Source organism: Bufo gargarizans, chromosome 3 (genome assembly GCF_014858855.1).
Source record: "Bufo gargarizans isolate SCDJY-AF-19 chromosome 3, ASM1485885v1, whole genome shotgun sequence".
Lineage (NCBI taxonomy): Eukaryota > Metazoa > Chordata > Amphibia > Anura > Bufonidae > Bufo > Bufo gargarizans.
In genome coordinates, this window is record NC_058082.1 from 401481000 (window position 1) to 401553088 (window position 72089).

Below are 72089 nucleotides of genomic sequence, written 5' to 3' on the forward strand. Positions count from 1 at the left end.
GGAAATGCCATAAATGTGGATATAAAATGCTGTTCGAGTATGCTGCAGTTTCAAAAGGGATGAATTGGTTTATAGGCACCATGTTGCTATTGAACAGCTACTTTCTGAGAACTATACATTTCATTTTCACTCGGTGAAGCTGTGTGAAGGTTTATATTTTGCGGGATGAGTTCCCATTATCATTGGTTCTATTTTGGGGGGTAGATACAACTTTTTGATTGCTTTTTATTTTGCTTGTTGGGAAGCATGATAAAGAAAATGCATTGCTTTTACAGATTTGTAATTGCGGCGTACACAGTGTGAGAAAAATGACATGTTATCTTTATTCTGCTACTACACAAAGTATTTTAGAAAAAAAATATAGCTCTAGCGCAGCTAATTTTTTGTGGGATGAGGTGACGGTTTCGTTGGTACTATTTTAGAGTACAAACAATTTTTTGATCGCTCAATATTATGCTTTTTTGTGAGGCAAGGTGACAAAAAAATGGCTGTTGCATTCTTTTTCAGACTGTTTATTTTTTTACAGTTTTCCCCTGACAGGATATATGATGTAATATTTTTATAATATTTTTTATAGAGCCCGTTGTTACGGACACAACAATACTAAGAGATTTTTCATTTCAGTTTTACACAATAAAAAAATCATGTTTTGTGTCGCCATTTTCTGAGAACCATATATTTTTTTTTTATGGAGACAATCTTGTGTACTAGCTTGTTTTTTGCAGGATAAGTTGATGTGTTCATTGGTACCATTTTGGGGTACATAGTACTTTTTTTTATCACTCGATATTACACTTTGTGTGAGGCGACCAATAAATGGTGGTTTGGGCACTTTTTTTTATTTTTTTTACGGTATTAACCTGATGGGGTAAATCATGTAATATTTTTATGGAGCCAGTTGCTACAGACGCCAATGTCTATTTTTGATTCATTCTTTTAAGTAAATATGGATTGATGATGGGAAGGGGGCATTTTTTTTTACTGGAAACATTTTATTTCATTTTTATGAAAACCTTTTTTTTGTTCCACTATGGGACTTCAACTTTTGGGGGTCTAATCCCTGTTTCAATGCAGTACACTGACAGTTGCCTATAAGACTCAGTCTGGGGGCTGTACATGGCAGGCCCCAAAGCTTTTGCAAAGCCTGGGTTTGCCATGGCAGCCATGGGTCCCCTGTCATTAAAGTGTGGGGGAAGGGGAGGGGGCGATGGAAGGACAGAGGGAGCTCTCTGCTTCTGCGAAACTCTTATAGGCTGCGGTCAGCATATAAGGGGCTAATTCGCCAGCCTCTGCATTTTCAGCCATGCCAGCGGATACAACAGGAGCCCAGCTATTAGTAACAGCCGGGCCCATACACTGATTGAGCGCACACAGCTCCTGTGCCCGTCTGATCAGCATGATGTCAATATGTGAGGTCACTTCCCGCTGTGACAATGATAGTATGTCAAATGTTGGGAAAGGGGGAAAGGGTTAAAAAGCAAGTGAAGCAGAAGTCCTAAAATGGCTTCACACTTCGCACTCACACTCCCTTAAAGTGGTTGTTCAGGAATAAAACATTTTTACCTGATGCATGCTTCCACTAGGTGAAGAATCATACTTGCCTGCTCTGGTCCTGCATGCTGGCACCCGTGTTTCCATCTTCCAGTCCGTGGCATGGAGATGGTCACCTGCTCAGCTGCAGTCAACCACTGGCTTCAGTGGTGAAATGTCTACAACATACAAACCACACAACCCCTTTAAAGTTAAGATCCTAAAAGGCAACATTGTACACAGTATGCCAAATGAACTCTTCATCTGAGTGACCCCTAGTCCACTAAATGATACTGACAGGTCCTCCTAATACTTGGGAACTGTCACGAGTGTGTCAAGAGCCACGTCTGACTCCGTTATACCCGGGGTCAGGAAGTCGCAGCGGGTGGCTGCGCGCTCGATGTCTAAAGATAGTGCTGTTTCTTTATGGTAGCTTTCTGGGTTTGCCTTGTAATCCTTTTTGTCTCACTCAGGGATCCGTAGCTCCTTCTCCTCAGCTGTTCCTTGTCCAGCACTCCCAACCTCCTTATATTCCCCTCTCCCACTTCTCTGGTTGCCAGATATAGAGTTTCCTGCCTGGACTTCTATACTGACCCACTGGAGCTGTGTTGCTGCGTTCCCTGGTTGTTGTTCCAGAACGTTACCCTCCGGATCCCTGTTGGGCCTTTGTGGTTGCCCACCTGGGATTATATGTTTGTCTGTATTGTCTGTCCTCTCCTTGTTGCTTTCCTTTAGTGTTAGTGGTGCGGACTAGTGTTCCCACCGCCCTATTCACTACGTAGGGCTCATCTTAGGGAAAGCCAGGGTTTAGGCACGTGATCAGCGTACGGGTGAGGAACCCATCTAGGGACGTCAGTGCAGTCAGGTGCCAGCCTCAAGGTGAGTTAGGGGTCACCACCTTTCCCTCACCCTTGGACAGGGCCTTCCCATTCCCCTCCCTTTGCGTCACGTATGTGATCGGCACGCCAGCCAGATATTATATCTGGCCCTTATTTTGCATAGGTAGAAAGAAAAAAAAGAAAGAAAAATTTTTCTTTCTGCCTATTTAGAATCCAGCATGGATCCCATTGCTGCTTTGACAAAACAGCTTCAAGGCCTGTCTTTGGAGGTGGCAGGATTGAAGGCGTCGGTCCTCCAGCAACAGCAGCAGACCGCAAGCCCAGCGGTTGCTATGGGTAACCAGGTTACTGCGGAACCCAAGGTTGTTCTTCCTGACAGATTTTCTGGGGGAAGGGACAAATTTGTGACGGTCCGTGAGGCCTGTAAGTTATATTTTAAGCTGCGCCCTTACTCCTCTGGTAATGAAGAACAGTGGGTCGGGATTGTTACTTCCCTGCTTCAGGGGGACCCGCAATCATGGGCGTTCTCTTTACCCACTGATTCCCAGGCTCTCTGGTCAGTGGATGAATTTTTTGGGGCCTTGGGTCTCATATATGATGACCCTGACCGAGTCGCCCTGGCTGAGTCAAAATTACAGAGACTCCTACAGGGAGAGCGGCCAGCAGAGGAGTATTGCTCAGAGTTCCGTAGGTGGGCTACGGATACCCAGTGGAACGACCCGGCTCTCAGGAGTCAGCTCTGCTCTGGGTCATCCGAAAGGGTTAAGGATGCGCTTGCGCTGTATGAGACCCCCTTTTCCCTTGATGCTGTTATGTCACTTTCTATCAGAATAGATAGACGTCTTGGGGACAGATTGAAAGATCCTGAGCAATTGGTAACCCCTCCCAAGCAGCAGTTAGTCTGTACGGACCTAGACGAGCCTATGCAGCTAGGAGGAACTACTCGTCAGGTCTGTCCTCCTGAGGCTCGCTGTAGGCGTGGGGTTTGTTTTTTCTGTGGGGGGAGGGGTCATTTAATTAATGTCTGTCCTTCCTTTCTCAAAAACAAAAGACCGTCGGCACTACTAACCCCAGGCTGTGTGGAAGATGTCAGCCGGGGGGTATACGTTTCCTCCATACGAACATCTCAATTTGTGTTGCCAGCGATTGTTGTTTTTGGTGTTAAGACGGAGACTATTTCTTTCTTTCTAGACAGTGGAGCAGGGGTAAATTTGATAGATGCCCATTTTGCCCGCACTATGGTTTTGTCTTTCTGTACGCTACAGAGACCTATTCCCATATTCGCTATTGATTCTGCTCCTCTGTCTCAGAGAAACCTCACTCACATTGTCCATAACTTACACCTTCGGGTAGGGGACCACCATAATGAGTGTCTATCATGTTATGTTCTGGAGGGCCTTCCCACTCCTGTGGTATTGGGTCTTCCCTGGTTGGTAGCGCACAATCCAGTGGTGGATTGGCAGGCCAGGGAGATATTGGAGTGGAGTGAGCATTGCAGAGAAAATTGCTTAGTCGCCTCCATAGCTACTCTACCTACATTTGTTTCGGACTTTGAGGATGTTTTTTCTGAAAAGGGTTGTCAGAAGTTACCACCTCACCCTACTTATGATTGCCCGGTTAACCTGATTCCCGGTGCAAAATTACCCAAGACCAGGTTATATAATCTTTCGGGTCCCGAGAGACAAGCCATGAAAGATTATATCTCTGAGAGTCTGGCTAAGGGACACATCAGACCCTCTTCATCACCCGTGGCTGCAGGGTTTTTCTTTGTTAAAAAAAAAAGATGGGGGCCTACGTCCTTGCCTAGATTTCCGCGAACAAAACTGGATAATCATCCGAGACCCATACCCTCTTCCTCTCATTCCTGACCTGTTTAATCAGATTGCGGGTGCTAGGTGGTTCTCCAAACTTGATCTTAGGGGGCCTACAATCTGATTCGTATCCAGGAAGGGGATGAGTGGAAGACAGCTTTTAACACCCCTGAGGGGCATTATGAAAAATCTAGTCATGCCTTTCAGTCTGACCAATGCTCCTGCTGTCTTCCAACATTTCGTTAATTACATTTTTAGTCATCTTATCGGCAGGTTTGTGGTGATATACCTAGATGTTATTTTAATTTATTCGTCTGATCTGAAAACACATGAGGTACATGTCAGACAGGTACTGCAGGTCCTACGGACAAATAAATTATATGCGAAAATTGAAAAGTGTGTCTTCGCCGTTCAGGAAATACAGTTCCTGGGATATCTATTATCTGCTTCAGGTTTCCGTATGGATCCTGGGAAGGTCCAGGCAATTTTAGATTGGGATCTTACTGAGAACCTTAAAGCACTGCAACGGTTCTTGGGTTTCGCAAATTTCTATAGAAAGTTCATTAAAAATTATTCTGTGACTTGTCAAACCCCTTACTGACATGACTAGGAAGGGGACTGATTTTTCTAAATGGTCTGACGCCGCTAAAATAACATTTTCCTCTCTAAAAGAGAGGTTTACCTAGGCACCTGTACTAATCCAACCTGATGTCTCCCAGCCTTTTATTGTTGAAATAGATGTGTCAGAGGTGGGAGTCGGGGCTGTACTGTCTAAGGGTCCGTCTCCTGGCAAATGGCGTCCTTGCGCTTTCTTTTCTAAAAAACTATCTGAAGCGGAGAAGAACTATGATATTGGCAATAGGGAACTATTAGCTATTAAACTAGCGTTTGAAGAATGGCGTCACTTTTTAGAGGGGGCAATCCACCCCGTCACGGTGATTACGGACCACAAAAACCTTCTGTACCTCGAATCAGCTAAGCGTCTCACCCCTAGACAAGCTAGGTGGTCGCTATTTTTTACCAGGTTTAACTTTGTTATTACCTATCGTCCTGGGGCAAAAAATACCAAGGCAGATGCATTATCTCGTAGTTTCCCAGGAGGGGGTAATGTGGGTGATCCCGTACCCATTTTACAAAGGGGAGTGGTTGTCTCTGCTGTACACTCTGTTCTGGAGAGGAAGGTGTTAGAGGCCCAGGGAACACCCCGGTCTCTTGCCCCTCAGAGAAATTGTTTGTACCGTTAAACCTGCGTCTCGAATTATTAAAGGAACATCATAATTCGGCACTTGCTGGGCACCCGGGTAGTAAAGCAACCTTGGAGCTATTGTCTCGTTGTTTTTGGTGGCCAAGGTTGCGTCAGGATGTAATGGATTTTGTGTCTACTTGTGCACACGCAAAAGTCTCTCATACACGTCCTGCAGGGTCTTAATTGCCACTTGTCATTCCCAATAGGCCATGGACACATCTGTCAATGGATTTCATCACTGACTTACCTTTGTCTGCGGGTAAAACAGTTATCTTGGTAGTAGTAGACAGGTTTAGCAAAATGGTACACTTCATTGCGTTACCCACACTACCTATTAGTACCTCAGGTATTCATCAGTGAAATCGTGAAGCTTCACGGGGTCCCTTCCGATGTTGTTTCGGATCGGGGAACCCAGTTTATTTCTAAGTTTTGGAAATCTTTTTGTTCCCGTTTGGGGGTACACTTGTCCTTTTCCTCAGCTTTCCATCCTCAGTCGAATGGACAGACTGAGCGTACCAACCAAAACCTTGAGACATATCTAAGGTGTTTCGTGTCTGAAAACCAAGAGGTGTGGTCATCATATTTACCGTTAGCCGAGTTTGCTATAAATAATCGCCGTCAGGAATCCACTGGCAGGTCACCATTTCTTGGTGCATATGGTTTTCATCCCCAATTCTGTACTTTCAAAGAGGGGGGGTCTTCTGGGATTCCCGAAAAGGAACGGTTTTCGTCATCTCTTTCATCTGTATGGCAGAAGGCGCAAGCTAACTTGAAAAATATGGGAGGTAAATATAAATGCATGGCTGATAAGAAACGGTCGCCAGGTCCGGACCTAGGAGTGAATGACTGTGTGGTTATCTACTAGGAATATTAAGTTAAAGGTTCCCTCTTGGAAACTGGGTCCTAGGTTCATTGGTCCTTACAAAATAGTAGCCATCATTAACCCCGTAGCTTTTTGCCTGGAGCTACCTCAAACTTTTAAAATCCATAACGTCTTCCATAAGTCGTTACTTAAAAGGTATGTTCCACCTCTACAACCGTTACCGCTGCCACCCCCTCCTGTTGTTGTGGATGGTAACCTAGAGTTTCAAATATCCAAAATTGTTGATTCTCGTCGGGTCCGCCACTCTCTTCAATATCTGGTGCATTGGAGGGGTTACGGTCCCGAGTAAAGAATGTGAGTTCCAGCGTCTGAGGTTAACGCCGACAGGTTAGTTCGGGCTTTTCATGCCTCTCATCCTAAGAGACCTAGTCCTGAGTGTCCGGAGGCCCCTCGTGGAAAGGGGGGTACTGTCACGAGGGTGTCAAGAGCCACGTCTGACTCCGTTATACCCGGGGTCAGGAAGTCGCAGCAGGGTGGCTGCTCACTCGATGTCTAAAGATAGTGCTGTTTCTTAATGGTAGCTTTCTGGGTTTGCCTTGCAATCCTTTTTGGCTCACTCAGGGATCCGTAGCTTCTTCTCCTCAGCTGTTTCTTGTCTAGCACTCCCAACCTCCTTATATTCCCCTCTCCCACTTCTCTGGTTGCCAGATATAGCTTCCTGCCTGGACTTCTATACTGACCCACTGGAGCTGTGTAGCTGTGATTCCTGGTTGTTGTTCCAGAGCATTACCCTCCGGATCCGTTGGGCTTTTGTTGTCGCCCACCTGGGATTATATGTTTTGTCTGTCCTCTCCTTGTTGCTTTCCTTTAGTGTTAGTGGTGCGGACTAGTGTTCCCACCGCCGTATTCACTACATAGGGCTCATCTTAGGGAAAGCCAGGGTTTAGGCACGTGATCGGCGTACGGGTGAGGAACCCGTCTAGGGACGTCAGGGCAGTCAGGTGCCAGCCTCAAGATGAGTTAGGGGTCACCACCTTTGCCTCTCCCTTGGACAGGGCCTTCCCATTCCCCTCCCTTTGCGTCACGTATGTGATCGGCACGCCGGTCATGATAGGAACACATTAAGGTGCTGCCACGTGCACAATGCAGTTTTTGAAATCAATACCAGTGGATTTAAAAAAAGAAAAGTAGTTTATGTCCACAATACATTCTCTCAATTTATGATCCACTCCTGATTTTGTCTTCACAAGGTGCGTGCCTTGTCATAAATTAAGTGCGTCCCAAAGTAGTCCTTTCTCCAGAAAGAAATCTACGGCAGCTCAGAGCAGCTCTTCGTACGTTAGGCCTGCTGGTCCCACACCCTTTTCAGAAAAGTGGTGAGGGCGGAGTAAAAATTACGACAAAATTTGTGGCGTTTAAAAAGTCGCAATCACAGTGTGTGCTACTTTTTTTTCACCAGAAATCACCCCCCATGTATTTTGTTTTTATTTCTTATACCTGCATAATAACATTATTACTTACATGAGAAGCTACAGATTACCTTTACGTTTGAGAGCGCACTACCGCTGAAAATAGTCTCATCTGTTATGAGAATGAGGGAACAGCTGCAGAAAATCTGCCTTCTTTGGGGACAACTGTCCGGAGGTAAATATAGAAAGTCAAGAAGCAGTGATCACATTTAAGACACTATTAAAGCTGCCTCAGCACATAGTGACCAAACCGGTGTCTATTTTTGTCACCCTTGGGGACGATAATATATTTTGTACATTGACTTAGGGGTTACCATAAGCAAGTGTGGATATTAAGCAGCAGATTACTATGAAACAGGCCCATAAAATGACATGCTGCCACAATTAAAAACATCCTAAAAGCTCATTGTGAGAGGTACATACCGTATGGTAATAAAAGGTTAAGGAACAAAAAGAAACCAATGTGGATAAATAGAACTGTAAAGAAAGCAATAAATGACAAAAAGAAAGCATATCATTCACTGAAACAGGAGGGGAGCACGGAAGCACTGAAAAACTATAAGGAAAAAAATAGAACATGTAAAAAACAAATAAAAGCGGCCAAACTAGAGACCGAGAGATTAATTGCCAAAGAGAGTAAAACTAACCCTAAAATGTTCTTCAATTAGAGCGACGAGGAGAAAGCAAAGCTGTTAAATATTTTTTTCTCCAATGTATTCACTGAGGAAAATAAATTGTCAGATGACATGCAGAATGCAAAAATAAATTCTCCATTAAAAGTGTCCTGTCCGACCCAGGAAGAAGTACATCAGCGACTTAAAAATATTAAAATAGACAAATGGCCAGGACCGGATGACATACACCCAAGTATCCTAAAGGAATTAAGTAATGTCATAGCCAGACCCTTATTTCTGATATTTGCAGACTCTATACTGACAGGGAATGTCCCACAGGATTGGCGCATGGCATATGTGGTGCCAATATTCAAAAAGGGGCCAAAAACAGAGCCTGGAAACTATAGGCCGGTAAGTTTAACATCTGTTGTGGGTAAACTGTTTGAACCGTTTTCTGAGAGATGCTATATTAGAGCATCTCAACAGAAATAAGCAAATAACGCCATATCAGCATGGCTTCGTGAGGGATCGGTCATGTCAGACTAATTTAATCAGTTTCTATGAGGAGGTAAGTTCTAGACTTGACAGCGGCGAATCAATGGATGTCGTATATCTGGACTTCTCCAAAGCATTTGACACTGTACCACATAAAGGTTAGTATATAAAATGAGAATGCTCAGACTGGGAGAAAACATCTGTATGTGGGTAAGTAACTGGCTCAGTGATAGAAAACAGAGGGTGGTTATTAACGGTACACACTCAGATTGGGTCACTGTCACTAGTGGGGTACCTCAGGGGTCAGTATTGGGCCCTATCCTCTTCAATATATTTATTATTGATCTTGTAGAAGGCATGCATAGTAAAGTATCAATTTTCGCAGATGACACTAAACTGTGTAAAGTAATTTACACTGATGAGGACAGTATACTACTACAGAGGGATCTGGATAGATTGGAGGCTTGGGCAGATGGGGTTTAACACTGATAAATGTAAAGTTATGCACATGGGAAGGAAAAATGCAACTCACCCGTACATACTAAATGGTAAAACACTCGGTAACACTGACATGGAAAAGGATCTAGGAATTTTAATAAACAGCAAACTAAGCTGCAAAAACCAGTGTCAGGCAGCTGCTGCCAAGGCTAACAAGATAATGGGTTGCATCAGAAGGGGCATAGATGCCCGTGATAAGAACATAGTCCTACCACTTTACAAATCGCTAGTCAGACCACACATGGAGTACTGTGTACAGTTCTGGGCTCCTGTAAACAAGGCAGACATAGCAGAGCTGGAGAGGGTCCAGAGGAGGGCAACTAAAGTAATAACTGGAATGGGGCAACTACAGTACCCTGAAAGATTATCAAAATTAGGGTTATTCACTTTAGAAAAAAGACGACTGAGGGGAGATCTAATTAATATGTATAAATATATCAGGGGTCAGTACAGAGATCTATCCCATCAGCTATTTATCCCCAGGACTGTGACTGTGACGAGGGGACATCCTCTGCGTCTGGAGGAAAGAAGGTTTGTACACAAACATAGAAAAGGATTCTTTACGGTAAGAGCAGTGAGACTATGGAACTCTCTGCCTGAGGAGGTGGTGATGGTGAGTACAATAAAGGATGTCAAGAGGGGCCTGGATGTGTTTCTGGAGCTTAATAATATTACAGGCTATAGCTACTAGAGAGGGGTCGTTGATCCAGGGAGTTATTCTGATTGCCTGATTGGAGTCGGGAAGGAATTTTATATTCCCCTAAAGTGGAGAAAATTGGCTTCTACCTCACAGGGTTTTTTATTTTTTTTTGCCTTCCTCTGGATCAACTTGCGGGATAACAGGCCGAACTGGATGGACAAATGTCTTTTTTCGGCCTTATGTAATTAGCCGCACATCCATTAACCCCTTGCCACCAGAGCCAGTTTTGGACTTTATGATGGTGTGAATATTCTTCTTTTATTTTTTTTACACTTTCTGAAAGAAAGACTTTTTTTTTATTTTGCCATCGGCTAAATGAGGGCTTGTTTTTGAGCTTTATTCTTCAATGGCACCATCTTGGGATGCAGATAACTTACTGATTCACTTTCAATTTGTTTTTTTCCATTCACCACAGTGGGAGCCGTTCTTACAAAGCAGCTCTGTTATGTTTCACAGAGGGGTCCCAAGTGTCAGACCACACCGATGACGTGTATATATATATATATATATATATATCTATATTAATAAGGCATATGGACTGGGACTGTCATTGAAAGACAATCCCTTTAATTAAAGGAGACAACTCAAAAACATTTATTGGTTGCTTTTTGACGCTAGAAGGGAATAGAAGTGTATCTTTAATTCACTATAACGAAAGCCTCTGCCACTACAATCTGCTGTCCAATTGTCCCATTTTCAGGATACCAACAGATGGCCAGATGCGAAAATAATATCAACTGCTGATATGATGGGTTTCATAGCCAAAATATACACCAAAGACTGGTGGAATTTTAAAAGTGGTTATAAAACATTGCATAAAAAAAAAAACATTTTTTTCTGTTGTCACAGTCATGATGTAATGAATACACATGTATCTTCACTAATTTCAATGGTAATTTTGGTAGTCCTCTTACATGGACTGATGTTTCAGGCAATTATTGGGAACAAACCAAATGTTAATTGCCTGACTGTCAGTGGAGATGAACCTGCAGTTCCAACTCAACTGTATGTAATTGATCACTATTGCAGTCTCTTGTCCTCATAGAGTATCATTGTTCCTGGGCAGCAGATACTTTTTAATACAGGACGATCTGCTGCCCACCAATTCTTGGTGCCGGATAAAACACACGATCACACGAGAAATTACTGTTTGCTCGTTCATCAGGTGATCGCTGGCACACTTAGGCTGGTTTCACACGGGCGTTGCGGAAAAATGTGCGGGTGCGTTGCGGAAACACCCGCGATTTTTCCGCGCGAGTGCAAAACATTGTAATGCGTTTTGCACTCGCGTGAGAAAAATCGCGCATGTTTGGTACCCAAACCCGAACTTCTTCACAGAAGTTCGGGCTTGGGATTGATGTTCTGAAGATTGTATTATTTTCCCTTATAACATGGTTATAAGGGAAAATAATAGCATTCTGAATACAGAATGCTTAGTATAATAGTGCTGGAAGGGTTAAAAATAATAAAAAAGTTAACTCACCTTATCCCCATGATCGTGTAGATCCCGGACTGTTCTTTAGCTGTGGCTGAATGACCTTTGGTGATGTCAGATCACATGCTCCAATCACATGGTCCATCACCATGGTGATGGAGCATGTGATCTGACATCACCACAGGTCCTTTAGCCACAGCTAAAGAACAGACCGACCGGGAACTAGGCGATCATGGGGATAAGGTGAGTTAACTTTTTTTATTTTTTTTAACCCTCCCAGCACTATTATACTAAGCATTCTGTAGTCAGAATGCTATTATTTTCCCTTATAACCATGTTATAAGGGAAAATAATACAGTGAATAGACTGTCACCTAGAACCCATGCGTGGAAATCGCACCGCATCCGCACTTGCTTGCGGATGCTTGCGATTTTCACGCAACCCCATTCATTTCTATGGGGCCTGCGTTACGTGAAAAACGCTGAATATAGAACATGCTGCGATTTTCACGCAACGCATAAGTGATGCGTGAAAATCACCGCTCATGTGAACAGCCCCATAGAAATGAATGGGTCAGGATTCAGTGCGGGTGCAATGCGTTCAACTCACGCATCGCACCCGCGCGGAAATCTCGCCCGTGTGAAAGGGGCCTTACACAAGGCAGTTATTGTGAACTGGCCAGATTATTGGTCTGAGTAAGACTACTTTCACACTCATGTTTGGTGCGGATCCGTTCAGAACAGATCCGTTTGTATTATCTTTAACTTAGCCAAGACGGATCCGTCTTGAACACCACTGAAAGTCAATGAAGGACGGATCTGTTTCCTATTGTACCAGATTGTTTCAGAGAAAACAATCTGTCCCCATTGACTTACATTGTGTGTCAGAACGGATCCGTTTGGCTCAGTTTCGTCAGATGGACACCAAAGCGCTGCAAGCAGCGTTTTGGTGTCCGCCTTCAAAGCAGAATGGAGGCAAACTGATGCATTCTGAGCGGATCCTTTTCCATTCAGAATGCGTTAGGGAAAAACTGATCCGTTTTGGACCGCTCATGAGAGCCCGGAACGGATCTCCGAAACGCGAGTGTGAAAGTAGCCTTAAAGGATCTTCAAGATACCAACGGGTGGCCAAGAGCAATTAGTCATTTATGACATGGTATAAAAATCCTTTTTGGAAAAAAACCTTACAGTGTGTGTTCTGGCTTTAGTAGGTGCAGCTTGTATATTTTTTGATGAACCTTCATTGTGTACGTCAGGATGAAAATCTGTCCTGGTCATGAGATGATCACATAGCTGTATGGCCCATTACAAGAGGAGTTCTAAACCATGGAACTGTGTGACCATCACATGACATTAAAGGCTTCCATGTTCTGGATCTACACCATGACAATGTCTACAAGCGGAGATCTCGAGAAGCTAATACTGTGAGGAATTGTTACACAAAACATATTAGAGCACTGCAGAGCAGCATCCCATACAGAATAAATAAAACAGCACAAATGTCAGTGTAGTCATAAAGAGAGTCAAAGACTTGATAAAATGTAATAAATATTAAGTAACAGTTACAGGCAGGAGACCTAGCCTTGTGTCAGCTGAACACCGGCTTCTACATAAATAGACTTATTATTTTTATATAGTAAGACACCCGATACCAAAAGAGCACTAAACACATAACTGCAAATACAAAGAAACACTGAAAAGTGCACATCACTATATGTTCCTCTCATACATTCATATATTGCTGCTCAAATTTGCATATATGCCATATATGTTACATTATAAAAGGTAAAATATACCGGTACATTCTAAACATACAAAACAGACAGACACGTTGCATTGTTTCATCAGATCACTGAGACTTAGAGCTTACCCAGTACTTGCAGGGTATTACATAAAATGAAAATGGCTTAGAGCTCTATTCACACACGTTAGGGGATTTCCATTGGCCATTACAATATTCTTATGACAACAATAGCACAGCCAGCAGAGCTATTCTTCCCAGCAAAATACATTAAGGCCAATGGCATCTATCAGTGACTCCTAAGATGCACTGGACAATGGAGCTGCTATAAATGGAAGCCATGATGCTTGTGTGCACACAAGCCTAACAATAGAAATGAATTATCTTTTTGCTATGGGTTTTGCAGTGTCTGCTGCTATGTTCATGTAAGCCACAGAAAAAGAGGAGATCCAAAGTACATGGTACCATACACACAAAGACCATGGTTCTCCTCTTGCTGATGCCAAACTCCAGGTACACAATTTAAAGGGGTTGTGTCACTTCAGCAAATAGCACTTATCATGTAGAGAAAGTTAATACAAGGCACTTACTAATGTATTGTGATTATCCGTGTTGCTTCCTTTGCTGGCTGGATTCATTTTTCCATCACATTATACACTGCTCATTTCCATGGTTACATACCGCCCTGCAATCCATCAGTGGTGTTGGTGCTTGCACACTATAGGAAAAAAGCACTAGCCTATGTGCGCTCCCATGGTCCTGGCCACAAGAGAGGCTGACGCTTTTTCCCTTTAGTGTGCAAGCACGACCACCGCTGATGGATTGCAGTGTGGTCTGTAACCATGGAAACGAGCAGTGTATAATGTGATGGAAAAATGAATCCAGCCAGCAAAGGAGGCAATATGGACAATCACATTAGTAAGTGCCTTGTATTAAAGGGAACCTGTCACCGGGATTTTGTGCATAGAGCTGAGGACATGGGTTGCTAGATGGCCACTAGCACATCTGCAATACCCAGTCCCCATAGCTCTGTGTGCTTTTATTGTGTATAAAAAACGATTTTATACATATGCAAATTAACCTGAGATGAGTCAGAGCTTGGAAATATGACTCTTCTCTGGTCACACAAGTAAGATATCACTCTTTTATGTTAATTTACATAAAGGCGGGAAGTACAAAAATGCAGAATACTGAATATTGAATTTGTCTGCAAATGAAATTAAAAGTGTAATTTCTATGTTTAGGGTAACACAATGAACATGTGTTACCCTAAACATAGAAGGGGGGGGGGGGGTAGCATAGCAGAGGTGACAGGTTCCCTTAAAATATTTTAACTTTTATCTTTACATGCTCAGGACTCCAGTAATGCGACGCTTCTCTCGAGTCCATTACCAGGTTACTGCCGCTGTGGATGGTGCCAGAACTATTCCTCTCCCTGCCACATGCTTAAACTCCTGAAGCTCTTTTGTACATGTGCCAGGTAGAGGAATAATTCTGGTCCCGTCCATGGCCCAGACTGAAAACATGGTAAAGGATGTGACTTCATCAGACGCTAAATTTTCAAATGAGTGACGTTCTGTGACTAGGTTCCCGGGAGGCCAATCAACATAACTTTAGAATAGTAAGTATATTACAGACACGTGTGTATGCTGTATAATTATGGTGGCTTTTTAGGGGCATGATGGGTCCCAGAAAACCCCTTTAAAGAGCATATGTAGCCTCTCCTGACACGTCTGTTTTATTAACTATTTGCATCACCCTTATAAATAACAATTCGGAAGCATTTGTCCTTATGACCCCATGATGTGCTATTCCTTTATTATTCCTGCTAGCAGTTATAAATTAACTATTGCAGCTTGTAATAAAGGTCTGTATGGGTGTTACCACTTGAGGGGTGTCCCTGCACGGCATGATACTCTCCAGTCAGACTGTGCAGGGACACCCCCCCCCCCCAACTGGTAACACCCATCTGAACCTTCAGTGCAAACTGCTGGCCATTCATTCAAATGTTTTACCAAGAATAATAAAGAAATGGCAACACACAGAGTCATAAGGATAGATGCTCCAGAATTGTTATTAAGGAGTTACTAAACATGTCGGGAGAGGTGACAGGTTCTCTTTAAGTTAATAATAATAAGTAATAAATCTTTCATTCCTTTTTTAACTCAATATTGATAACCACATAAATAAAATTCACTAAGAAAATGTTAAAGTAGGCCTAAGGAGGATTTAGATAGCACAATCTGATGCTCAGAAACGTTTAATGAGCATGGCGGCTGCACCTTTACACGTTCGCAGGAATGTTCATCCCCAATAATTTACCTGTCTAAATCCACCTTACGTCTTAAGTGCAAAACAGACCTACTATAAAAGCAAAGGTATCTGTAAGATCTGTAATATATTAAGTAAACACAGTTCCATATATTATGTTAAGATGTCCACATTTGCTCTCTGGTTATGCCTCTGGTGTCACCAGTTGGAAGACAGCTATCCTAGAGTCAATGTTAAACAGGCCTTCGGATCTACACCTTACTCCAAGATTCTCTCCACAAGGAGATGGAAAAGATGAACACTTTTGTTAGTGTTCTAGCTTCTGGAGAAGACAACCCTCAGACTGTACAGTGATCCCACCATGGAGTAACAAACACAAGTATTAGTGCTTCGTTTATGTCAGAAAGCGCAGACCTAATCCTGGAGGATAGAGCAGATGTTGTCAGAAAGCCAATGTTTCAGACTCAAGTATACAACAAAAGAATATGAATAGGCAGCACAACCCAAAATGTAGATGTATAATACATGTAGTTCTCGTATCCATACTAGGAGTTTGAGGTACAGGTAGAAATTAAACAATCCCCTTTTTGATCACACAGCTCAGTTTACAGTGCTGGAATGTAAAAATAAAAGTTTTAAAACGCAAGAATAAAATAGTGCAAGTAGAACCCAATAAAACAATAAATCTAGTATAAATATCCTGAGTGCTTTTTGAAAGGGCATCTGTCAGCAGTTTTGTACGTATGAAACTGGATGACCTGTTACATGTGCGCTTGGCAGCTGAAGGCATCTGTGTTGGTCCCATGTTCTTATGTGCGGCTTTGCTAAGAAAATGAAGTTTTAACATATGCAAATAAGCCTTTAGGAGCAATGGGGGCGTTGCCATTACTCTTAGAGGTTCTGTTCTCTCTGCAACTTTCACGCCCCCTGCACTTTGATTCACAGGGCCAGGCGTGATCACGTTTAAAACTGCCTGGCCCTGTCAATTAAAGTGCAGAGGGCGTGGCAGCTGCAGAGAGCAGAACCTCTAGGTGTAACGGCAACGCCCCTCTTTCTCCTAGAGGCTCATTTGCATATATTAAGACATAATTTTTCATGGGACCAACACAGATGGCATTAGCTGCTAAATAGGGATGAGCGAACTTCTGTTGTCAAGTTCGGCGTACAAGGTTCGGGTAATCTAAGAATTCCGTTATGGATTTGGCTACCATGGACCATAAGTTAAGGTCCGTGGTAGCGGAATCCATAATGGAATTCTTAGATTAACCGAACCTTGTACGCCGAACTTGAAAACAGAAGTTCTCTCAACACTACTGCCAAACGCAAATGCAACAGGTCAGCCAGTTTCATAGGTACAAATCTGCTGATAGAAGTGCCCTTTAACCTGCCCTGCTTTCACATGGGAAATACATGAAGGTGGTCCTTGTGCATTTGAGCTTTCTTCCTGGGAAGATATATGTCCAGTACTTGATTCATAATTACCAGTGCGGGATATAGAGGTAAGGCAATGCAAATATACCATAGAGGTCCTTTGATCTGTGCTTGAAACCAGTGAGAACAGATTCCTAAGAGGACAGTGGATGTAGAAAGAAGGTATACTAAAAGGCCACAAGTGGCATGATACAGTTTGAGTCGCGAGACTGCAGTGACTTGCGCCAGACGTGGAAAAAGCAGTGCCAGGCCACATACAGCCTGACAGCATGTAGTTACCAAAGTGAGCACACCCAGCATGCTGTGCCAAGAGGTTAGATGGGATTGCTCAATGCGGTTCTTGCTGCATATAATAAAGGAAATCCCTACTCCAGCAAAAACTAGTACACAGAGTTGTATAAGCCAGTGCAAACGAGTCTTGGACTTGCGGGAGAGCGGGCAGAGTGGGGAGGTCTCTGGAGACAACAGCAGCACAGCTTCTGTCATACATAGGCAATACTGCAAAAAAGAAGAGACAATTATCACAGAAGGATACTTCAAATAGTAAAGTCAGTAATAAAGTGCAAAAACAAAATAAAAAAATAGTTTGGATATAGTTGGAAGCAGTGATGGTCCCCCTACAGGACTAGAACATGTGATTGACTTACTGCAGCCTATGAGATGTTGACAGGTTGCCTATTAAAGGGTATCTGTCAGCAGATATGTACCTGTTGCATGTGCACTTGGCAGCTGAAGGCTATGTTCATATGTATCCATATTGCTGAGAGCAATGGTTTATAAATGCAAATGAGCCTCCCTCTAGGAGCAACGGGGGCGTTGCCATTACACCTAGCGGCTCTGCTCTCTCTGCAACTTCTGCACCCTCTCCACTTTGATTCGACAGGGCCAAGCAGTGAAAACATCATCATACCTGGCTCTGTCTAAACGTGCAGAGGGCATGGCAGTAGCAGAACCTCTAGGAGTAACAGCAGTTTAAACGTGATCACGCCTGGTCCTGTCAATCAAAGTGCAGAGGGCGCGAAAGTTGCAGAGAGAACAGAACCTCTAAGAGTAATGGCAATGCCCCCGTTGCTCCTAAAGGCTTATTTGCATATATTAAAACTTTATTTTCTCAGCAAAGCGGCACATAAGAACATGGGACCAACACAGATGCCTTCAACTGCCAAGCGCACACGTAACAGGTCAGCCAATTTCAAAGGTAGGGTGGCAGTGTGCAATTTGTAGCTTTTATTGATACCATTTAGGGGTGTATATGACTTTTTGAACACTTTTTATAAACAAATTTAGAGGGGGGGAGAAACAAAGATTAAAAAAATGGCGAATTAGCAGTTACTTTTTTTTCCTGTTATGTCATTCAAAGTATGGGATAGATTTTTTATATTTCTATAGTACAGGCATTTTCAGACGCAGCGTTGCCTATAATGTTAAAAAAAAATTTTTTTAAAAGAAACTTTTTTTGGGCCCCCCAACATGCAGTCATTAGATTGGAATTTTATCCATTACAATATTCAAACATTCTGTAGCACCGACCCAGCACCAGAAAAGACACAGTGGACAGCATCAGAAGCAGAGAGCTCGATCCACTGTGTCGTGGCCAAGTCCCCATGCGTGTAAATCTACTTAAAGGTATTGTCCGGTTTCAGGATGAATCCAGACAACCCTCTTAATCCAGCTGCAATGATAAACTGGTAAGTACCTACCTGCCAGATCCCATTTTCCTGGCGAGGCTCTATTTTCCTGACTGAAGTGTTAATGACTTGTTGACCACACGTGATATCTGCAACCAATCACTGGCCTCAGTGGTTCACTGGAAGAGGCCAGGGATTGGCTGCAGTGATCATATGTTGTTGACGTGACCTCACACTGCAGCTTTTAAATAGGGCCTGTCCAGGAGCAGTGTCGAGGGATCTAGCAGGTAAGTACTTCACTGCAGCTTTTCCCTATATAAAACTTAAAGGGGTTGTCCAGCTGCTGTGGTCTGGTTTGCATGACTGCTGTGGCCAATCACTGGCCTCAGCAGTCACACGTGCTAGAATGGTAAATCACAAGCAGGTCATAAGCAGTGATGTGCTATTCTAGAACATGTGACTGCTGAGGCCAGTGACTGGCTGCAGTGGTCACAGAACCAAGACCCTTCTGATCTGGCGGGGATAGGGCAGCGGTGCGGGAAAGGCAGGACTTTGGACAAATTCTTTAATGTTTTATTTTAACTGTTCAAATGTCCTGAGAGCCATGCAGAGCTGAAAAAAAGGGGCACAACACTCAGAGGGTATCTCAGCACCCGGACCCGGACCAATTAAAATTAACAAAACGTCACTGTGACGTCAGAAAATTCTAAATGCCTATAAAAGAATGAAACAATGTTGGTTGGTTTTAGTGAGAGCTATCTCACAACCTATGACTTCCATTATTCTTGCACCAGATTTGTCACCAAAGTATTCCCTGACATCTGAGTGTAGATCTATGGGAAGAGGGCAAATCTCACTGCAAACTAGGCAGTTTTGCTCTGCAGGCCACCTTGAAGGAAGCCGTAACAGTAACAACATTGGTTGTCTACCAGATAACAAAGAAACAAATATACAGTCTACACAAAAATACCAAGACATACAGTGGATATAAAAAGTCTACACACCCCTGTTAAAATGTCAGGTTTCTGTGTTGTAAAAAAATGAGACAAATATAAATCTTTTCAGAACTTTTTCCACCTTTAATGTGACCTATGAACTGTACCACTCAATTAAAAAATGAACTGAAATATTTTAGGTGGAGGGAAGAAAACAAAAAAATAAAAAATAATGTGGTTGCATAAGTGTGCACACCCTCTTATAACTGGGGGATGTAGCTGTGTTTACAAATAAGCAATCACATTCAAAATCATGTTAAATAGGAGTCAGCATACACCTGCCATCATTTAAAGTGCATCTGATTAACCCCAAATAAAGTTCAGCTGCTCTAGTTGGTCTTTCCTGAAATTTTCTTAGTCGCATCCCACAGCAAAAGCCATGGTCCACAGAGAGCTTCCAAAGCATCAGAGGGATCTCATTGATAAAAGGTATCAGTCAGGAGAAGGGTACAAAAGAATTTCCAAGGCATTAGCTATACCATGGAACACAGTGAAGTCATCATCAAGTGGAGAAAATATGGCAAAACAGTGACATTACCAAGAACTGACAATTCAATAATCCGCAGCACTCGCCGGTAAATGATGAAAATAGTGGTGATTTATTCACTCAAGCAGCCAGTATACAGCGACGTTTCGACCTCAGTTGGTCTTTATCAAGCAGTCACTGCTTGATAAAGACCAACTGAGGTCGAAACGTCGCTGTATACTGGCTGCTTTAGTTAATAAATCACCACTATTTTCATCATTTACCGGCAAGTGCTGCGGATTATTGAAATGTCTGGATGAGTTGGGACCCCCAGCCAGGATCCCTATCTGCGCGCACCATTTGGCTTGTAAGCCATTTCATGGTCAGTACCCAAATGAGTGGGATGAGTAGTGCTGCCAACCCCTGAATTTATTACCAAGAACTGGACGTCCCTCCAGAATTGATGAAAAGACGAGAAAAAAAATTGGTCTGGGAGGCTACCAAGAGGCCTACAGCAACATTAAAGTTGCTGCATAAATATCTGGCAAGTACTGGCTGTGTGGTACATGTGACAACAATCTCCAGTATTCTTTATATGTCTGGGCTATGGGTAGAGTGGCAGGACGAAAGCCTTTTCTTACGAAGAAAAACATCCAAGCCAGGCTACATTTTACAAAAACACATCTGAAGTCTCTCAAAAGCATATGGGAAAAGGTGTTATGGTCTGATGAAACCAAGGTTGAACTTTTTGGCCATAATTCCAAAAGATATGTTTGGCGCAAATCACCAAAATAACACCATACCCACAGTGAAGCATGGTGGTGGTAGCTTCATGCTTTGGTGCTGTTTTTCTTCATCTAAAACTGGGGCCTTAGTTAAGCTAGAGGGAATTATGAACAGTTCCAAATACCAGTCGATATTTGTACAAAACCTTCAGGCTTCTGCTAGAAAGCTGAACATAAAGAGGAACTTCATCTTCCAGCATGACAACGACCCAAAGCATACATCCAAATCAAGAAAGGAATGGCTTCACCAGAAGAAGATTAAAGTTTTGGAATGGCCCAGCCAGAGCCCAGACCTGAATCTGATTGAAAATCTGTGGGGTGATCTGAAGAGGGCTGTGCACAGGAGATGCCCTCGCAATCTGACAGATTTGGAGTGTTTTTGCAAAGAAGAGTGGTCAAATCTTGATGACTCATACTGTTGAGGAAGGGTTGAGACGTATGCATGTATATCCATGCATGCCCGCAAACACGTGCGGGCATGTATGGTATATATGCATACATTAACCAACGCACCATGGGATGATGTGCGCAGATGTGCCCAGCATCTGCGCACGTCTGCCCATGGTGATCCCCAGGGGCTCATGGTGGCCCCTGTGAGATATATGTAGGGGCTTATGCCCCCTTATAGTATGTAGGGGCTTGTGCCCCCTTATATCTGTGCCCCCTTCATAACCTATGTGCCCCCTGATGTATGATTAATGTATACATGTGTATGGATGTGCCCCAAGCATCCATACACATGTATAATATATATATATATAAATCCCCCCCCTACGTGGACCCAGATGCATCAATGTGAATGTGCCCCAAGCATTCACATTGATGTAATCTGAGTGAAGGTGCCAGGATGACCGGACAAGGTTCGGTCATTCTGGTGACCTCAAAGGATTCAAATTCTAATGAATTTGAATCCTTTTGTTCTAATTATCTGCAGCCCTGCTGGGGATAATTAAACATAATAGAGAGAGAGGAGACACCTCCGCTCCCTCTATTATGTGCATTCCGGCATCGCAATTACCATTGCGATGTCCGGATTGCCGAGAGCTACAGGTGGGAGATCAAAGGATCTCCCGCCTGTCTGCAGCGCGTCCCCGATGTGCGGGCCGGCGCAGTGACGTCATATCACTGCGCCGGCCCACGTGGATGATGGGGGGGCGCGCGCGGGCCGCCGGGGTTAAATGCCAGCGGCCCCGGCACTCCAACAGTTAGGGTCAGGGCCCCCATGTAGAGGAGAGCGCGTCCTGCGCTCCGGACGAGGCGGGACCCCTCCCACCCCCATCTGGAAGAGGAGCGCATCCTGCGGTTAGCAGGGCGCCTGACCGGACCCCCCCCCCACTGCTGTGAATGGACCTCCCCCCCCCAGATAGGAGAGCGCATCATGCGCTCAGGAAGAGGATCCCTGCCGGACACCCCTCCCCATAGGAGATCGGCGTTAACCCCTGGACACGAGCATAAGTATCACCCCCTTATTATCCCCTATCTACCCTTTTAACCCCTAATCCCCTGATTAACCCCTGACCCTCCACCACAATCCCACCACTTATCCCTATCCCACCACCCTACTTGCCTTAACCCCTTCCCTGCCAGAAACCTTGACACCCCTGAGTCTGTGCCCCTGACTAATCCAGCTCCCTTGTTGGTAGACTACACCCCTAGATATCCCATCCCTGGTTAACCCTTAGTTAGCCCCCCTGGTTAACCCCTGCATCCCATGGTTAACCCCTGCTCTGCTGCTCTGTTGAGCATGCAGCTGCTCCACAAACAAACTGTATCTGTATTTCATGGCCTGCAGATATTAACCCCTGCAGAGCCATTGTGTTGTTTAACCCTCTTGTAAGCCCGTAGGGACAGTATAGAGCTAGGCGGGTGGGTTGTTATACTTGTATGTGTGTATTGTATAGTTAGTTTGTGGGTGGAATTTGGGAACGTGTAGTGTAGTTGAGTACTGTGTATTGTTAGTGTATTGCGTGCTTAGTGTATTTAATAAATACCGTTATATTTGTACCCTTTGTGTAGTGTGTACTTGTTAGCGGTAGCGAGTTAGTAAGGCGCATGCAGCTAGCATTAGTGATTAGTGTAAAGCATAACGAAAGTATTGTGTTATTGTTATATAAAGGTATAAATAGGTGGAGTCATCACTAGACTGTTCCTCCTATTTAGGAATATTAATTATCGATATTCGCATAATATTGGTGATTAATATTCCCCCTTTACATTGGCGAGTCAGGCCCACTGCTTAGATTTTGAAATCTGTGTTTGGTTTTGAGGTTAGAGGTCGGTCATCCTGTGAATTATCAGGCAAGAGAGACGCGGTCAGCGGTCTGAGCGTCTAGGACCTGATAATTCGGACGGGTGACGCGACTCTTCCTTACGGTGTTTGAGGCTAGAGGTCGGTTGTCCTGTGAGTTGTCAGGCAAGAGAGACGTGGTCAGCGGTCTGAGCGTCTAGGAGAGACGTGGTCAGCGGTCTGAGCGTCTAGGACCTGATAATTCGGACGGGTAACGCGACTCTTCCTCACAGCACCAAGCGCAGATCAAAATCTTTAGCAGAGAATCTATAATTGTTCTGTGAATTAATATTTTGCTATTTGCTTTACACAGTCACTGCATCGCTCAAGTGATTGCAAGGGAGAAGAGGACACGTCACTGAAGGAGATCCATCTTCATTGGAGCGGCGTACAAGTTCAGCGGGAAACGGGAAGAAGCGATCCGGGAAAATGGACTTCTTCCAAGCAGCTGCTAGGACGAAGAGGTACGGCCCCAAGGAGAAGATGGACGCTCAAACGGTGAGTATGGACTTCCCCACACTACAACACTTGAGCAGACACAGCACATTCAATCCCATCCTCCCCACCACATACAAGTCAGCAGAAATGCTGTGGTCCGATTTGTTGGCACAGGCTTGTAGTTATGACAAGCTTTGTGTGAACAAACGGATGGTGTTGAACAAGGCCACTAAACGGCTTCAGATGCTAGCCAAACTTGTTCATACGTTTGAGGCTAGCATCTGTAAGCCAAAGGAAGTGGCGCTGGTGTCTCAGTCAACAGAGACAATTCCTCCGGCTGTTCACTGCCAGTGCTGTGCCAGTAATTCGGACCAGGTTTCGTCATTGCGGGCACAGCTGGCGGAGAATGTGCAGTCTTCTGTTGACCGAAATGCGCAGGTGGCTAGGATACAGTCACAGTTAGTAGAGCTGCAGAAGCAGAGGGAGGAAATTAAGGGCTAAGTTGACCCAGTCTTATACTGAGGTCAAGGCCTTCAAGGAGCGGACTGCCTCTACTAATGTGACGGTAGCCAAATTGAAGGCTCAGGTTGCTGTAAGCTCCCAGATAATGACTGGCATGCAACAGGTCATCACCAAGTTGGTGCCGGCCCTTTCTTTTCCCATAAAGTCAGGGTCGGAATATCCCAAAACTTTGCCCTATGCAGGGCAAATAGGGGGGAGAGTAGTCTGTGACAGGCCAAATCACCAGACCAAGCCTGTCCAGACTAACAGAGATTTTTCCCTGACTTTAGGGAAAAGAAACATCATGAAAAGTGCCTCCCTGAAGATGCAACAATTCAGGGAGCGCGGTTGCAGTGTGGACGGACCTAAGCCACGCCGGGCAAACATCAAATGTTTTGCGTGTGGTGGCTTGGGTCATATAGCGAAGCACTGCAAAACACACAAGACAGAAAGCCCAATCAGGTGCTTCAGGTGTGGGAACAAAGGACACATTGCAAGGAATTGCCCTTGTGCAAGTAATTGCAATGTGTCCAGTGATGGGAGGCAGGTAACAAATGGTGCAGCGGGGTCTAGTCAGCTTGGCCATAAAGGGGTAACCTCTCGGCAGCATCATCAGCTGCTGAGGGGCCAGAGTGGCCAAGCTAGGCTAGGCAACATTTGACACCCCTGTACTGTTTGTTCCCTATACATGTCCATGTTGTGTGTTTTTGTTGTCTGTTTGTAACGTTCTTCTTGGTGTCGATGGTGGTCCTTGTCTATGAGTGTGTTCCACCAGGCTGATTTAGGTAGTGTTGTAAGTCCCGTCTGCTGTCTTGTTTCATTCTGTGTCCCCTTGGAGTGGAGCAGTGTTATACTGTGGATCGAGAACGTATAGGTTCGCAAGCAGATAATATCACACGGGAAATCCTGCTGGTCGGGAGAAGGCATAAGGACCTTCTTCATGCAGCACACAAAGGATGATGTGATATTATTCTGGGCAACCAGGGTCTCAGATCGATACGGATAACACTGTTGTGCTCAAGGTTTTCAGTAGGGCTGTGTTGCGCTGGGGACTGGGGCGGACAGACAACATTTGTATAATGTTGTGCTGCGCACTTAATTCTAGTCCGAGCAGGTAGCACAGCTCTGATAGGGATTGGACGCAGAGTGTTTGGCAGCAGAGTGTGGACTGTGTTCTTGTGTTGTGGGGTCCTGGGGAGCCAGGGCATGCCTATGCCGTTGGTTCTGCAGGCCTCCACAAGATGGGATCACAGGGGGAAATCAGCCTGGGTACACATGAGTGGACAGGGATGCGGTGCCATCAATAACAAGATGGAGCTTTGTCCACAGAACTCCAGTTATCCTAACCTAGTAGGGCGACCATCCTTATCTGTTGGTGCAGAGGGATGTGTAGCAGAGGACGCGATCCTCTGAAGGTAGGGTGTTCAAACACCAGTGTTGGGATAATGAGGAGTCCTGTGAGACAAAGGGCAGCCCAATACCTTTCTCTACCCATGGGTCAAAGGTATTGGTGCTGGGAATTTTTGTACATTTAACTGCACCGTTAGGGAAGAAATTCCCCTGGGGGCGCCTGGTATTTTCTTCTGCCATAGGTTTTATATGGAGCGGAAGAAAAACCCAGGAGAGGCCACGGAAGAGGCCAGCTATTCCCCCTGACACTCTTGGGAGGCTCCAGAGGATCCCACTGGATTTTGGCAACCAAGCGACCTCTGCCTAGAGGTGTTCTAGAGATGGAAGACTGTGCCACAATCCAGCGGGAGCATTATTTAAGGCTCTGGAGGAAGATTTGGAGACGTTCAGGTGGAAGAGCATATCACTTGTTTCACCCAGTGAAACTTCTTCTGGTTCTGGTGATCGTCATCTACAGTCGGAGGGTCAAGGGACTTATTGACCAAAATACACCAGAACCAGACAGAACTGTAAAGAACTATCCGGAGGAGGAGGCTCAGGACATAACCAAACATTGTTCCTGTAGCCAAATATTATTGTATGGACATACATTGTTTTCTATGAGGGTTCGGGATGTATAACTTGTACTACCCTGAAACCTCATAGCACATTGTATTTATTGATTTTGTTTGTCGGTCGATGGTGTACCCATAGACACTCTAGGTACAAATGTGTGACAGCCCAAAACTCGCCCAACGCACTGCGGTGAGCTATCATTTAACTGTACACATTTGTATCCTATAGTTGTTTCCAATTGACACAGGGGACTACGACCTACCTGTGTCTTTGGAGGTAGAGAGGAATGCCAGGTTGCATGAGTCTCTATGGGTACACACATGTAATGGAATTTGGTGGTGTTGGGAGGGATGTAACATGTATTTTCTGTGAATGTGGATAAGGTTAGGTCACGATAGGGACAGGCATCATTCATTTGCCACCTTGAACGGTGAAGTTCTTAAGGGAAGGGCTGGAGGTGTAGTGTGGCGGAGGTGTTCTCCGCAGTAGAATTTAGGTACTGTGACATCGCCGCTTAAGAGTCTGACCTGCCTTGTAAAGACCTATTAATCTGTCCACGGGAGAACCGTAAGATGGAAACAGACGTTGGATTGAAGAAAGTTGGGACTGAGAGACTGTGGGGGTGTGGCCACTCCAAAGTGGGGGTGGCCGACACTAAAAGACTGCGAAAGAAAGGCCAGTTAAAGACTGTGAGGGTGAACCCGCTCCAGATTCCTTGGAGACGGGCCATACCTGAAGATCGGCAGAATTACCGAGAGACTGTGGGGGTGTGGTCACTCCAAAGTGGGGGTGGCCGACACCAAGAAACTGATAAAGAAAGGCCAGTTAACCGAGAGAATGGCAAGAAGAAGACTGTGTATCCTGTGGACGGAGGAGTAGGTTACGGTGAAGGGCAGGTCGGAGGAAGCTGGATTAGGGATGTCTAAGTACCTAAAGATCAGTGTGCACTACAGTTCTTCCTGAACTTCCACCAAGGATGGGGTTGAGGGGGGGCAAATATCTCAACCCGTTCCCCCAATATATTGTCGTATTATATAGTCCGACAACAGGGGGATTGTTGAGGAAGGGTTGAGACGTATGCATGTATATCCATGCATGCCCGCAAACACGTGCGGGCATGTATGGTATATATGCATACATTAACCAACGCACCATGGGATGATGTGCGCAGATGTGCCCAGCATCTGCGCACGTCTGCCCATGGTGATCCCCAGGGGCTCATGGTGGCCCCTGTGGGATACAAGTGGCCCCTGTGAGATATATGTAGGGGCTTATGCCCCATTATAGTATGTAGGGGCTTGTGCCCCCTTATATCTGTGCCCCCTTCATAACCTATGTGCCCCCTGATGTATGATTAATGTATACATGTGTATGGATGTGCCCCAAGCATCCATACACATGTATAATATATATATATATAAATCCCCCCCTACGTGGACCCAGATGCATCAATGTGAATGTGCCCCAAGCATTCACATTGATGTAATCTGAGTGAAGGTGCCAGGATGACCGGACAAGGTTCGGTCATTCTGGTGACCTCAAAGGATTCAAATTCTAATGAATTTGAATCCTTTTGTTCTAATTATCTGCAGCCCTGCTGGAGATAATTAAACATAATAGAGAGAGAGGAGACACCTCCGCTCCCTCTATTATGTGCATTCCGGCATCGCAATTACCATTGCGATGTCGGGAATGCCGAGAGCTACAGGCGGGAGATCAAAGGATCTCCCGCCTGTCTGCAGCGCGTCCCCGATGTGCGGGCCGGCGCAGTGACGTCATATCACTGCGCCGGCCCACGTGGATGCACTCCAACAGTTAGGGTCAGGGCCCCCATGTAGAGGAGAGTGCGTCCTGCGCTCCGGACGAGGCGGGACCCCCCCCACCCCCATCTGGAAGAGAAGCGCATCCTGCGCTTAGCAGGGCGCCTGACCGGACCCCCCCCCCACTGCCGTGACCGGACCCCCCCCCCCCCCCCCCTGGATAGGAGAGCGCATCCTGCGCTCAGGAAGAGGATCCCTGCCGGACACCCCTCCCCATAGGAGATCGGCGTTAACCCCTGGACACAAGCATAAGTATCACCCCCTTATTATCCCCTATCTACCCTTTTAACCCCTAATCCCCTGATTAACCCCTGACCCTCCACCACAATCCCACCACTTATCCCTATCCCACCACCCTACTTGCCTTAACCCCTTCCCTGCCAGAAACCTTGACACCCCTGAGTCTGTGCCCCTGACTAATCCAGCTCCCTTGTTGGTAGACTGCACCCCTAGATATCCCATCCCTGGTTAACCCTTGCAGTTAGCCCCGCTGGTTAACCCCTGCATCCCATGGTTAACCCCTGCTCTGCTGCTCTGTTGAGCATGCAGCTGCTCCACAAACAAACTGTATCTGTATTTCATGGCCTGCAGATATTAACCCCTGCAGAGCCATTGTGTTGTTTAACCCTCTTGTAAGCCCGTAGGGACAGTATAGAGCTAGGCGGGTGGGTTGTTATACTTGTATGTGTGTATTGTATAGTTAGTTTGTGGGTGGGATTTGGCAACGTGTAGTGTAGTTGAGTACTGTATGTGTAGTGCTGTGTATTGTGTGCTTAGTGTATTTAATAAATACTGTTATATTTGTACCCTTTGTGTAGCGTGTACTTGTTAGCGGTAGCGAGTTAGTAAGGCGCATGCAGCTAGCATTAGTGATTAGTGTAAAGCATAACGAAAGTATTGTGTTGTCATTATATAAAGGCATAAATAGGCGGAGTCTTCACTAGACGGCTCCTCCTATTTATGAATATTAATTACCGATATTCGCATAATATTGGTGATTAATATTCCCCCTTTACACATACCCAAAAAGACCGAGTTCTGTAATAAAATCAAAAGGTGCTTCAACAAAGTATTTGTTTAAGGGTGTGCACACTTATGCAACCATATTATTTTATTTTTATATTTTTTCTTCCCTCTACCTAAAAGATTTCAGTTTTTCGATTGAGTTGTACAGTTTATAGGTCACATTAAAGGTGGAAAAAGTTCTGAAATGATTTAGGCTACTTTCACACTAGCGTTCATGGGTCCGCTCGTGAGCTCCGTTTGAAGGAGCTCACGAGCGGACCCAAACGCCTCCGTCCAGCCCTGATGCAGTCTGAATGGAGCGGATCCGCTCAGACTGCATCAGTCTGGCGGCGTTCAGCCTCCGCTCCGCTCGCCTCCGCACGGACAGGCGGACAGCTGAACGCTGCTTGCAGCGTTCAGCTGTCCGCCTGGCCGTGCGGATCCGTCCAGACTTACAATGTAAGTCAATGGGAACGGATCCGCTTGAAGATGACACCATATGGCTCAATCTTCAAGCGGATCCGTCCCCCATTGACTTTACATTGAAAGTCTGAACGGATCCGCTCAGGCTGCTTTCACACTTAGAATTTTTTCTAAGTTATTAATGCAGACGGATCCGTACTGAACGGAGCCTCCGTCTGCATTAATATGATCGGATCCGTTCAGAACGGATCCGATCGAACGCAAGTGTGAAAGTAGCCTTATCTTTGTCTCGTTTTTAGCATCACAGAAATCTGACATTTAACAGGGGTGTGTAGACTTTTTATATCCACTGTAAGTGATTTTATCAATTACATTAGGGTGGTGTGATTTTTTATCTCAAAGGAATAGGGAATTGGAAAGGAAAAGAAGACTGCTAAAAAAATTAAGGAAAGACATTCCAGGAAAACCTCACAGCATTTCAATGTCACGGATATCAATTTGTCCAGTAAGGCTGCATGTACACGGTCAGGTTTTAATATGCATCTCTAAACCTAAAACCAGATGTGGATGGTAAAGGGACAGATCATGTAAAGGCAGATTCAATTTCTCCTCTTGTGTAAATCTACACCTGATTTTTGCTTCAAAAATGCATCTGAAACTATGATCCAAACCTAAGGGTACACTCATACATTCAGGTCTTCTGATGTAGGTTTTGAGTCAAAATCAGGAGTGGACTAAAAAAAACTGAAGACAACGTATCAGACATTTATACTTCTCCTTTTCTTAACTCAATCCTGATTTTGGCTTCAAAAACTGGAATGTTAATGTTGCTCGGCAACCATTAGATGTCCAAGTGACCGTGAATCTATTTCACTTCCTTTGGTGCAAAGGAAACTGCCAACAAGTGAACTGTAGAAGCAACAGCAAGATAAGCTCCAAAGAAGGAATGGTTCTACAGGTGGTGACCACAGACAATTACTTTTTCCTCATCTTTCCTGACTGATTCCCTTTTCTTTTTTTTTTTTTACATTTTGCTAGCATCCTTGTCAGGTCTGGAACCCTGAGGAGGTACCTGCAGTCCAATCTGGCCGCAGAGGTAGCCATGCACACTCAAGAGGACACAAGGAGAGCTGGACAGGGCTGTAGAAGGGCACCTGCTCCTTTAACAGGAGGAGCACCGCCAGAGCCCTACTAAATGACCTCAGGCGCACTACATGTCTCTCAACACTCAGAAACAGACTGCATGAGGGCTCAACATCCTAAAGTGAGACCTGTGCTCACAGCCCAGCACCTTTCAACTCATTTGGCATTGAGCTGCACAGTGTAGTTCAATGCAAATTGAGCTGCATGGTGCTTGGCTGAATCCAATTAAGACCCTCTTGGAAATTCTGTATCCAACAGTGCCAAGTACCACCACAGACTGTTCAGAAGCTCACTGATGCTCTGATCCAGGTCTTGGAGAAGATACCCAGGATACCATTAGCTGTCTTATCAAAGCTATGCCCAGATGTTGTCGGCAGTGCATACAGGCACATTACTGGGTCACATTATGAGTTGCTGTAATGAACTTTGCGTCTGTGATTTAAATTTTTTCTCAGATTTTCCGGGTGATTTGGTACCCAGCCCTTTATTGATTGATGATTTTGGTTTGCATTGATTTTGAAACATAACTTTGTTCTCAACAAATTACTAAATTTATATTAGATTTATCTGATTACGGTATATCAGATTTTCAACATGAAATTTTCATTCACTGAGATCTCACGTGTGATTTAAAGAACTCCCACAAAAATGTATATTCTCTGACCTGTTAGAAGGGTACATGATATTATCTGTAGTGAAGGTAATCTTCTTACCAGTGACCGTATTTGGGAGTTATCCCCTCCCTTCTGTGACCAGCACTCTGACTTTCCAACTGATACTGGGCAGGAAGTCAGTTACTTCTCTCTTCATGCCTATGAGATTGGCTTCCTGTCCACATATAAGATGGTGTGTTATTTGGAAAGTCAGAGTGCTGGTCACATAACACAGCTGAGGATGAGAAGGGAAGGGATACTGTATTTTTCGCCCCATAAGATGCACTTTTTTCCCCCCAAAAGTCTGCAGCATCGCAGACTGTGATGTATTAGTGAGGAGGGTCTGTAGTAGGCGGCGAGAGCGGCGGGCCGTGCAGGCACTGTACTCTGGCTCACCGCTTAGTATGTACTGTATACGTAGTGTTAATCATAATATCTGCTCCCCATCTGTACCGTACTTACCGGTACATGTCACACTCCGTCTCCTGTAGTAAGCGCTAGCAGGCAGGCTGGGCTGCAGGCGGCCGTAACTCACTGAGGTCACATGCCTGCTCCGCCTACTTTATAAATGCCCCGCCGCTCTCCCTGCCTACTACAGCCCCTCCTTAGGGATCTATGGATGGGATAATGATGGGGGGGGGGGGGGGGTCCTGTGGATGGCATTATGATGTTGGGGGGAACTGTGGATGGCATTATGATGGTGGGGGGATCTGTGGATGGCATTATGATGGTGCGGGGGGATCCGTGGATGGCATTATGATGGAGGGGATCTGTGGATGGGACTGTTATGGGGGATCTGTGGATGACACATGCTCTAATTTAGGGCTACTTTGACACACATATAGCAGTGTCATCCACAGATCCACTACCCCATAACAGTGCCATCCACAGATCCCCCCACCATCATAATGCCATCCACAGATCCCCGACATAACAGTGCCATCCACAAATCTCCCACCCCATAACAGTGTATCATCCACAGATCCCCCATAATAGTGTAATGCACAGACCGCCATTAGTTCAAACCCACCAAAAGCACACCTTTTGGTTGAAAATATATTTTTTCTTATTTTCCTCCTCAAAAACCTAGGTGCGTCTTATAGGGCGAAAAATACGGTAACTCACAAATAGTCACTGGTAAGAAAATTATCTTCACTACAGTTTACATCACGCACTTTCTAACAGGCCAGGAAATATATATTTTTTGTGGGAGTGCTTCTTTACCCCTAATGTCTGAGCAGTGCATTTACAGATTTTTAGCATTATTGATATACTTACAGCAGCAGCCATGAACACTGGATGCCACGAGAAGAGACCTGCACAGAGTAATAAAATAGTAAATGTTATTGGGCATCCTTAGTTTTTATGAAAATATATTTCAGTAGACTAAGGGTTCATGCACAAGACGTATTTTACATCTGTGTTTGATCCGCATTTATTGCGGATTCCATACAGAACTATTCTTTTCTATGGGTCTGCAAAAGAAAAAAGGGCCAGCACACAGATGTCATCCGTCTGCTGAACGCATCCACATGTCAATTTTGCAAATAATAGAACATATCCTATTCTTGTTCACATTGTGGACAAGAATGGTCATTTCTAGGGAGTGAGAAAAATGTGAATTGCACACGGAAGCTATCTGCATTTTGCGGATCCGTGATTTGTGAAACGCAATACAGACATGGTTTCGTGCATGAGCCCTAATTATTACATTCCTGAAACCTTTGTCAGGCTGAGCTGGAAAATCATTCCAAATAGCCTCCATTCAGTTGCCTACATGGTCTTCTGTTAACCTGATGAGTGCAGTAGTCTTAAGGCCAGATCTCTCCAACATATACTGTATGTCAGGCCCAACAAAACAGTTCTCCTGTCACCCGGTGCTCTCATTTTGTGTTATTCTGCTTGTCCTTCGTTCTTAAGAACATTTTCATTAACCTCTTAAAGAGGCCCTGTCTACAATCTTGTCAAACAAGGCATACTGCTTGGTAGGGTTAATCCTGCTGAATAAAACATTACCTGGAGAACAAAAATTGCCATTCCAGAGAAAAAAGAGTTTTCTTCTGTATGTGAATTAGGGCTTCTGTACCCTAACCCCTTGGTGCACTTCAGCTCCTCCATTTCCCACTTCCCTTTGACTGAAGGGTCCAGGCATCTAAATCCTCTTGTCTCCTCTCTTGTAGGAAACCTGTGCTGTGTGCACGACTTTGGCGCATGTAGACATTTGATAGGGTGCTTTGATGACTGGTTACTCACACCTCTGATGGCGCTGATCTCCCAGATAAATGAGGAATCAAACATGCAGAAATTCCACAGTGCCCCCATACACATTAGATCATCAAATTGAAAATCATCAGTCTAATGTGTATGACCCTCTTTAGTGATGAGTGGAGTATCTAACCACAGTATTTCCTTTTCCCTAGTGTTTTTAGCTTTGTCTTTCTGTACCATTTGTGTGCGGCACAGCGTAATGTGTGGTCTGCAGCCATAACGACGTTAACAAACTTGATCTCTGCTGCACCACTACTGCAATGTGTTTCCGGCTTCAGTCTCTCAGATAAAGCAGAAAACAAATCAATGTCGGCTTCACTTAGGGGAAGCAGAGGATGACTACATCCAAAGCTCATAGCAAATATCTCCCATCTGACTTCTTCCACCACTTCTAATAATGACAGGATTGATTTCTACAAGTTCTTGAGCTAACATTGCAGTCTTTCTGAGAAATATCTGGCTGTGTGCCACACATCCACTTTAATAAATATTGTGTTTAGCACCTTTAACCCCGGGCCAGTTTTCACCATTCTGCCCAGGCATATTTTAGCAAATCTGACATGTTGTAATTTCTCTGCTTTTAAAACAGAAAGTGATACCTCATAAAAATATTTATTACTTAACATTCCCCGTATGTCTATTTTATGTTGGCATCATTTTGTAAATGTAATTTTATTTTTTTAGGACGTTAGAAGGCTTAGAATTTTAGAAGCAATTCTTAAAAAATTTTAAGAACATTTTCAAAGCCCACTTTTTAAGGACCAGTTCAGGTCTGAAGTCACTTTGTGGGGCTTACATAATAGAAACCCCCCATAAATGACCCCATTGTAGAAACTACACCCCTTAAGTTACTCAAAACTGATTTTACAAACTTTGGTAACCCTTTAGTTGTTCCACAAGAATTAAAAGAAAAATGGAGATGAAATTTCTAAATTTGCCACTTTTTTGGCAGATTTTCCATTTCAATTCATTTTTTTCTTTAACACAGAGGGTTAAAACAGTAAAATTAAACTTAATATTTATTACCCAGATTCTGCTGCTTACAGAAACACCCCACATGTGGTCGTAAACTGATGTAAGGGCACACGACAGGGTGCAGAAGAAAAGGAATGCCATATGGTTTTTCAAGGCAGGTTTTGCTGGACTGGTTTTTAGATGCCATGTCCCATTTGAAGCCCTCCATATGCACCTTACAGTAGAAACGCCCCAAAATTGACCCCATTTTGGAAACTAGGGGGATAAGGTGCCAGTTTCATTGGTACTATTTTGGGGTACATATGATTTTTAATTGCTCTATATTATGTTTTTTGGAAGGCAAGGTAACCAAAAATGGCTGTTTTGGCACCGTTTTTATTTTTTATAACATTCATCTGACAGGGTAAATCATGTGCTATTTTTATAGAGCAATTATATCAAATATATCTACTTTACTTTGCTTGAGTTAAAGCAAATAATAAAGCATTTTTGAAAAAAAATTATGTTTTTGTGTCTGCATTTTCTGAACGCCTTATTTTTTTTTATTTTTTCTGCCGATCATCTTGTGCAGAGGCTCGTTTTTTGCAGGAAGAATTGACGCTTTTATTGGTACCAAAAAATTGGTAATTTTGGCACCATTTTTATTTATTTATTTTTACAGCGTTCACCTGAGGGGTTAGGTCATGTGACATTTTTATAGAGCAGATTGTTAAGGATGTGGCAATACTTAAAGGGAACCCGTCACCAGGATTTTGTGTACAGAGCTGAGGACATGGGTTGCTAGATTGCCGGTAGCACATCCGCAATACTCAGTCCCCATAGCTCTGTGTGCTTTTATTGTGTAAATAAACCGATTTGATACATATGCAAATTAACCTGACATGAGTCCTGTATGTGAGATGAGTCAGGGACAGGACTCATCTCAGGTTAATTTGCATATGTATTAAATCGGGTTATTTACACAATAAAAGCACACAGAGCTATGGGGACTGGATATTGCAGATGTGCTAGCGGCGATCTAGCAGCCCATGTCCTCAGCTCTATACACAAAATCCCGGTGACAGGTTCCCTTTAATATGTATACTTTTTCTTATTTATTTATTTAAGTTTTACACAATAATAGCATTTCTTAAACAAACAAAATGATGTTTTAGTGTCTCCATAGTCAGAGAGCTATAGCTTTTTTATTTTTTGACCGATTGTATTAGGTAGGACCTCATTTTTTGCGGAATCAGGTGACGGTTTGATTGGTACTATTTTGTGGAAATGTACACCTTTTTGATCACTTGGTGTTGCACTTTTATGATGTAAGGTGACAAAAATGCCTTTTTTTTTTTTAACGGTGTTTAGCGGACGGGGTGGATCATGTGATATATTTATAGAACCGCGTGGTGATACCTAATGTGTGTTTTTTATTCATTTTTTTATTACAAAATCTGGGGAAAGGGGTGTTTTTTGCTTTTTTTACTTAAAACATATTTATTTTAACTTTTTTTCTGTCCCACTCTGGGATTTCAACTTTTTGAGGTCTAATCCCCTCTGCAATGCATTACAATACATCTGTATTGAAATGCAATGCCTGTTAGTGTATTACACTGAGTCATAAACTAACAGGTTGCCTAGGAGACCCAGCCTGAGGCTGGATCTCCTGGGCACCCGTAGAAGGCAGGTCCTGATGCCGTGCAAGGTATTGGGCAGTTTCTGCACGGCATCGGGCTGCCTTGTCACACATCGGGTTCCACGCCACAACAGTGCCAGGACCCGATGCATTCCTTCACCCGCCACAAATCACTTCTATGTCGCGGTCAGCGCTGACTGCAGCATAGAAGGGGTTAATCCGCCTACATCGGCTTTTACAGCGATGCCGGTGGATACAGCAGAGGCCTGGCTATTAGTGACAGCCATGCCCCTGCAGTGATCGGGCACGCACCGCTCAGGTGCCCGCCCGATCACCATAATGTCCTATTACGTCAAGATGCGGGAAGTCACTGACATCCATGACGTCATAGTACGTCATTTGTCAGGAAGGGGTTAACGTCATTTTATGACTATCCAGTATAATTGAAAAGATGCAGTGTGTAGTGTATGCGAGCCGTCTGAATGGTCCTCATCATAGCTAGCCTTCAGTCGCTACCAAGCAAGCCATCAGTCTGCTGTAAACACTCTTTCACACTCAATGGAGTTTGCAGGATTAGGAGCTGCACAGATCAGCCGTTCCCCGCTGTATTACTATAGGGGAACCTTATGAGAAAAGCGACAGGTCCTCCTGCTGCTCTATCCTGGGGAAACCTGGACTAGATTCTAGGGAACCCTAGCTGAGAATAACTGTATATAGCAGATCAAAAGCTGCCTGTGAAGCCTGGGCAAATGCCCTGCACACATTACACTGGATACTTTTATCTTTTTAAAGGAAATGTGTCACCAAAATGTGTCACCAAAATTTTATCTGCCAGTTAAAACCAAATAGTAACACCTCTTTTATCTAATCTGATTTTATTTTCTGATTGTGGATTTGTTTATTCTATTTCCTGAACATGATTACGGGGGGCGGCCATCTTGCCCGACTTTGTTCTTAAAGGGTTTCTGTCATGAGAAAAATCGTTATGCAGCTGACTGACATTAGCGATGTGCTAATGTCAGCAGTACATAACAGTGTGCTTTATAACTCCCTGCCTGCCGCCATTCCCTCAAAATAAAGACTTTTATAATATGCTAAAGAGCCTCTAGGTGCTAGTGGGGCTTTGCTGCAGCATCTAGCGGCTCCGTCTTCTCACCCTTTGGCACGCCCATGTACAGTTGATTGACGTCCAAGTTCTCTTCAGTGTTCCGTTTAGTATTCGGCGCAGGCGCAGTGAGTGAAGGACGCGCTCCTGCTGACGGCTTCCTTCGGCGCAGGTGCAGTGAGGAAGCTGGCAGCAGGAGCGTGTCCTTGACTCACTGAGCCTGCGCCGAACACTAAACGGGACGGCGCAGGCGCGGGATTTACAGAGCACTGAGGAGAACTCGGATGTCAATCAACTGTACATGGGCGTGCCAAAGGGTGAGAAGACGGAGCCTCTAGGTGCTGCAGCAACACCCCACTAGCACCTAGAGGCTCATTAGCATATTATAAAAGTCTTTATTTTAAGAGAACGGCGGCAGGCAGGGAGTTATAAAGCACACTGTTATGTACTGCTCAGTCAGCTACATAATAATTTTTCTCATGACAGAAACCCTTTAACAGCATTTACAAAGCATTAAGAACATTGCTTTAAGGCAGTCCCATGGTCCATAGGCACGGTGGACAGGAGTGGATCTCATTGACTTCTTTCGGGGAGTTATTTGGGCATGTTCTGTGACCTGTGCAGGGGTCATTGTAGAAGGAAAGAATACGTAAGCTCTGGCAATCACCTATTGTGAATGGAGGATCCTGTCTTATCTATACAGAGGCGATATCTCCTTGTCGTTACAGGCAGGTTTAGAATGAGTTAACTACAGTAAAGTGATCTGTACAAACCAAGAAGGGGCGCCAATTATTAGACATAGTGGCCAGTGCGAAAACTGCAGGATTTTTGGTTTTAGTGTATATATAAAAGTGACATGAAAAATTAAAAATAAAATCACCAAAATTATTATTAAAAAATTTGTTAAACATCAAAAAGTGATTTAACACTTTCAGGCCCGGGCCATTTTTCATTTTGCGTTTTCGCTTTTTTACTCCTCGCCTTCCCATAGTCCTAGCTTTTTTATTTTTCCGCTCACATAGCCTTATGAGGGCTTATTTTTTGAGGGACAAGTTTTACTTTCTAATTGCGCCATTTACGGTTGCATACCATGTAGTAGGAAGCGGAAAACAAATTCCAAATGGGGTAGAATTGGGAAAAAACACAATTCTGAGAAAGGTTTTTATTTAATTTTTTATTACACTGTACACTATGCAGTAAAATTGACCTGTTATCTACACTTGTATAATTTCTCTTGCATTTTAATACTGATTTTTTTTTTTTAAACCTTTGAGGGAAAAAAATAATACATTTTATAACCATATTCTGACCCCTATAACTTTTTTGTAGTTATGTGTAAGGGGCTGTCTGAGGGCTCATTTTTTGCGGGTCAATCTGTTCTTCTCAGTGATATCAATTTGAAGTGTGTGTCATCACTGTTTATAAAAAATAAAAAGAATGATTGGGTAGTAGAAGTGACAAAAAATGGCAAATTGGCCGTTTTAATTTTTTTTCCCGTCATTTGCTGTAAGCCCTTCAATATTGTTATATTTTAATAGTATGGACATTTTCGCATGCGGCGATGCCCATGTTTTTTTTTTTTTTTTTTAAGGAAAAGTATTTTTATTTTAAGGAAAGGGGGGTCATTTGAACTGTTATTTTTATTTATTTTTTATATTTGTAAAAACTTTCTGTTGTAGAAAATAAAACTACATTTCTATATAAATTTTTCTCTAAATTTATTGTTCTACAGCTTTGATTTAAAAAAAATGCAATAAATGTATATTTATTGGTTTGGGTAAAAGTTATAGCGTTTACAAACTATGATGCAAAAAAATTAATTTACGCACTTTGACTTTCTGAGCAACTGTCATGTTTCCTGAGGTTCTACAATGGAGTAGAAACACCCCACAAATGACCCCATTTTGGAAAGTAGACACCCCAAGGTATTCGCTGATGGGCATAGTGAGTTCATGGTAGTTTTTATTTTTTGTCACAAGTTAGCGGAAAATTATTATAAATTTTTTTTTCTTACAAAGTCTCATATTCCACTAACTTGTGACAAAAAAAAAAATTTTACATGAACTCGCCATGCCCCTCACGAAATACCTTGGGGTGTCTTCTTTCCAAAATGGGGTCACTTGTGGGGTATTTATACTGCCCTGGCATTTTAGGGGAGCTAAAGCGTGAGAATTAGTTTGGAATCCAAATGCGTAAAAAATGCCCTGTGAAATCCTAAAAGTACTCATTGGAATTTGGGCCCCTTTGCGCACCTAGGCTGCAAAAAAGTGTCACTCATGTGGTATCGCCGTACTCAGGAGAAGTAGGGCAATGTGTTTTGGGGTGTATTTTTACATATACCCATGATGGGTGAGATAAATATCTCTGTAAATGCCAACTTTTTTCATTTTTTTATACAAAGTTGTCATTTTACAGAGATATTTCTCTCACCCAGCATGGGTATATGTAAAAAGACACCCCAAAACACATTGCCCTACTTCTCCTGAGTACGGCGATACCACATGTGTGACACTTTTTTGCAGCCAAGATGCGCAAAGGGGCCCAAATTCCAATGAGTACCTTTAGGATTTCACAGGGCATTTTTACGCATTTGGATTCCGTGAGGGGTATGGTGAGTTCATGTAAGATTTAAAAAAAAATTCTCACAAGTTTGTGGAATATGAGACTTTGTAAGAAAAAAAATAAAAAAAAATTTCCGCTAACTTGTGCCATAAAAAAGAAATCTTCTATGAACTCGCCATTTCTGTCACTGCGGTGGGGCGGACTGAACGCAAGTGTGCGCACAAGATCAGGCCTGATCGGGCAAACACTGCGTTTTTTGTAGAGCCTATAGAACATGCCCTATTCTTGTCCGCAATTGCGGACAAGAAAAGGCATTTTCTATATAGTTCTGGCAATGTGCGAATCCGCAAAATGCAGAAAGCACATTGCCGGTGTCAGTGTTTTGCGGATCCGTAAAACACATACGGATGTCTGAATGGAGCCTTACAGGGGGGTGATCAATGACAGGGGGGTGATCAGGGAGTCTATATGGGGTGATCAGGGGTTAATAAGGGGTTAATAAGTGACGGGGGGGGGGGTGTAGTGTAGTGTGGTGTGGTGATTGGTGCTACTTACAGAGCTGCCTGTGTCCTCTGGTGGTCGATCCAAGCAAAAGGGACACCAGAGGACCAGGTAGCAGGTATATTAGACGCTGTTAACAAAACAGCATTTAATATACCTTTTTGGGGTAAAAAAAAAAAATCGCATCTACAGCCTGCCAGCAAATGATCGCTGCTGGCAGGCTGTAGATCAACTTCTCAGGCTAGCGATGCTGTGAACGCGCGCGAGATGACACGCCGATGCATCTATGAGGAATAACCCGGCCGCCCGCAGGACGCATCCCTGCGTTAGGCGGTCGGGAGATGGTTAAATACCGGCCCAATGACGTACAGCAGATCATTTTCAGATGACACATTCCTTTTAACTTTTGACTTCCTAAGATATTTAAAGGCTATGTACACCTTGAGGGGCATTCTTTTTGCATTTTACTCATTTTGGGCTTAAAATCACTTTTACAAATGGTCTTTATTAAAAATATTCAGGCGTTCTGTCATAAAGGGTTAACTGTCTAGCTGTGTTACTGGTACTTTCACTTTGTGCAGTTCATCTAATAAACCTTATCTCTAAGTTATTAAAAGGTCATGAACACTTATTGAAGCTACATTCTTATCAGTAAGATAAGGAATGAGCTATAATAAGTGTTTAGGATGTCCGGCATCAGAAATAAGGAGCCGTGCTGAGGAACCCCACAGGAGACTACAAAAAGTACAGAGCTCAAAAAGTAATGGGGCTCAACATTTTTAAATAATAACGACCAATGCCTTCAAAGGTGTCCATAGCCTTTAAATTCTTCTTAAAATCTGTTAATTTTCTAAGTTCTCTACAAAAATTATAGACCTTTAAATTCAATTATTGCAAGGTGTCCAGACCCTAAGGAGGCAAACAGGCCTAATCTTTGATACTCGCTCCGCAACACTTCACAATTGGGACGAGATGTTGGTGTGCAACACATTTTACTGGAGAATGTAAGGGCAGAAGACGGTGACCTCATGCTGAAGAGAAGTTTACTGATGCAACAAGACGATGACCCAAAGTACACAAGTACAAACTATAGAATGGCCAAAAAAACTAAGAAAATTTGTGTTTCTCAAAGGCCAAGCTTCAGTTCTGATCTTAAAGGGGTTGTCTCACTTCAGTAAGTTGCATTTATCATGTAGATAAAGTTAATACAAGGCACTTACTAATGTGATTGTCCATATTGCTTCCTTTGCTGGCTGGATTCATTTTTCCATCACATTATACACTGCTCATTTCCATAGTTACAGACCACACTGCTATCCATCAGTGGTGGTCGTGCTTGCACAATATAGGAAAAAGCGTCAGCCTCTCTGCTGGCCAGGACCAAGGGAGCGCACATAGGCTAGTGCTTTTTCCTATATTGTGCAAGCACGACCACCTACTGATGGATTGCAAGGTGGTCTGTAACCATGGAAACAAGCAGTGTATAATGTGATAGAAAAATTAATCCAGGCAGCAAAGGAAGCGATATGGGAAATAACAATACATTAGAAAGTGCCTTGTATTAACTTTCTGTACATTATAAATGCCACTTACTGAAGTGAGACAACCCCTTTAAAGGGGTTGTCATATGAATTGGACTTCTGCAAATGGCAATTATCATGTAGACAAAGTTAATACAAGGCAGTTACTAATGTATTGTGATTGTCCATATCGCCTCCTTTGATGGCTTGATAAATCTTTCCATCACATTATACACTTGTGATAAACATTATACATGCTTGTTTCCAGTGATTACGGCCACTGCTGCAGTGCAGAAACGAGGTGCTGCTGATTTTGAATGCCTATGTGCGCTCCCACGATCCAGGCCACCAGAGAGACAAGTGCTTTTTCCTATAGTGTGCAAGCACGCCCACTGCTGCTGGATTGCAGGGTGGTCATAACCATGGAAATAAGAAGTGTATAATGCGATTGAAAAAAGAATCCAGCCAGCAAAGGAGGCAATATGGTCAATCACAATACATTAGTAAGTGCCTTGTATTAACTTTCTCTACATGATAAACAAGAGATGCACCTGATTTGTTCAGCAGCAGAAGCCTCTTAACAAATCAGGGGCATCGCTGTCCTGCCGTGTGCCAGAAACTGAAGTCTATGCCAGCTACAGGCTGGCGTAGACTGGAGAACCCCTTTAAGTATCAAGACAGGAATTGGTAAATCAGTAGACAGACGGACTGATAGAGAATTCTTTTACAAGGCACAGCTATGAGTATAAGACATGCTTAGTACTATAAAATATATAACAGTATATAAAAAGTGTCAGGTTAGTAATACGTTTAACCAATTAAAAATAGTACTCACTAGTTCCAGGCCGTGCAAGAATGACTAAGAAGATGGTGAAACCAAGTGCAATAACGTGCGCCACAAAGCCGCTGAATCTCCGCAGACATTTGTAAAGCCAATAATCTGGAACTCTTGGAGAGTCTGTCCCGGGTGGGACATACAGGGCAGACACTTTAGGCATTCCCTATGAAGTATTTAGACATTCTTTTAATATACTGTGTTATTTTCAACAAAGGAACTTTTATGCAATTTACACATTATACCGGGAAAAAGTCCAACTTGTATCTGCATTTATAACCAGTTCTCCCTCATCTCAGTTCCAGAAGAGGCAGAAATTAGCTGCTATGATGTCTCCAATACACAGCACACACAGAGAACAGATCTTGCTCCCCATCTCTCTGTAGCATTCTCTCAGAAGAAGCAGCAGCATGGATGATATTATACAGCAGTTCTGAGCAGCGTAGCTGTGAATCCATCACTGAAATTTTCTGTGTGTCTCTGTCCCTATCCTGCAGCTCACTCCTCCCCTCTCCATAGACATCTACGAGCAGCGTGTAGCCTAAAACCTAAGTGAGCTCGTAGTCCATTTTGTATCTCAAGTAGAATTTTAGTAGTGAATTGAGAGTTAATGAGCAGTGCAGGAAGCAGGTAGGTGAGGAGAAGTGGCTGAAACGTGTAGAACAATGGCATTTTTCTCCAATAAGATATATTACAGCTTTTCATATATTTGCTTGTATTTATGAAAATTTGTTAAAACAACAGTGCCATTAGACCGTCCTAAAGCTTGCAAGCCTCATGCAAAAAACCAAACCTAGAGTAAAAACCCTGTATGTGGTATTTTTATGGTGTTGCTGCAAATAAAGGTCTTGAAGGTGTTTTCCAGAAATTCAGGATTGATGGCTTAGCCTCGGGGCAGGTCATCAATATCTGATCAGTGGGGGTCCGACTCCCGGTACCCCCGCTAATTAGCTGTTTGAAGAGGTCAAAGGTGAATTGGACTCCATTCATATGAATTGGACTGAGCTGCAAATAGACCATGTAACCAATGAATGTAACGTCACTGGCCTCTTCAAACAGCTGATTGGTAGAGGGGAAGGTGCAAGGTGTGGAACCTCCAGTGATTAGATATTGATGAACGCCATCAGTATCGAACTCCCGGGAATACCCCTTTAATATGGACAATTGTCCACTGGGGATTATACTTAAAGGGGTTATCCAACCTCCTATAATGACCCCCTCCCTAATGCACCTCATATAGATTATACTTACCCTGATCCCCAGCACCCGCGTCGCTCCTGCTCCCCACGCGGCCACCAAAGCATCTCCCCATCACGCGGATGAAAACATCCGATTATAAGGGTCTGCCAATAGCAGCCATCAACAGGGACGATTCTCCTGAGCATCGCAGGTGACGCTAAGGAGATGCAGCGGCGGCCGTGCAGGAGCGATGGGGAGCAGGGTAGTATAATTTATCGAGGTGCCCAGGCATTGGGGGGGTCATTATAGGGTTTGGATAACCCCTTTAACTTTCTAATTGAACAGGAAATTCCACAGAAACATGCTGCAATTTTAATTCTGAAGATATGTCTGTCTCTTTACTACTGAATATGGAGCTTTATCTTCAGCTGAGATCCTTTATATGTGCGAGGAGAGGTTTTGTACTTCTGGATAAGTACACACCTGCGGAGTTCCCAGCAGTGCGTAGAAAAGTATTCAAGAAGAGATTTGGACAATACACGCTTTCTGCGTCTTTCCGTACAGCTTTGTATTGCCAAATGACTTAATTGCAGTAGATAGTTTAAATAAATTGTGCTGCCTCATCAAACACAGTAACATTCTGATTTTCAAGTATTTTTATTTGTTTTTGCTAGCACCACTGTTGTAATTAACTACTTGCTGCCCGCTCTCAACATACAGTATATACTGTAGGGTGGCCAGTTCCTTAAAGGGGTTCTCCAGAATTAAGAAAATAAAAATACTTAAATATTACTTTATTATAAATATATTCCCAAATACCTTACATTAGCTATAATGGCTTGTTTGGTCTAGGGAGCAATTATTAGGAGAAATAACATGGCCGTCTTCCTATTAGTGCACACAAAGCCTGTCCTAATCATACACGAGGAAAGACGACACGATGGCAATTTGATACAGAAAAATACATGGGGCACATTACCAGGCAATGTCATCAGGTGATCCTAGTTAGGAATTTAGTTATTACCCGCCTCTCTCTCCTATATATACCCCTCTTTTTATTCACCTAATCACCTCCCGACAAAGCCTAGTGAGGTGAAACACGTGTCGAGGCGTCAGTATGTGGGGGGACATTCCAGTCTCCGCGCATCATGATTCTGGGTATGTTTTAGACTTATTAAGGTAATGTCCATACCTAGGGTTGCATATATAAAGATATGTATTGCATAGAGGCTGCGGATTAGGACTGATTAACATGTGTGCCACTTGATATTACATCTAGTTTAATACACCTATCTAAGTGGCATTTCTTATTTAATTGCGCAATTTTTCAAGGCACACCTGCGTATTATCTATGCATAATCTCGGCAGCCTTTTACATTGTTGGTCTGTTGCACTGCCCATTAATATCACAGTAGGCCTTCATTGAGAGACATTTCCTCATAGGACAGTGTATCTTTAGAACCATATTAATGTTACAATAATGATTCTGATGGACATTGCCTGGCAATGTGCCACATGTATTTTTCTGTATCAAATTGCCATTGTGTCGTGTTTCTGTTTAATGTCTGATCTATATTATGAATTTTGATTAATAAAGATTTCTAAGTATCTGACGCAGCTGTTCCAGGGCGGGGTCTTCCGCTCCTTCGAGAGTTTGCGTGCAGACTTCCTGCTACCCCACACGAGTTTTTATCGCTTCCTCCAGTTGAGACATGCATGTGAGAAGCAGTTTCAGTCCTTAGCTATGAAATTAGAGTGTGGGCCACTGGAATCTATTGCCAGGAGAGAGAAACCGCACAAGCCAATTTCCTCCTTTTATGCTGAAATTATCAAGATGCAGGAGTCTCCTATCCAGCGATCATTTGTTAAATGGTTGGTGGATATCCCAGAGTTGGAAGACTCTCATTTGGAGGAATGGCGTCTAGGGTGGAGGAAGTCTGTTATAAGCGCTCGGGATCAGCTCATTCAAGTTAAATGGATGCACAGGGTGTATCTGACCCCGATGCGTCTTTACCAGATGCGACAATTACCGTCCCCTGGGTGTGACAGATGTGGGGAAACTAGGGGATTCTTTTTTTCACACGGTGTGGCGGTGTCCAACAATCCAGATATACTGGAAAGGGGTATGTGATTTTATTAATGTCAAACTGGGGTTACCAGGGATTTGTGATCCAGCGGTATGTGTCATGGGGCTAGTCTCTGATGCAACGCCATCCAAATATAGTAGAGCACTGTTACGTCTGTTAATGTATTATGGGAGGAAGAACATACTGCTGAACTGGAAACCGCCAAAATGCTCTACGGTGATACAGTGGGTGCACCTTATCAATAGCGACCTGCAGATGTACAAATTGACGTATGAAGCCAGGGGAGTGCCTGATCGCTTTCACAAAATCTGGGGCTTGTGGGTACAAGCAGGAGGCACAGTTTGAAGGCTTGTTGGTACTTGAAGCTGCACCACCCATGTGTGTGTCTGTGAGTGTGGATGGGGTGTGAGTGAGTGTGGTATTGCTTTTCTCATGACGAAATACTGTATCGCAATTACGTTTTTTGTTCCCTATTGTCATAAAAATGATGATGATGGATTTGATGTACTTGCTCATGCGAGCGACTGTGTCAGATTGAACTGTTTCCCTTTGGGATTGTTGTAATAACTTGAAAAGTGTTAAATAAACGCTATTAAAAAAATAAATAAAGATTTACATATATTTTATGATATTAGTCCCATTGATCTGTTTTTGTGAAGCAATCTATGGTCTATTATCTATGGGTGTTGTTTGAGGATTATGAGGTTGTTGTAGGTGTTTGTCTAATCACACAGGAGGACAAGTTACTTCACAACACTGAGCTTAATGGAGTTTTCCAAGATATTAATATTGATGACCTATCCTGTGGTTGAAGGGAAGACCGCGGTCCGTGTGAGCACAGCCTTCCCTTGTTTGTTTACCTGCTGCCGTCGATAGTGCAGTGAGCAGATGCAACTACAAGCCGTACCTTTCACTTAAAGGGGTTTCCTATCTCAGACAATGGGGTCATATCGCTAGGATATGCCCCCATTGTCTGATAGGTGCGGGTGGGACCCGCACTTATATATAGAACAGAGTCCCGAAAGTGAAGGAGGGCGGACTGCGCATGCGCAGCCGCCCTCCATTCATTTCTAAGGGGCCACCGAAAATAGCCAAGCTCTGGCTCGGCTATTTCCGTCGGCCTTATAGAAATGAATGGGCGCATGGGCCGCACATACGCGGTACACTCCTATTCACTTCTATGGGAGAGGCGGGGATTAGCACTTGGTGGTGGACGGACCCCGGGAAATCTGGGGTCCTCCAGCCACAGCGCTCCCCACTCCGTTCTCGATATAGGTGTGGGACCCGCAACTATTAGGCAATGACGGCATATGCTAGCAATATGTCCCCATTGTCTATGATTGGAATACCCCTTTAATGCACGGGGTGCGGCCTTCCCTTCAACCAGCTGATTGCCTACGGTGTCGGGAGTTGGACCCCTTCTGATCTGATATTGACGATGTATCCTGAGGATAGGTAATCAATATTAAAATCCCGAAAAAAATCTCTTTAAGGCCTCTTTCCGACGGGCGTCACAGATTTGCTCTGGAGGTGTCCTGGATGCATTGCGGGAAACACAATTTCAGTCAGTTTTGACTGCGATTGCATTGTTCAGTTTTTATTGCGCAGGTGCAATGCATTTTGCACACGTGTGATAAAAAACTGAATGTGGTACCCAGACCCGAACTTCTTCACTGAAGTTTGGGTTTGGGTTCGGTGTTGTGTAGAAGTTATTATTTTCCCTTATAACATGGTTATAAGGTAAAATAATAGCATTCTTAAAGGGAGTCTGTCACCACATTTCAGCATATTAGACCGATCAAATAAGGTTATATGATCCACCCAGAACTTAAAAACGGTACCTTTGTTGTAGAAAACTGACTTTTCTTTTAGCCGAAAATGAACTTATAAGATTATGTTCTGAGCCCTCTCAAGTGCCCAGGGCGGTGTCTCAATCCTCGGAGCCCCAGGCAGCACCTCCTATACGGCTCATAACCCCGCCCTCCGTGCGCCTCTGCCTGCCCGTTTACTCCCCTCCCCTGTCCTTTTCCACTGCGGCTGTGCGGTCCAAATCGTAGCGGGCGCATGCGCAATGCGATGCCCGCTCCTGGCAGGGCATCGCAATACCTACTGCGCATGCGCCCGCTACGATTTGGACCGCACAGCCACAGTGGAAAAGGACAGGGGAGGGGAGTAAACGGGCGGGCAGAGGCGCACGGAGGGCGGGGTTATGAGCCGTTTAGGAGGTGCTGCCTGGGGCTCCGAGGATTGAGACACCGCCCTGGGCACTTGAGAGGGCTCAGAACATAATCTTATAAGTTCATTTTTGGCTAAAAGAAAAGTCAGTTTTCTACAACAAAGGTACAGTTTTTTAGTTCCGGGTGGATCATATAACCCTATTTGATCGGTCTAATATGCTGAAATGTGGTGACAGACTCCCTTTAATGCAGAATGCTTAGTAAAATGTTGCTTGAGGGGTTAAAAAAAATTAACTCACCTCAACCACTTGATCGCGCAGCCGGCATCGTCTTCTTTCAGGACCTGCAAAAGACGTCAGCACAGGTCCTGCTGAATGACGATAGAAGATCCTTCTATCTTCATTCACCAGGACTTGGGCTGACATCACCGCGCTCACCACTGAACGGAGGCAAACTGATGCATTCTGAGAGGATCCTTCTCTATTCAGAATGCATTAGGGCAAAACAAAAACTGATCCGTTTTGCACCGCTTGTGGGAGCCCTAGACGGATCTCACAAACAGAAAGCCAAAGCGCAAGCTGCTTCATCCTGCTCTCTGCTCTACTTGTCAGGGATTATGATCCTGAATACAGTTTAATATGATCTTCAGCTGAATCTCTGTAGTAATGGAGATCATGAGGAGACATGAAGTACAGAGAGGAGGTGGGGGTGTGGATAGTGAGCAGCGACACTTGTAGGTAGTCTCCATTACCACAGTCTGTCCTCTCTATACTTCATGCCTCCTCATGATCTCCATTCCCACAGAGATTCAGCTCAAGATCTTATCAGCTGTATTCAGGATCATAATCCCTGACAAGTAGAGCAGAGAGGAGGAGGAGGCAGCTCTTCACCTCAGTGTTGTGAAGTAACTTGTCCTGCTGTGTGATTAGGACACGTATTGTGTGTATTAATAGGACGGAAGCCATTTTTTTTCCCCCTGATGATTGCTCCCTAGACGAAACGAGCCATTTTAACTAATGAAAGGTATTTAGGAATATATTTAGAATCAATTAATATTTAAAACCCATGCATAATGTATATATAGCACAGGATTGAGGCCTCTGCCTAAGCAGCTAGGCAGCCGAATGTCGGGTTTCCTACTTTCATAGACGTCCGTGAACCCTGGAAAGAAGACAGAAACAGTTTTCCCGCTTTTGTTTTCTCTGCACCTGGACCAATCAGCTGGTTGAAGAGAAGACGCGTGCCGTGCAAGCACAGCCTTCCCTTCATTGTTTACCTTCTCGCTGTCACAACAGCAGCGGTGAGCCGGTGTAATTACAAGAAGCCGTCCCATTGACTTCAATGGGGCGGCTTATTCCTATACATTGAATAGGAATGAGCCGTCCCACTCAGGGCCGATTCTAGCTCCTCTGCTGCCTGAGGCAAAAATTTTAATAGCGCCGCCCTCACATTAATAAATAGTATGAAAGCCAAGTAGCCACCGAACTCCGAGACTGTTCTGCCAGATCTGGTCCTATGTAACACTACAGGTAAGGCTACATGCACGTGACCGTATGTGCAGGGCTCGACAAATCCCAGACGCCAGGTCGCCTTGGCGACTAGGAATTTTGCCCTGGCGCCTGGGTATTTGCCTCTGCTTGAAAATAGGCCCAGCAGCCGGGCGGGCTAGCAAAATGAAACCTTTTTTTTTTTTAATCACTTGCGCGGCGCGCCCAGGCTCGGACTGCCACCCTGCCCGGACCCCTCAGCTTTCGGCTCCATCGTGGTTTGGCCTCTCTCTCTCGCCATCTATCGGTCGCAGCGTGCGTCATCTCCAGGGCAGTTACAGGAGCCCGGCCGATACTTATCATCACGTGTGCCGGTCAGAGAGCCTCGGCGGGGAGAGAGGAGTTAGTGCAGGGGAGGCAGAGCGGGAGCACAGTTAGCGGAGCTGCACTAGCGGACAAGTGGAGGTAAGACAATCCGGCCGGCTCTGCTGCTGTAAATGAGGCGCTCTGCACTAAGTTTGTAATGTCTGCCTGCTACGGCCATGATCCCAGGGGGGAGCTGCACACCTGCTGCCGTCAATAGGCCGGAGCTCCTGCTAGCCACAACTGGTGGCCATTCCTGCACCGTCCTCCATCCCTGCAGTTACTATTCGGCCACTTCTTAGTTCTGTCCCTTTCTAGGAAAGCTGGGTGACAGCCTGTATACCACACAGAAAGCCGGGTGGCAGCTCCTAGGAGAGCTGTGTGGTATACAGGCTGTCTGTCACCCAGCTTTCCTGGTCTCCTGAAGAGAATATATCTCCGTATAGGAACATTTAGATACGCTATCATATGATTTACCCATTCAGGAGTCTTGAATGGGTAAGGGAAGGGGAAGGGATCTCAGTTCAGTTAGCTGCAGCGCAGGGATTACACACGCAGTGACGTCACAGCGCAGGGATTGTACACACGCAGTGACGTCACAGCGCAGGGATTGTACACACGCAGTGACGTCACAGCGCAGGGATTACACACACGCAGTGACGTCACAGCGCAGGGATTACACACACGCAGTGACGTCACAGCGCAGGGATTACACACACGCAGTGACGTCACAGCGCAGGGATTACACACACGCAGTGACGTCACAGCGCAGGGATTACACACACAGTGACGTCACAGCGCAGGGATTACACACACAGTGACGTCACAGCGCAGGGATTACACACACAGTGACGTCACAGCGCAGGGATTACACACACAGTGACGTCACAGCGCAGGGATTACACACACAGTGACGTCACAGCGCAGGGATTACACACACAGTGACGTCAAAGCACACTGATAATAAACAATGCCCATGTTGTTTGGGTCTAGACTTCTTTATATGTTAATTTAAGAGGTGTTATTTTTGTCGCTGAAAAAAAACGGCTTTATAAAAAGGTAAAAAAAAACGGCTCCTAACTTTTTTAGCTGGCTCCTAGATTCCAAGGAAATTTGTCAAGCCCTGCGTATGTGTTTTGTGCAAATTGCGGATAAAATGGACAAGAATAGGACATGTTATATTTTTTTTGCGGGGCTACGGAAAGGGCATACGGATAGAACATTTTTTGCGGACCCATTGAAATGAAAAGGCGTGCATCCTATCCGCAAAAAAAGCGTAACAGACACAAAAACAATCAACGTTTGTATGCATGTAGCCTAACATAGCGATATATCTCTGAGTACAGATACTATAGTATATGTTACCTGCAGTCCTATGTAACAGAACAGATAACACAGTGATGGCAATCTGTGTACAGAAAATGTAGTAGTGTTACCTGCAGTTCTATGTAAAACCGCAGATAACACTAGTGCTAATAATGTGGTAGTGTTACCTTCAGTCCTATATTAAACCACAGATAACACTAGTGTAGATCATGTGGTAGTGTTACCTTCAGTCCTATATTAAACCACAGATAACACTAGTGTAGATCATGTGGTAGTGTTACCTATGTCCTTAGTGTGCCTCCCTGTGCCTCTCTCACGGGACTCCATGCTGGTGGCGCTGCCTCCTTTTTCTTCTTCTAGGAACACTGTGGACATGGTGATGGTGACACACACACACAGGGACAGACACATCTGTGCCCCCTTCATAGTAATAATGCCTATTGTGCCCCCTTCATAGTAGTAATGCCCATTGTGCCCCTTCACAGTAGTAAAGTCCTCTGTGCCCCCTTTATAGTAGTAATGCCCTCTGTGTGCTTTTATAGTATTAATGCCCTCTGTGCCCCATTATAATAGCAATGCCCTCTGTGCCCCCCTTTACAGCAGCAATGCCCTCTGTGCCCCCCTTTACAGTAGCAATGCCCTCTGTGCCCCCCTTTATAGTAGAAAAGCCCTATGTGCCCCCCTTTTTAAAATAAATGCCCTTTGTGCCCCCTTTGTAGTAGTAATGCCCTCTGTGCCCCCCCTTATGGTAGTAATGCCCTCTGTGCCCCCCCCTTATGGTAGTAATGCCCTCTGTGGCCCCCCTTATGGTAGTAATGCCCACTGTGCCCCCTTTGTAGTAGTAATGCCCTCTCTTTTGTTGTAACACAACAAAAAAACACAGTAGCTACTTACCTTGTACCGTTCCTGAAGCTCACATCCAGCTCTCCCCTGCAGACACAGATCGCTCTGCAGCACTGTGTGGGAGGAGCTCAGGCAGATTCCCAGGCTGCAGGCTCCTCCCACACAGGCTGGCAGTGCGATCTGTGCCTGCAGGCTGCGCGCCGCTGGGAAGGAGGAGAGGAGTGCAGAGAGTGAGTGACAGGACCGCAGCTCTCAGCGCTCCAGGGGGGAGGAGGGGCACGCAGTTTAAAGGGATCACTGGTGGCATGGATGCGGCCCCCTCAAAAACACTAAAATCTGCCGTCTGAAGCAAGATTCGCATTTTGCCTAATGGCAGAAACGGCCCTGGTCCCACTGAAGTTAATGGGAGGGCTTCTTGTAATTACACCTGCTCACTGCTGTGGTTGCGACGGCAAGCAGGTAAACAATGATGGGAAGGATATGCTGCCACGGCGCACACCTTCTCTTTAAACAGCTGATCGGCGGGGGTGCCAGGAGTCGGACCCCCACCGATCCAATATTGATGACTCATCTTGACGATAGGTCATTAATAAAGATAAACTTGAAAAACTCATTTAGGAGACAGACAAAATAAAAAAAAAATTATATAAAAAATACATATAAAAAGCCCCACTCCAATCACTGTTTTTATGCTTACACTGGCCAATCATTCTAAGGGCTCATTCAGATGATTGTATCTGTTCTGCGGTCCTCAAATTTGCGGATCCACAAAACATGGATACCAGCCGTGTGTGTACCACATTTTGCGGAGCGGAACGGCCAGCCCTGTGATACAAATGCCTATTCTTGTCTGCAAACTGGCTGACCTGTTACATGTGTGCTTGGCAGCTGCAGGTGTCTGTGTCGGTCCCGTGTTCATATGTGCAGCATTGCAGAGAAAAAGTACAATATATGCAAATGAGCCTTTAGGAGCAGCGAGGGTGTTGCCGTTACACCTAGAGGCTCTGCTCTCTCTGTAACTGCCATTTTTGTAACTGAAAATCAGTTCCATTCCTCTGAATAGGGATGTTTTGGCAAGCACATGAATTTCTGTAAGCATCACTGAAAGGAGCTGATTTTTTTAGGTGCAGAAAACGTCTTTAACATGTTTGAAGGATTACTCACGTTTTTTGGATTTTTGTGAAGAAAATAATGGCTCAGTGCCCGTATTGCAGACCGCAAGCGTAAAAAATCTGCAAGTTATATATGACATTTGGAAAATCCCATTCACTTTGCTGGTACCGCATTAAGGCTCATGCACACGAGCGTATTGGCTCAGTGCCTGTGCTGCGGCACCAGCCGTGTGCACTCCGTTTGCGGACCCGTTGACCTGAATTGCAAATTGCGGTCCACAGTGCATGGCACAGGACACACCCGCTCGTGTGCCTGAGACCTAAGACTCATCTGGAGAGATTTTCATTTTCCAAAGGAGCTCTGAAAGATGGAAGGTGGAATCTGATTGGTTGTAATGGGCAACTAAGACCGTTTTCCTTTACCCCAGTTTTGATAAATCTCCCCCATTGAGCCGATGAAGGTCTTATGACCGGAACGTTCATTTGTAATGAGTATTTCTGGCAATTACGCATCTACTTTTGTCCGGACTTTTTATGACTATATGCACCAGTAAAGGCTCTTTAATAATATAAATTTATGAGTGCCGTGGTACTATCTATATGAGGTGTGGTCTGATTAGACATTGGTTCTTGCCACAAGAGGGTGTATAAGTGCTTCAACCGCTCCCCTATAAAAAGGCCCTCAGAAGCTACTTTTGGGTAGTGTACTTCTTGGTGGGAGATTGCTGACTACTGGACATGCCTCTGCGACACACTCAGACAAAACGCAGCATTATAAGTCGCTATAAAGACGTGTGGTCCTGCAAAACAACCAGTGTCCACACAGGGAGCGTGATTTCCACACTGGACATGCTAATCTGAAATTAGTCTAAAGGGCTTTTCACGCGACCTTATCCATTTTGTCGACCGGAACATCCTCCTCCATTGTTCCATTTTGCGGAACAGAACATCCTCCTCCATATGCCTATACTTGTCCGCAAATCTGGGAAAGAATAGGACATGCTCTATCTTTTTTTCAGGGCCACGGAATGGACAGCACGCGGTGTGCTGTCCGCATCTTTTGTAGCCCCATTGAAATGAATGTGTCTGCATCCGATCCACAAAATTACAGAGCAGATGCGGACAGAAGTATACGGTCGTGAGAATGGGCCCTTAGGCTGTACCTGTAAGACCAATAGGCATACAGTCATGGCGGGTCTAGGGGCCGCCCCTGGCTGTCATGGCAACGCATGAACACCACTGGGGTTGTGTTTGTGGGGAAGCAATGGGGACGGAGGGAGCCTCCTCCAACTGGAAAGACGCTGCAGTCACTATTCCCCTCAGCATCTAGGAGGTTAAATGGCTGGGACTGGAGTTATCTGTGAGTCCCATCTTCAGTCAGGCTCCAATAGTGGTGGTACGGCTTGATATCAGCCCCATCTGTAGGGCCCAGGCTAATACCAATTTCACAATTTAGATAAAATCTGAATTGATAGTTCCTAAAATGGAGTGATTGATCAAAATGGAGATTAATTAAATTAATTTGATTAATGGTCCACTTCTACTTTTACAATTGAAACACGTGTATGCCCTGCCGAAAATTAAGTGTATAGAAATCCTTAGCTGTGAACACATAGCAATATCTTTTAGCAATGCATTTTACTCATTTTGGGCTAAAATCATTCTTTCCGGTGGTCTCTATTAAAAATGCTCAACCGTTTCTGTTTTACAGCCTTCACATTTTATCTGCAGACTATCTTGCTTTCTGTTTTACAGAGAATCCGTCAGGCAGCTGCTCTGGATGTGTAGCTCTTATCTCTGAACTCCTGACAGCTCATAAACACTCATTTAGGCTAAACTCATATCAAGCTGATAGGAATGTGGCTTAGGCTACTTTCACACTGGCGTTTTGGCTTTCCGTTTGCGAGATCCATTCAGGGCTCTCACAAGCTGTTCAAAACGGATCAGTTTTGCCCTAATGCATTCTGAATGGAAAAATATTATCTCAGAATGCATCAGTTTGCCTCTGTTCCTTCTCCATCACGCTCTGGAGGCGGACACCAAAACGCTGCCTGCAGCGTTTTGCTGTCCGCCTGATAAAGTGGAGCCACACGGATCCGTTCTGACACACAATGTAATGGGGACGGATACGTTTTCTCTGACACAATCTGGCACAATAGAATACGGATCCGTCTCCCATCGACTTTTAAAGGAGTTCATGACGGATCTGTCTTGGCTATGTTACAGATAATACAACCGGATCCGTTCATGACGGATGCAGACAGTTGTATTATTGTAATGGATCAGTTTTTGCAGATTTGCCCAAAACGCGAGTGAGAAAGTAGCCTTAAATGAGTGGTTTGTATTGAAGTGCCCCAGAAGGTGTTCAGGTGAACACATGATTCAGACCTGACACCTCCTTCTATTGCTCCATGGTTCTGATCTGATGCTTAGGTTCCCATTATATGATGTTCGGGCAGCAGATAGGGGCCGGCATGGGCACTCTGACCAGTCTGCCGCCACTCTGCCCCACTCACACTGAAAGCTGCAATGCACTCTTCTATTACAGCCACTTCTATTGGATGGAATCAGATGCACTAGCCTTCACTCCCCACACTCATCATTGAGCCTAGAGTGTCCTTGGAACTGTCATGGGCTCACTAGTTGTTCTCCTTCCTTGGACTACTTTTGGTAGGTACTTCTCTCTGCATGCCAGGGTCACCTAACATGACCGGTCATTTTAGAGACGTCTGACATCTAGCCATGGCAATCTGGTCTCTGTCCAAGTTGCCCAGATCCTTACACTTGCCTATTTTTCCTGCTTCAATCAACTTCATGAACTGAGGGGGGGATTTAGCAAAATTGGTATAAAGGAAAACTGGCTTAGGCTACTTTCACATTGGCGTTTTGGCTTTCGGTTGGAGAGATCCGTTCAGGGCTCTCACAAGCGGTCCAAAACCGATCAGTTTTGCCCTAATGCATTCTGAATAGATAAGGATTCGCTCAGAATGCATCAGTTTTCCTCCGTTCAGTCTCCATTCCGCTCTGGAGACGGACACCAAAACGCTGCTTGCAGATCCGTCCTGGCACACAATGTAAGTCAATGGGGACGGATCCGTTTTCTCTGGCACAATAGAGAACAGATCAGCCCCCCATTGACTTTCAATGGTGTTTAAGGCGGATCTGTCATGGCTATAGAAGACATAATACAACCGGATCCATTCATGATGGATGCATGCGGTTGTATTATTGTAATGGAAGCGTTTCTGCAGATCCATGACGGTTCCGCAAAAAACGCTAGTGTGAAAGTAGCCTTAGTCGTCCATAACTACAAATCAGATTGATCCTTTTACTGTCCAAAGGAGCTCTGGAAAATGAAAGGCTGAATCTGATTGGTTCTATGGGCTACTAAGCCAGTTCTACTTGACATCAGGTTCCACTGTCGCAAGACAATCAATGTTGTATCACGGGTCAGTGGTTTCAATGTTATGGCAGATGTTTGGCACCACCGACATAATGGGAACCTAACCTTCGTAGGCGCACTAATTCCCACTGAACATTTTTACCTATTTTCAACTATTACTGTTTGACAATCGATGCCATCCATGCTGGGAGTCAAGGGGTATTCCACTTGTGTGAAGTCATCCCTTGTCCACAGCATAGGGGATAACTATTAGATCTGTGGGGGTCCTACCACTGGCAGCACGTACCCCATGGAGCGACATGTCGGGCATGCATGCTGCTGCTCTATTCATTTCTATCAGTAATCTCCAGAACTCCTATAGATACAGTATTAATGGAGTGCCAGGGTGCATGCCCCGCTGGCTGCTTGGTTCATTTCAGAGGGCTCCAATGGGTACAGGATCTCCATTCTCCTGATCAGTGGGGGTCTTACTGCTGGGACAGGGGATAACTGCACACAGCATCAGCTGGAGAGCTACAAGTTACAGACCATTCTACCAGATCAATAATGTACACGACTAGTTTATCAGGGTCTCCTCGTCCATAGTACAGGAGGCAGAGTGCAGCCCAAGTGGTGCCACCATACACAGGGCACCCGGTCACCTGCTCCAGACACCTACATGTCACCGTTCACCGCCACACATACGTCACACACTTATATACCGTGTATAATCCCGGGTCCGCGCCGTCGGATGTCAACACTTCCGTCCACAACTTCCTCGATGCTACATTTCCTGCTTCTCGTGTACCAGACAGCAAGTGCCGGCGAGCGCCTCCTAGCGGTGTGCTCAGCTGCAGTAATGGACAGGTGGCACACGTTGTGGCGAGCGCTCCCTAGCGGTCTGCTTAGCTGCAGTATTAGACAGGTGACACAAGTTGTGGCGAGCGCCCCCTAGCGGTCAGCTCAGCTGCAGTAATGGACAGGTGGCACACGTTGTGGCGAGAGCCCCTTTCTGCTTTCATACTGACTCCTGCCTTACAAGTGGAAGGAGCACATATATGAGGGAGGGCATGTTGTGCCAGACACAATGTCCCATTATCCCATACATTCATATTCCTCATTAATAATCCTTGTTTGTACAGCACCAACATGTTCTGTTCTTTGGCCTTTTTTGTGGTGCTTTTACAGCTTTAATTTTATTGTAACAATTTGAGTATGGGTTTTATTATTCTGGTGTTTTTTAGCGCCTATAGAAGAACCTATGGGAAGCAGGGGCGTAGCTATAGGGGGTGCAGAGGTAGCAGTCGCTACCGGGCCCAGGCGCCTGAGGGGGCCCAGACACCATAAGAAAACACCAGTTCTACAGAAAGTGCACGCTGGTGAAGTTACACCTCTGGCTGCAGGGAAGGGATTAGGTCAAGAAATTATCTTTTGCCATTACAATTTTTGCTTCAGGCAGTACGAGAGCTATGTGCTTCCCTGCCCCGGCCACAAAGCACTGAGGGAAGGGGGACCAAGATGAACTATTGCACCAGGCCCCATGAGCCTTTAGCTACGCCCCTGATGGGAAGTATACCTAGAGCATGCAGCATTAAAAAAAGCTCCATAAATTGTAAAACAATGGTGCAAAAAATGACAGGAAAGAAACACAATGGGGGAGATTTATCAAAATTAATGTAAAGAAAAACTGGTTAACCAATCAGATTGATCCTTTTATTTTCCAAAGGAGCTCTGAAAAATGAAAGGTGGAATCTGATTGGTTACTAGGGGCAATTCAGACAGTTTTCCTTTACACCAGTTTTTAATAAATCTCCCCATTGTAGTGTATTTCATAATTAATTATAGACTTTAACCCCTTCCCTCACTGGACTGTACATGTACAGTGCTGCAAGTAGGTTGTTAGCACACAGTGCCATACATGAATGGTGCATCGAGAGAATGCCAAGAGTGTGCAAAGCAGTAATCAAAGCAAAAGGTGGCTACTTTGAAGAACCTAGAATATGACATATTTTCTGTGGTTTCACACTTTTGTGTTATGTATATAATTACACGTGTTAATTTATAGTTTTGATGCCTTCAGTGTGAATCTACAATTTCCATAGTCATGAAAATAAAGAAAACTCTTTGAATGAGAAGGTGTGTCCAAACTTTTGGTCTGTACTGTGTATATATATATATACACACAGCGAGGTACAGATGTATGATGTAACCGGCTGATTTCGTGTGTTTCACACACACATAAATATATACAGTTGCAAGAAAAAGTATGTGAACCCTTTGGAATGATATGGATTTCTGCACAAATTGGTCATAAAATGTGATCTGATCTTCATCTAAGTCACAACAATAGACAATCACAGTCTGCTTAACCTAATAACACACAAAGAATTAAATGTTACCATGTTTTTATTGAACACACCATGTAAACATTCACAGTGCAGGTGGAAAAAGTATGTGAACCCTTGGGATTTAATAACTGGTTGAACCTCCTTTGGCAGCAATAACTTCAACCAAACGTTTCCTGTAGTTGCAGATCAGACGTGCACAACGGTCAGGAGTAATTCTTAACCATTCCTCTTTACAGAACTGTTTCAGTTCAGCAATATTCTTGGGATGTCTGGTGTGAATCTCTTTCTTGAGGGCATGTCACAGCATCTCAATCGGGTTGAGGTCAGGACTCTGACTGGGCCACTCCAGAAGGCGTATTTTCTTCTCTTTAAGCCATTCTGTTGTTGATTTACTTCTATGCTTTGGGTTGTTGTCCTGTTGCAACACCCATCTTCTGTTGAGCTTCAGCTGGTGGACAGATAGCCTTAAGTTCTCCTGCAAAATGTCTTGATAAACTTGGGAATCCATTTTTCCTTCGATGATAGCACTCCGTCCAGGCCCTGACTCAGCAAAGCAGCCCCAAACCATGATGCCGCCACCACCATACTTCACAGTTGGGATGAGGTTTTGATGTTGGTGTGCTGTGCCTCTTTCTCCACACATAGTGTTGTGTGTTTCTTCCAAACAACTCAACTTTGGTTTCATCTGTCCGCAGAATATTTTACCAGTACTGCTGTGGAACATCCAGCACTCACTCCAATTAGCTCTTGGAGATGTCCTCACTCCAATTAGCTCTTGGAGATGTCATTAGTCTAGGGGTTCACATACTTTTTCCACCTATACTGTGAATGTTTACATAGTGTGTTCAATAAAAACATGGTAACATTTAATTATTTCTGTGTTATTAGTTTTAGCAGACTGTGGTCGTCTATTGTTGTGACTTAGATGAAGATCAGATCACATTTTATGACCAATTTGTGCAGAAATCCATATTATTCCAAAGGGTTTGCATACTTTTTCTTGCAACTGTATATGTGTGTGTATTAACATAAACTGCAATAATCATTCTGTATTCCAGTAAAATGCCCCGTCCATCATTAAATTAGATACATCCCCACTTAATTAGCATTTGTTATGAGTTCTGAGTTGTTTGTCTAAATTCAGAACACTGTGTGATTACAGGGGTTCCCGTTCCCTCCGTCCACCGCAGGCCTGCATGAGATTTGGAAGCTGATGTGCAAGCAGATGCTGGCATGCATGAGATATGGTAGCTGATGTGCAAGCAGATGCGAAAGATGGAGGCGCTGCACATCAAAAGGATGCAGGAGATGTTGGACTTTCATAAACAACAAAAAAAGTTGCCTTAGAGCCATGTTTCTAAATAAATCTTCAGTTCTAACATGTGCTTCCGTTTTTTAATATTATTTTGTTTTCATGTAATTTTAAACAATAAGGTTTCAGTAAGGCCCTTTTAGTCCAGGGTCAAACTCATCAGGAGCAGGACAGACAGCAGCAGCAGGTAAATGGTAACGGTGTAGTATAAGGCCTACACATAGCTTGGTCAAAATCACAAAATCATCAGGACAGATAGCAGCAGGTTAATGGTAATGGTTTAGTATAAGGCCTACGCAAAGCTCGGCCAAAATCATCAGGACAGACAGAAGCAGCAGCAGGTAAATGGTAATGGTGTAGTATAAGGCCTACACATAGCTCAGCCAAACTCATCAGGATAGACAGCAGCAGGTAAATGGTAATGCGGTAGAATAAGGCCTACAAATATCTTGAAAAAAACCTATATATAGCCCAAACAAAATTGAGGGCTCACCCCTAATCACAATATATATAACCGACCATAAGGAGTGAGATGAGTATAATACAAATAAATCAAGTGATACTAAAGTAGTCCAAAAGTCACATAATTTATTTGAAAATCACAAAAAAGACACATGATCAGCACTGGTCACAATAGAACAATGGACACAGGTTACAATACACATTAAAAACCAAGAGGACCGATGGTGAACTGCCGATATATATATATATATATATATATATATATATATATAGGTATAAAGTGCAAGTGCATAAATATTACCAGTTGGTCATCAATTAAAGGATATATAATATCCAAAAACTATGGCTAATAACTACCAAAAGAATACCTACATGCATTGTACATCAGAATTTGTCACAAAGTTAGTGTGATAATACACACCACATTTGTCAAAGCTGAAGCAGTAGGGATAGTTGGAGTTAAACTCAGCACATAATGAAAGAAATACTGACCACTTGATTTAAATGTATCGTGCAGCAACACCATCGGTCCACTCCCCAACTCACGTTTCGCGTACAGCTTTTTCAAGGGGTACTGGTTGGTCAGATGGAACTGCTGTCTTAAATAGGTCAGGTGGATACATCTCATTGGTTCCTGGACTCATATTCAATTAAACTCCACGGGCTCACCTGAACATTACCGCATGGTGATTGTTAGCAGCGTCCGCCCCCCCACACAAGTCACCGCACCTCCGGTGACGCCGCGCCAGTCCGGAGGAGGGCGGTCACGCATTTCCTGCATGACAGTCGTCATTCCGGAGCGACCGGCGGCACCCAAGCGCGGCGCATGCGCAGATCGCCGGACACGCCACAGCTGCCATGTCAAGTAGGGGCACATGGATGGGTCATAATAACATATACAACAAAATCGACTCGATTTACAAGGAATCGTAGTGGTTCTCAAATATGGACAATATACACAGATCTTACATCTCAAGGCACAGTTCTTATTAGAAAGCATAAATGAGTACTCTAACAACCTAAATAGGATGTTCATTAGTCATCAAAAAAGATATACATATATATAAAACCACCCAATATCTCTCCTCATTTGTTTCAAAATAACTCTAATGTATATACATATATGTATATGTTTGTATAGTGCAGGAATCTGAAGTGCAACTGCACTATACAGATGCCATGCACTGCATAGGAGTAGTAGTCATGCACACCGGATTGCCCAGCAATTCAGAGTGACATACTACAATTTTGACGCATGCGCAGGAGGGGAACATAGATAAAACCTGTTCCAATATAAATACTGTGAAGAAAATTTCAAAGTTAGGTACCTGTAATTAAATCCACATTACCATAATACATAATTAACAATGTGCACAGTGCCATAAAAGCGTGACCGCAAATAATTACTACCCGGACCAATTGGGGGACTTTTGATATATATACTATGAAGGCATTCAGAATTGCTATTACTATCATACCCCTGTCACACACAATTTGTTCTAGCAGGGATCAGGAATCTGGAGCCTCATATCTACCGGACCCCCAATAGGACCAGCATACATGATTATGACAAAAAATAATAGTGATAAAAAATGTTTGTGTAAAAGTAAATAAATAACCAGTATAAATTACACTAGTTGTGCATAATTTGTTGTATCTAAGACAACAAAATTAAATATAATTACTTATACATAGGCCGTGAAGCACGACCATGTATATATGTGTCAAAATCCCTCAAAAAGAGAGGAAATATATAAACATCTAACAATGTGGTATTGTCACGTCCTCCCCTGCAAAAGCGTCAACCCCCTCCAATCCAATGCCACCATTGCATGCACTGTCCACATCCAAAACCACACATAGACCCATCACACGGCCCCTCTTCATACCTCAAGCCTCTGTGTACATTAATGAGCCCCCCACCATAGCCACAGCCTACTCAAGACTACATTTCAATCACCACCATACACATAAAACATAAAGAAACCTGGACAGAGCACGGAGATTCAAGGAGGAAGCATTCACAAAAACGATGCAAAAGGCACCTTATCATTCAACCCGTATGGTACTTGGGTTTGGAGTTAGTTTAATTATCCATTTACTTTCAACCTGTTCAAGTCGTCTAAAGAGGTCACCCCCCCGAGATCCTAGATTCACCTTATCAATGCCACGGACCCTCAGGTCCTGCCATCGATTATTATGTTTCAACCGAAAGTGTCGCGCGACTGGTTTGAGCTTCGATATTCGTTCCCTATCATCAGCTCCCACTTTTGACGCCAAACGTATATCACTCTGATGTTCCTGAACGCGTATACGCAATTCTCGTATCGTCATGCCAATGTAGATTAATCCACACGGGCATGTTGCATAATAGATGACGCCACAGGTGCTGCAATTGATAAAATGCACAATCTTATAAGCATTTTTCCAGATGAATCATTGAAGGAAACACTCTTCACCATGGCTTTACAGACACTACAGTGTCCACACGGTGTCGAGCCCCACTTTGGTCCCCTAGACTGAAACAGGAATTCTTGATTCCTTGGTGGGACATAATGGCTGGATACCAAAATGTCACTGAGATTCCTGCTACGTCTGGAAACCAGAGTGGGGGCCGAGGTGAGAACTGAGTTTAAGACATGGTCAGTCTGCAAGACAGGCCAGTATTTCACAAAAGTTTTTCTGATATTATTCCACTGTGTACTATAATCTGTAATCATGCAGACTGGTCGAGCTTCACCCACCGCCGTATTCAAGACTTTCTTGGGCTTTGTTGTAAGGAGGGTCTGTCGAGATGTATTCACAGCTCGCTGGTACCCCCGTTCAATAACCACAGGATGATATCCTCTTTGTCCAAAGCGTTGTCGAAGCAAGGTCGATTCTTTTTCAAAGTCCTCTGTTGTGGTGCATAATCTTTTAGCTCTTAAAAACTGTCCAATCGGTATGGACCGTTTTTGGTGTTGAGGGTGAAAAGACGATGCATGCAACAAAGCATTTACAGCAGTATCCTTACGGTGAACTCCAGTCGATAAGGTGCCATCCGTAGCCGTCTTGATATTAATATCCAAAAATGTCATTTGACATTGGGAGATGGTCTGGGTCAACCTGATGTTCCAATCATTTGCGTTCAGTTGTACCAAAAATAAATCAAGTGCTATCCTGGATCCCTGCCAAACAAACAAAATGTCGTATAAAGCGGATCCAGGATATAACCTGTCCACTTGCACTATCCATGGCTTGTTGTACATGTTCACGTTCCCAAAGGCCCAAAAATAGGTTGGCGTATGAGGGCGCACAAGTCGCCCCCATCGCCACACCTCGCAATTGGAGGTAATATCGATCTTTAAATAGGAAGTGATTATGTGTTAGAACAAAGTCCAACAAAGTTAGTATGAACTCCACCAATTCTGGCGACAAATTCCTTGTCCGCAAGAAGAAACTGGAGGCCCTCAAACCGAGTTCATGTTGGATGCAGGTATAAAGCGACTCGACATCGCATGTCACAAGATACATGTCATCCTCCATGTGGACATTTTCCAACCGTTTTAGCAAGTCGGTGGAGTCACGCACATAGGACGGCAGACATTCGACACATGGCTTGCACGATACATTTAAATCAAGTGGTCAGTATTTCTTTTATTATGTGCTGAGTTTAACTCCAACTATCCCTACTGCTTCAGCTTTGACAAATGTGGTGTGTATTATCACACTAACTTTGTGACAAATTCTGATGTACAATGCATGTAGGTATTCCTTTGGTAGTTATGAGCCATAGTTTTTAGATATTATATATCCTTTAATTGATGACCAACTGGTAATATTGATGCACTTGCACTTTATACCTATATATATATATATATCGGCAGTTCACCATCGGTCCTCTTGGTTTTTAATGTGTATTGTAACCTGTGTCCATTGTTCTATTGTGACCAGTGCTGATCATGTGTCTTTTTTGTGATTTTCAAATAAATTATGTGACTTTTGGACTACTTTAGTATCACTTGATTTATTTGTATTATACTCATCTCACTCCTTATGGTCGGTTATCTACAAATATCTTGGCCAAAATCATCAGGAGAGACAGCAGCAGGTAAATGGTAACAGGGTAGTATAAGGCCTACACATAGCTTGGCCAAAATCACCAGGACAGACAGCAGCAGGTACATGGTAATGGGGTAGTATAAGGCCTAAATATAGCTCAACCAAAATCATCAGGACAGACAGCAGCAGGTAAATGGTAACGGTGTAGTATAAGGCCTACACATAGCTGGGCCAAACTCAGCTAGAACAGACAGGAACCGTTTTTTGTTTGTGGCAGGAATATGTTCCTAGGAATGGACCCCTAAAAAACTTCATATAAATTGCAATATATTCCTTTGACAATTTTTATTTCTAAGGATTTTTAAGACTGAAAAGCCCACAAGAAATTTGTAAAAAAAAAAATATATATATATATATATATATATATATCGCCGGAAGAAGGCTCTTGTGAGCCGAAACGTCGCAAGGTTGCCATACTATGGGTGAATAAAAGTTCACATACTTCACTTTTATTTTGGAGTGCAGTCCTACTTTCTTCAAGTTTTATATATATATATATATATATATATATTTTTTTTTATATATATATATATATATATATATATATATTGTAAGGCAGTGACATGCCTCATGGTTGTTAGGGGAGATATATGGCAGGATTTGCTGTGTCTTCCCTCAGAATCGCCAGGTCTGAAGAAAGACCAGGTGCAGTAATCACCTGGGGATAAGGGAATCCTCCGAGTGAGAGGGGCTGGGGGACTTGCACACAGAAGGCTGGAGTGGTTCTGTGTTGTCTGAGCCGGGAGGGCTGAGAGACCACTATCGCACAAGAGACACTGGTGTGGGAAAGCCGCATCTCATCAAGGGTGTGAACTGTGGTACGCTTTAGGTGAGTCAGGGAAACCTATGTGTTTAGATAGGGCCCTGACAGGTAAGGTATTTTATTTTGGCTTTGTGTGTTTTTCTTTATGCCGTGTGCCACAATAAAGCACAGTTTGGCCCCTAAATCCTGGTGTCTGTGAAGAAGTGTATGATTGTAACCCCCGGAAAAGAACTAATCCCCCACAATTGGTGTTGGATGTAGGCACATGTCCGTGCTGAAAAGTAAAAAAGCAACACGGTTGTTAGGGGCAACGACATCACTGAAAGGAGCAGGTGCTGCTCATGCTGTTCTGAACACTTTTTGCTGGGTTGCAAAGGAGTTACTGTGCAGGATTTATAGAGCCAGAAGCTGAGTACGAGAGACTGACTGGTGGAAATGGCTGCAAAATGGTATAGCCAGTGGGAGAAATCCTGTGAGTTAGTGATCGGTTGAATCCTGCTGGGGGTCATTCTAGACTCTCGCCAGCAATTGTCACGGGTCCTGCCTGAAATTCTGGACTTTGTAACGAGGGGGCCAGAGACAAAAACTACATTGTCACTGACCTTTGTGTCGGACTATGGCTCCATATAGTGGGAGCTCTTGAAATGCGAGACCCTGAGGGTAGAGTTCATACTGTGCAAGGACTTTCCGTTCTTTTGGCAGATATGGAGAGGCAAGAGTGCTTTAAGTTCTGCGTTTGGAGTTCCGGAGGCAAAGATGTTTGTCGGGAAGAAAAGGAGGTGGAGAGTGGTGCAGCTCTCAGGAGATCCTATGTTTCCTGCACGTGTGCGCAAAGTCCTAAAGGGTGCGGATGGAGTGTCTGGAAAAAGGCTGGAGTCAAGGCCAAGGCTTTTTTACCGTGGCAACTACTGTATTAACGAGAAGGGTGATGACCGTGCTGGAGATATTCCTGGACTCCCCTCATCTCCCGTGACTGCCGAATCCGTGACGACAATCAGTAAGATTGTTCTGATTATTCCGTGTGTAACAGACCCAGTGACATTGAGCAGGCGGCAGTTGCTACCCGCTGGGCCGGTGGGTGATATGTCACTGAGGCTAGAAACTGTCTCAAAAGTGTGTGACCATATGAAAAGTAATACAATGCTAAATGTACGGGACAGTCATGCGGTTAATAAGAACTGTCCAAAGATTCTCACTGAGCGTGAGACTGCAGTGAGAACTGGGACTTATGGACTTGCTGGTAGAACTACGCTCATGCATGAGGGACTGTTGGGCCCTGATTTCCTGTTGTTCCGTGACTTGTGGGGAAGTGGAAACCCTTCTGCCATCAGAAGTGGTACCTAATCCTTTAAGTGAAGTGACCATTAGAGACAATGGTGCGGATAAGGTGCAAGGTGATTGTGCCAGGTTGGCGGAAATGCATATTGAAAGTGGGATGTCATGTGAAATATCTGATGTTGATAACATGCCTTTTCCGTTGCAGGCTGTGGTCAGGGGAGAAGCACCCCCTGGTGGTAAAAATGTAAATGATGATGAAGCTTTATTTTCTTCATCTGCTATTTTTCATGAAGAACTTTATGACTTGATCAGGAGGTTTGAACGATTGCATATAAGTAATGTGAACCAGGAACCTGAAAGAGAGCCTGAGCAAGTGCAGGTGGTTCTCATTGAGGGGCAGTCTCCAGTAAGAACTGGGTCTTGTGGACCTGATGTTACAAATATGTCCTTATATGATGTGATGTTGGGTTGTGATAACGTTTCGTTGTTATGGGGCAAGGTAGACACTTCTGCAGATAGTGACGAAACTCCTGCAGAACCTGTACTTGCCCGTGTAAATGAAGGTCTAAGGGAGCTGAACATTGACTGCCATGGGGAAAGAATATTGCCTATTGAAAACAATGGTGCTGATAAGAAACATGTGAATGATGCAGAAGTGCAGATAAATGTTGTGAGCACCGAGTGGAGCAATCCTACTCTGGTGAACGTGCAAGAAAGAGTAGCAGTCCTAGAGGGAGTATCACACGTACAAGAGGTAATGTCCCAGGTAGGGATTAACTCGGCAGTGCCCCTTGAAGTCAGCGCTAATAATGACACCAGTGACATAGGCGATATATGCGCTGTGACCATTAGCAACTCCGAGAAGGAAGCTACCAAGTCAAGGTATTGCAAAATTCAGGCGGTCACTAGTAGCGACCAGACGACAGTTATACCTGACGTGACGAGAGCTGAGTGGGGAGATGGCAACCTAGTGTCTGAGACCCATACCCAGGCAGGGGTAGATGACCTGACATGTCAGTACAGCTGCAATACTGAAGATTTTTCTCTCTCCACACGGTCCCTAGATATGATAGAGAAGGGACTAGATGTCTTCACAGAGTCACCGAAGAAGACTGCAGTAGATACAAACAAAGTTCTTAAAGAGACCCTGCGTGGAACCCCCACAGGGTAGCCAAAAGAGAATGGTGATACTCCTACATAGGCTGCAGCAGAGCCAAGTGAAGAGCATCTGGAACAGGAGACCCTCTCCTTGGCTCGATCCCTTGAAGAAGCGCTTGAGAAGCGAGATGAATGTGAGAGGCTGAACAGACAACTCAGAGCAGGGATGGAAGATCTCATGAGCTCAAAGGATGATGTCAGGAAGAACGTCTATGAGTTGAAGAAGTCTAAGCCAGAGCCTGTTAAGAATGGATCTGGAGATGTTGGCGTCGTGGTGCAGACCGAGGAGGAGAAGACGGAAGATCTTTCTGCTCACCCAGCTGATGGTGCTGATGTAAATGCAGAGGCCAATAGACTCGTGGCAATAAGTAGCCAGGACCTGGTCATGAAAGATGTTCCCTCTGTCGTCAGTGCCTTACAGAAAGCCAGCGGTCTGCTGGAGAAGTAATACCAGGAAACAGACGATCAGCATACAGATGGTGTCTACTGTGATATGGCTCCCCTAGAGCCTAAGCAATTGGAGAACAATATCCTGAGTGAACCTTTGGAGGGTTTGCCAGAAGGCAACGAGTCTGGTGAAGATCCTGATGTCCCTAGTGCCTCCAACCTTGATGAGAAGGAGGAGGAGGAGTTAAGAAGGCAAGGATATGAGGCCAAGTCCGTGAAGGATAAAAAAGATAATAAAGTAAATGGAGACTCCAAAGAAATAGAGATCAAGGTTAGGGCGGAAAGAGCGACTGCAGAAGTGGGATAAACCACTGTAGACGCAGAAGACTCTGAAGCTGGCTCCAAACCCGAAGATACCCCTGCTGAGAATAATGGTAAAGGGGTCCAGATGCGTGGAAAAGGAGCGAAACATAAGAAACCTGCTCTGCTGAAGGAGCCCCGCAAGGCAAAAGAGAAAGGGTCGGGACACGACCATGACTTCGACCAGTTCAGTCAAGAGTTGCCGCAGTCCAAGAAAGGACGTGACGGACCTGTGCAGAAGCCAGGAAATATAAAAAGTAATATAAAAAAATCCGCAGCACTCGTCAATTAATAGTGAATAGAGTGGATTTATTCCATAAAGCAGCAAGGAAATGCGACGTTTCGACCGCTCCCGGTCTTTTTCAAGCAATAAAGTGAATACAAAAGCATGTGTTATATATAGTGCCTAATCAATTACCTGAGCCCTCCCCCAGGTACAGCCATTAATTACATTGGTGCATATACAAAGCCATTAACAAATGGCATCTTTGTGCAATTTAACTTAAAATCCATTACCTTTCCCACAGGGAGATGTCTTTGGGGTCCACTTCTATTCTGGATCGTCTTTAGGACAGATTTCATTCGGCGTCCCGGAGTCTCCAATGCGCATGCGTCCCCTTTGATCAATAGCCAATAGAAAAAATTCTTTACCTGACGTCACCAGTTGTCAATGGCGCGGAGGCAGACTTTGCTCCACGTCATTGTAGCGCGTCCTTTCTGTCCCTTGTTAGTGACATAGGTGTCGTCATAGAGACGCGATCAGTTTACATAACACTCGCGTCGCTCGACTCCTCCTCCTGTCACTATTCCATTGGTCTCCGGATACATCCCCGTAGGTGTGAGTTCATCTCTCCCCGCTCCAAAATACCTCCAACATTCAATCCATGGTGTTTTCTCCACCCTACACAGTTCAAAAACTCTCTGCAGTCACATTTTACTTGATATGGTTCCTCCAGAGTAATTGCCGTGTCTCCTCAGCAATACACCCTTCTGAGGTCATCACATCCCAAACGATCATTCCTTTATGAAGGCAATCTTGTCCCATCAGCGTCACTTGATGGGGCAGATGCCCTCCACTAGGAATTTTTTAGAATCTCGTAGGTACTCCGGGTGTCAGTCAAATTCAATGACGATGACTCCCGTGGCACCACGAATACATACATTCGTCAGCCATATTTTTCAGTTTACAGGTAACAGAGCATGGGTAGGACTCACCCCCCACACCGGACATGTCCGTTGGCCATATATTCTGGACAATCTGCTAAATGATCTTGGGGACATCAGCATTAGAGAGTACGAGATGGAAGAGGACCCCAATATCAGACATCCCTGTGGAGAAAAATAAAGGAAAAAATATACAGTGTTCGTGTTAGTGAACATATCAAAAAATGCTGATTAAAAATCATCACAACAAAGTTGGGCACAATCTTAAGTTACACAAAATAATAAATATAAGTCCAGTCTACATTTCAGAGGAGATACACAGAAATCCCTATAGGAAGGCTCCCAAATTGAAGTCCCTATTGAGTCCCCTTGGTTCACGTGTATCTAATTTGTAAATCCACTTCAACTCCAATTGTTTAAGGAGGGTCTCCCGGTCTCCCCCTCTCCGTAATGGTGAGATTCCATCTATGACCTGGAATCGGAGTTGTGACAAGTTATGTCCCATTTTTTCAAAATGGTCTGGAACCGGAAGATCCAATGCTTTATGGCCAACTGACATTTCCGGTGTGGGGGGTGAGTCCTACCCATGCTCTGTTACCTGTAAACTGAAAATATGGCTGACGAATGTATGTATTCGTGGTGCCACGGGAGTCATCGTCATTGAATTTGACTGACACCCGGAGTACCTACGAGATTCTAAAAAATTCCTAGTGGAGGGCATCTGCCCCATCAAGTGACGCTGATGGGACAAGATTGCCTTCATAAAGGAATGATAGTTTGGGATGTGATGACCTCAGAAGGGTGTATTGCTGAGGAGACACGGCAATTACTCTGGAGGAACCATATCAAGTAAAATGTGACTGCAGAGAGTTTTTGAACTGTGTAGGGTGGAGAAAACACCATGGATTGAATGTTGGAGGTATTTTGGAGCGGGGAGAGATGAACTCACACCTACGGGGATGTATCCGGAGACCAATGGAATAGTGACAGGAGGAGGAGTCGAGCGACGCGAGTGTTATGTAAACTGATCGCGTCTCTATGACGACACCTATGTCACTAACAAGGGACAGAAAGGATGCGCTACAATGACGTGGAGCAAAGTCTGCCTCCGCGCCATTGACAACTGGTGACGTCAGGTAAAGAATTTTTTCTATTGGCTATTGATCAAAGGGGACGCATGCGCATTGGAGACTCCGGGACGCCGAATGAAATCTGTCCTAAAGACGATCCGGAATAGAAGTGGACCCCAAAGACATCTCCCTGTGGGAAAGGTAATGGATTTTAAGTTAAATTGCACAAAGATGCCATTTGTTAATGGCTTTGTATATGCACCAATGTAATTAATGGCTGTACCTGGGGGAGGGCTCAGGTAATTGATTAGGCACTATATATAACACATGCTTTTGAATTCACTTTATTGCTTGAAAAAGACCGGGAGCGGTCGAAACGTTGCATTTCCTTGCTGCTTTATGGAATAAATCCTATTAATTGACGAGTGCTGCGGATTTTTTTATATTACTATTTGATGGTGGATCAACAGCCCGGATCCCGATCTACTGGCACCAACATTACCGTGATTAAGGTATAGTACATGGACTTTCCAAATTGGTTGTTTTTTGGACATAGGAGTGCTGCCGGACCTATCTATATTGTTACTATGGCTTTTTTCCGAGCGTGCACACTTTGATATGGACCCCTTTTTTTCTATACTTGGAAAGAAGATAAAAATATTTTGTTGAAAAATGGCAACAGCGAGGAGTTCAGTCTACACAGAGGAGGAGGTGACCAGGATCCTGGGGGAGAGTTCTGGAGAGGAATCCTTTTTGAATAAACCTACAACAGATGTGATCAAGCGTAAATTGGAACAAGAGAAAAAAACACGGATCTCCCATGAGCTTCATCAATCCACGCTAAGGGAGTATTATAGAGCAGGGAGGATCCCGAGGGGTCTCCGATCTCATCTGAGACCAATCTTACTTCCAAACAATAAGGAATTTTGCGCAAAATTTGAAATAATATCAAACCGTTATTCCATGGACATTATGCTTCTCAATATAGAGTATTTACAATTGGAATTGGACTCAAACCAGACACGTATTGATGCATTAGGAAAACCAATTAAGTACTCTATTATCAACAACTGAGATAACAGCGATTAAAACTAAATTGGACATGGATTTAAATAGATACCGAAATAATATTGAAATCACTAAGAGACAAAAATGGCATCGAGACCTTGAAGACTATACTCGGGGTGAGATAAATCGCAAACAGACAATAGGACAACAAAAGAATCAAAATAAAGGGAAATTCAAAGGGAAATCACGACGCAGGACCTATGATGGAAGAAAAGAGAGAGATATGACCACTCCTAAATCGTCCGAGGACTGTAGTGATGGCCCCTC

At 44.1% G+C, this 72089-nt stretch overlaps 1 protein-coding gene across 1 annotated transcript; it reads right to left on the minus strand.

Moving 5' to 3' along the window:
• Positions 1–16744: 16744 nt before the first annotated feature.
• LOC122932630 (probable transmembrane reductase CYB561D1) lies at positions 16745–57169 on the minus strand. Its single transcript, XM_044287154.1, has 4 exons — positions 57074–57169; positions 42396–42561; positions 32290–32327; positions 16745–17400 (listed from the first exon to the last, which is right to left on the minus strand). Exons 2-4 carry the CDS (start codon positions 42556–42558, stop codon positions 16867–16869), a joined length of 735 nt encoding a protein of 244 aa, XP_044143089.1. The 5' UTR covers positions 42559–42561; positions 57074–57169; the 3' UTR covers positions 16745–16866.
• Positions 57170–72089: the final 14920 nt, after the last annotated feature.

Excerpts from the sequence above, each read along its gene's own strand:
- LOC122932630 (XM_044287154.1), bottom strand. The coding sequence starts at position 42,558 with ATGCCTAAAGTGTCTGCCCTGTATGTCCCACCCGGGACAGACTCTCCA. Across the intron at positions 32,328-42,395 it reads TCTTGCACGGCCTGGAACTA|GTCTCTTCTCGTGGCATCCA; the intron begins GTGAGTACTATT and ends TACTCTGTGCAG. Across the intron at positions 17,401-32,289 it reads CAGTGTTCATGGCTGCTGCT|TATTGCCTATGTATGACAGA; the intron begins GTAAGTATATCA and ends TCTTTTTTGCAG.